The sequence below is a fragment of the Ixodes scapularis genome, unplaced genomic scaffold (genome assembly GCF_016920785.2).
Source record: "Ixodes scapularis isolate PalLabHiFi unplaced genomic scaffold, ASM1692078v2 PGA_scaffold0__279_contigs__length_252992795, whole genome shotgun sequence".
Taxonomy (NCBI): domain Eukaryota; kingdom Metazoa; phylum Arthropoda; class Arachnida; order Ixodida; family Ixodidae; genus Ixodes; species Ixodes scapularis.
In genome coordinates, this window is record NW_024609835.1 from 71,538,656 (window position 1) to 71,610,744 (window position 72,089).

The 72,089-nt window shown below is 45.9% G+C and overlaps 1 pseudogene; it reads left to right on the forward strand.

The window, feature by feature from the left end:
* Positions 1-13,419: 13,419 nt before the first annotated feature.
* On the forward strand, positions 13,420-35,145 carry LOC120840947 (annotated as a pseudogene).
* Positions 35,146-72,089: the final 36,944 nt, after the last annotated feature.

The following is a 72,089-nucleotide window of genomic DNA, read 5'->3' on the forward strand; positions in this document are numbered from 1 at the left end:
CAGGTTGTACGCCGTCGCAAGAGGCTTAAAATACGGACTTGTCTCTCTCGGTCGTACTCAGGTGCAAGTGTGTGAACGGCGCTTTAGACACATCTGCGGATAACCTGCTTTATCAGTTGCGCAATCTGTAGCGCAAAGCTATCTTGTACAGAGTGGCCACAAAATTTCTTGATAGAGGTCTCAAACACGTTAACACTGCCACTTTTCTTTTTCTTTTTTCAAGGGGCATTGCCAATGTTTTTGGAGGCCTCTCTCAAGCAATCTTGTGGCCATTCTGTACGGAATAGATTGCGCGACAGAGAGAAGCAGCCTACACGCAGATATGTCTAATTCAGGTCGCCAAAAGCCTGTTAAAAGTTTAAAGGCATAAACAAACCCGCTCGTGGGAAGTCCAAGGTGAGGCCAGCTGTGACACCATACTGTCGAGACAGGTTATAACGAAGTCGGTTATAAAAAAATAGTGGCTACAGCGAAGGAATCGCGACTTCCCTTTCCCTTTTGCACTTTGTTAACTGAATTCAGTTTAAAGGATATAGCGGATATAGCAAAGTGATTTCCGATTCCCATTGTTTTTATTATAACCGGTCTCGACAGTACTTACATTCAGTATCACACAATTAAGGAAAGTTGGTCAGCGCCACCGCATTCCTGTGGTGTCCTCAACACTCGAAAAGATGGTTCGGCTCTGCCACAGAATCAACAGCCCCAAGCAGCCATCTGTGCCTTGCAGCATAAAACACAAGAATAAATTTGCTGAGTATGTCATAGGCATCGTGTATCAGATACCACTATTGTGACGAGCAGTGTATATTGGCCAGATGGGCAGGTGTGTGAATGACCGTGCCCATGAGCGCGCGGCTGCCATGCGCCATTCACTGCAATAGATGCCACTGTTCCCCGGTGTTGTATGATGTTAAGATTCTTGCTAGATACAATGACAAGACAAGCAGCGAACTGCAGGAGGCATACGAAATTTGGGCAAAAGGAAAAGGGTGTAAGTGAGGCACCAATCGCCCAATTAAACAAAAATGCTTCGCACGACGTGTCAATGACTACTTTGGCCGATGGGGCCAAGTAAGGAGCTATGGTTCTAATAGTTGCGAATCTCTAACAGGCACATTTTTTGCTAGAAACTGTGGCTCATTCACACTTCTAAAAAGCACTATAGCTGCCGAGTGAACTTGCTGTTACCCCGCTGTGCCCGTGCAATGTACTCGGGAAATCCGTTTCCCAAGTACAACCCTGTTATATACCAGTGCTCGTCGGCGGATTAGAAAACCAGCTTTTAACAAATGCCGTGCCTTATTTCGAGTAGGTTACCTCTGCACATTGCTTGGCAAAGACCAAGAAATATGTGAGCACCAAACGGAAACTGTTCATAGCACCGGGGTCCGATTTTCGTCTCGGCGAGAGTAGAGGAGCTAAAAGACTCTTTGCAAACACGTTGCTTTCCAGTGCGAGAAAAAGAAGAGTTTGGGGAGTCAATGCCACCCAGATACAAAGACTTAGCACTTAATTTTCTGTCACCAAAAAGGGGACCACCCAGAGCACAGATTGAAAATGAGTGAAGCATCACCGTTCAGGTGCGACTCATGTTCTCACTTAATGGGCAGTCAAGGCTGACATGACACTCGTGTTCAATCCGTGCATCGCACCAACTCCTTTTAGGAGGCATAAGAAATCGGTGGTAAGGCCTCGAGTTCGTCTAGGTTGTGTTGGTTTCGTCCGCCATGAAGTGTCAATCCCCAACAAAAACAAAACAAAAGACGTTGATGTGTCATCTGTTAATCGAGGTTTAAAAAGCTGCACCTGCCTCCACTGGTGCCAAAAGGCAGCGTGCTGTCGCAAACCGGCTGTAGCTTACGACAGAAAGAGGGCAAGCGAGAGAAGGGAGGCAAGCGGCAAGGCCATTGCAATGCAAGGAGGCATGTGACAGAGCTTTGGACGAGACTTCCTCAAGTTTCTGAAAAAGTCCTGTTGACTTGCCGTGCTTTGTTTAGAAACGCCAACATTTTTTTTCCTATTGTAGGTAAGCTGATATTTTCTGGTGTGACATCTGGCAATGCAATTCCTGCCTTCGGTTCTGATTGAGAAATTTTCTCCAGCAGAAAAAAAAAATCTCAGACCAATTTGTTTGCCATCGGATATTTCACACACTTCTGATGCGCGGCATCAAAAGTCTATGGTTGTGGTCCGAGCGTCAAAATAACCTGCTCAAATTTTGGCACCCAGAGTCAAAATTTGGGCAGATTATTGTGTAGACCCGCAGGTGTGAATGAGCCATTAGGGTTAGGAACAAGACAAGATAAAAGATGCACATGTTTAACTGCGATGCGAAGAGAGGAAATCGTTACATACCGTGTTCTCCACAACACTCCCCTGAACCACAGGGCCCGTCGCTCCACGAGCCTCCAAAGCTGCCACGAGGGTTGGCACACCTGCCAGTAGGAAGCATTCATCACAATGACATTACAATTAGCTATTCAAATTATGAAAAAAATTAATGTTTAACAACCGTCAACACTGGCATCATAGCCCCTTAAAAGCTACACATAAGTTACACCTGGTTTAACATTAAGAAAAATTGAGAGAAAGTGCACACGATTAAAGCAGACACTGCGCCTAACTTGCTCCTAGACTTCAATTTTTTTTAAATGAATGGTGAAAAAGCAGGAAGCTCTGAAATCCACGCCTACAATCCCATGCTTGACATGTGTACGCTTACCATAAAAAGACCATTTTTGAAATAATCCGAGCACTTTTAACTCACGCTAGAAATATCATGGGAACATATTTTCGTCTTCAGGCTGCTCTCCCTTCAGACAGCTTCGTACCCCAATATACCTTTTGCTACATTCCCGAGCGCCTCGGCCCGCACTCAAGGAATCATGAAAATGGTGTTCCTTCAGCTCCTTAGTGATTGCTAATTTCAACCAATTCCATGGTTACACAGGCTTTTGAGCATAATTCGGAGTCATTCTGAACAAGCGAGTGATACACCCCGAGGACCTGTCATTTCACTTTTAAGCTTTATTGTCAATGTCAACATTATTGATACTGCGCATGCAGTCCACCTTTCAACCTGGCTAAGCTGCAGAAATCTCTTACAATGTTATCATTCTCATGATTGTTGTTTTAGCAGGAATTGCTTAAAAAGCAGAATTTACAACAACAAAAACCAGGATTTAGCTCGGAGTCAGCGGGGCTGTTTATAGCATTTTTAGCGTTTCGAACTTAATATCAGCGTCTTCGAAGCTGTACGAGAATGATAATAATGTAAGGGATTTCTGCAGCTCATCCAGGTTGAAGGGTACACAGCACGCACAGTATCAGAAACATTGAGGAGAAATTTTAAAAGCGACACAATAGGTCCTTATTGTATATCAGGCGCTTCTTCAGAGTGACTCCAAATTATGCTCAAAAGCTATGTAACCATGGATTGGGTCGAAATTACCGATCACTAAGGAGCTTAAGGAACACCGTTCCCATGATTTCTCTAGCACGGGCCAGGGCGCTTGGGGGATATTGCAAATGGTCTATACCCCTCAAGTCTCATTTCCTGACCTTAGTCAGCTCACTTATCTACTTCAGTGCCTGTCACTTTTGTCGGCGACATTGCACTTCTAGCGCACATTCAGTGTTTTCGTGCATATTTCACTGCTTTCGACACGGGCACTCACTGTCAAGATGCCGCTTCACAAACAGTTCCCTAATTGAGACAGATCACTGCGGCCACTCCATATCACACCATGAGCGGCCTCATTTCACCTATGTACGGCAGCAATTTTAAACAGTGATGCACATGCTAGTCCTGTATGCAGAGCAGCAAATTAAAACATGCAAGTTGACACTGTGAGTCCAAACACAAGAAGGGTCGGCTCTCGCATCGCAATTGAATGTTTCACCGTCACGGATATTCCCTACCCTGATGTCGGAAAAGTATTTCCTGTATCTGCATTTAGTTCAGGTGAAAACAACTTATGGAATGACAGAAGATAGTAGTAGCAGTAGTACTTATTTCGGGATATGAAGCAGCTTGGTAACCTTTTAACGCAAAAAATTAAGGGAATGCGTCCTTCAAAAAGTTTTTTGTTTTGTTTTGCACACATGTTTGCGAGAGTGGCCTCCGGCACCACTATCTTGCTTGCTGGGGTGCACGTAGGTGCGCTGTGGGTCGTGCCATAATCCGATTACGCCTTCTCAAGGCATCATACCGTAATCATATTATGGCACAGCCCACATGCTCCCCAGCAAAGAAAATAGCGGCGCGCAGAGGACATACCCTCAAACGTGTATATGTAATCAATTACTAAATTCTCTTTTGGTGCAAATGGACTCCTAAACAAAAATAAAATATGCCGCGAATTTGCAACATCGGGCAGTTAGGCCTGGACAAATAGGTTAGGCACGTCGAAGCAAAAAAAAAAAAGGTTTTTAAGAAAAACTTTTTGCAATAATGAGAAAAAAAATTCTTATTAGTTTGGTGCAACTTGAAAATATAAAAACTTTGAAAAGATAAGCCCACTCCTTTGATACAGTTCCTTGCGCGCTATGGCTGGCTGAGCTTTCTAAAGAAGGGGGGGGGGGTGTCGTGGCAAGCTACAGCCCTGGGTGCCGCTGACCCTTGTGACGCCACTGCGCCTCAACCTTATGGTAATCACAACAATTGGGAATATTCCACTCCATAGTTGGTGACAGGTCAAGAACAAAGTGAAAGTTCCTCCGACCTCTTTCCACTTTAGCAGAGCGAATGCTGGAGAGGAGGCAACCTCCCCTCCAGCATTCGCTCTGCTCAACTGGAAAGAGGTCGGAGTAACTTCCACTCTGTTCTTGACCTGTCACCATTTATAGCTAATCATAAGAGGACTGATGTAACCTGGAAGTTTCCAGATATTTGTAAATTCAGTCATACGTTCCAAAGCAGGGAGAAGGTCGTCCAGCATGAAAGCCATCTGTGCTTTTCCCTCGACGACCTTCGTCTCGGCCTCCTCCGCTCTGGCCTCGGCCTCCTCCGCCCTGGCCTCGGCCTCCTCCGCCCTGGTCGTGGCCTCCTCCGCTCTGGCCACGGCCACCTCGGCCCTGGCCTCCGCGTCCTCAGCCCTTGCAGTCCCTGGTCTGGAGTCGGCCCCTGAGGCCCTGGCTTCAGCCTCGAAGGCCCTGGCTTCGGCCTCGGAGGCCCTGGCTTCGGCCTCGCAGGCCCTGGCTTCCGCTTCGGAGGCCCTGGCTTCGGCTTCGGAAGCCCTGGCTTCGGCCTCGGAGGCCTCAACTTCGGCTTCAGAGGCCCTGGCTTCGGCTTTGGAGGCCCTGGCTTCGGCTTTGGAGGCCCTGGCTTCGGCTTCGGGGGCCCTTGCTTTGGCCTCGCTGGCCATGGCCTGGGCCTCGCTGGCCCTGGTGTTGGCCTCGCTGGCCCTCGTCTCGGCATCGCTAGCCCTGGTCTTGTCCTCGGCTCCAGGCTTGGCCTTTTCAGCAGGGCAGGCCAGGGCAGGTACTACAAGATGAGCTCCTGGCGCGTGCCCAGAAGATGCACCGAGCTATAAACAGCAAATATAAGCAGTAATGATAGATTATCAGAGTTGCACAACAAAGTATAACATTGGAATTCCTAAGCAACTGCTGCCCAGAAGTGACCTCTGACAAACTCACAAAGTTGCGTTCCAGCTGCCCACTGACTTTTTCTAATGCTTAGGGCAGTGGTTCTCAACTATCGGTGTTTCACGGACTCCTTCTGCATCGGCGGAGATGATGGGTGACCCCGTTCGTGGTGAATGGAAGGGAAAGTTTAGGTTGATGATGAAAGTAATTTAATAAACGAATATAATTGAGGGCTAGTGTAAAGTGGACTTCTTTTACTAACACATACACGAGAAAACTAACCCAAAACTGTGAACGGTTCTCCCCAATCTGAGGAAAGACAACTTGTATTTCAGGGCTTGACTGATGAGGCTGGGCTTCGCGGACCCCTAGAATGCCTTCGTGGACGCCAAAGGGTCGGCGGACCCCAAGTGGTCCGTGGACCCCTATTTGAGAACCGCTGGCTTAGAAAAACAACAACGTATGTCATATGCCTTCACAGTGCAGAGGTCACTGAGCCAGTAAATCTATAATCTCCAGTTACCTCAGTGGTCTGAACAGTTTGTAGTGGGCCTGAATGAACAAATGACCAGTACACTTGAAAAAAAAAAGTTAATGACATTAAGAAAAATAAGTCTAACCAAACACCAAAACGGCAAGATCATATGAATACTGATATGCCATCAATAAAACTAACACTTTTATAACAAAAAGGTTTTCATACATACCCCCCGACCTTTAATTTCCTGCCGCAGCCTTTTCAGGAACTTGTCCTCTACACAGTTCTTCCTCTTTGAGGACTGCTTCTTCTGCAACGAGTAATTTCAAGAAGAAAATCAGTAAGCTTTAGCAAAATTCAAAACATAAATGGAAAGTTCAGAACTTGCTCTTGAATTTCTCATTGTTTTCACTTTTAACTAATATTTTCTGCACTTAACTTTTTTTACACCGTCCCACTGATTTCGAAGAAAGCGAACTAAATAAAAGTTAATATTAAATTTTCTTAACTTGGTTAAGGCTCATAAACCATGCATCGCACGTGCACAAAATATATTTAGAGATAAGACATTGTTCAGCAGTTTTCAAAATATTATAAAGCCCTGCTATGCAGATGTAGTCTGATGGACCTTGTTATAAGCCATTTCCAAGAGCAACCAGAAATTTTCCACGAGGTTTGGATGCTAAAACAGCTCCTCAGTATACTATGTGTCTTTATGTAGCGGTTCCTCCTAAGAGTAGACGTAGAAGCTGGACTTTGGACTGATCATGTTACTCTGGCATTGCGGCACCAAGCAGCTCAGAACCTGCTTAAACAGACGAGGAAGCACAAAAAAAAAATAGTAAAAAAAGTGATGGATTCTGCAGAGAGCAAAGCAAGACGGAATATCCGGCCTCGTCATTTAATCCTGAACCCCATGTCAGAATCGACAGATCAGCACTCCCATCAGTTGCGCTCAAAGCCAGTTGTGCACAGCCAAAGGGGCATTGTAAAGCCTACAGATACCGTTCCCCAAAATTTGCTTACCTCACTGTCCTTTGAAGTGCCGTTTCGCTGATTCACATACTTGTCGAGCAGTTCCTTCAGCTCGGCCCGGCAGTCTGAACAGCCACAAAAAAAAATGTACCAAAATACGAGTTACAGCTAATTCCAACACCTGAAACACTTGACAGCCTATAGAGCTATAAAGCAGTACGTAAAGCAGCCAGCCCAAACCTAGCAAGCCCGCCCCGCTCACAGAAACTTTGGAATAAACATAAAAAGGAGAATAACGTACCTCCAAAACGGACGATTTGCGCTGGGTGCAGAGTCGTGGTTCCCGTAGCCCGACCGGCTTTGTCTGAATTGGGCCAATCGACTTTCACCCAATGCTTCAGGACTCCCTCCTTGTATTTCGGCCAAGCTTTTGAGTTGTGTGTTGCAGGGTCGTAACCTCTAATTAATTTCACCGTCTCAACCGCCATTGAGCCATCGTCAAAGCTAAATAGTGCTAGATTTTCCATCGAACTGTTCTGGGCGTTCTGAACCTTGTCGCGACCGGCCATCTTGCCTCTCGGTCTCTCGGTTTCGGATCTGGATCTGGATGTTACCTTCAAACCGAAACTGTCTAACGGCTTCTTGACTTTCTTGGTTTAGTTGAATGCAAGTAAACGGCTGACGGCCATCGGCCATCTTCGAAGAAACGCGGAACATGCAAACCATGAAGAATACCCGAAGCTGTGAAGCATGCCAAGTACAAATGTTAACAAAATTGCCGAAGTGTGGCTTTTCTGCCATTTCGTAGGAACTGAAAACAAGGCTGTGTTGGTTCCTGAGCACCATATATGTTAATCAATATACTCCTGTAATCAATGTTTTGCGACTGTTTTCCACTTAATGAAAAAGAACGCGATACTGTTTCGTGATTTCGATGGTCAGGTGGGCTAGCGCACCACATAGTTGGTTCAGTGCTGCCAAAGCTTCTTACGAGTCGCGGCAGACGCAGCTCGAGCTTGGACGGTTACCTGTCCGTTAAGTGCAAAGAAAGAAAGAAAAAAAAAAAAAAAAGGATGAGAAAATCATCTGTGACCAACATGCTCAGTTTATCTTTCAGAAATACTAAGGAGTTTCATATAAGCATATATCAATAAAGCCTGCGGTGCTGCCAAGGGGCGCGGCTTACAAACGAAACCCCTTGCTCTTTTTCAGCAATATATGATATGTGCACTATGGGAGTGATTAAAAAGAAATACTGATGGATAATTTATGCAACCTGACCTAAAAGTCGGCAAAAAAAAAAGGAAAAGGAGAAGAAATAATTGCATTTATTGGACCCAGTTTACTGATCGCTAGCGGTCTCTCTAGCATGCCATCAAAGGTCAATCGTCTACAAGCTAGAAATTCACCTTAGTAATAAAAATCCAGTCATATTTTCTACACATCATTCCGTTAGTCACGAGAGTCTGAGTGCTAAGCAGTTCGTGTTAATGATATTCCCATATCCTACCCGTCTATAGAGGAGACGTCTATGTCAAACCTCGCTGTAAGCATCACATTGTTTTAACACATATTCGCAGATTAGAGAATACCAGTCATTCACCACTCATCTTGATGACCGTGATAACGCTGCCGACAACTCATCAAGTGTTATATTATCCATTGAAACCGTTTTACTCGAGCACTTTGGGAGCGCACTAAGGGCGCGCACTAAGGGCGCTCGCATGGACCAATTTCAACGCATCTGTGAACAAACACATAAGCCTGAAGGAGAGATACAACAGGCGTCTTTCGTTCTTCTGTAGCCCGCCACTAACACAGTCAACTTCATGTATGCTGAACATACCTTTCAGAATTAAAAGTGAACACCACGCCGTGCTGAGATGCCTAAAACATCCTGTTTATGCGACCAGCTTTGTGCATCTTTTTCTCGCTACATATCTGAAACGCAGGGGCAAACGGGTACGAGACTCGTTTCAAACGCTGCAGCTGTCCGCTTACTGGTGCATAAAAATAATGGGGATCGTAGGTGCAAGCTGGAAGGTCAAGACCTTCCTTTGTCATTTCATGCGCCCGAAGTGTTTGCAGTGGCTTTCTGTTGGGAAATAAGTAGCACTAGCGGATTTCGTTGCCACGTCGAAGATGGCGAAACTGGAGAGAAAATAGGGATTGAGTAATCGCAACCACACGGACCACAGTGTGATCACAACAACGCGGTCGTCGAAAACGAAGGCTACACTCGGGTTTATGCCCCGCAAGGCATCCGCGCGCCTCCCTCCCTCCTTTGGCCACGAGCAACAGATCGCCTCCGCTTTGTGTGAATAGTGACCACGAATTTGGCCACAGACAACTTTTGCGAATCACGTCAGCATATTCGCTGCGCTGCGATCCCAACCGGCAGTGCAAGTGGATCTTCGAGGCAAGCGCGACTAATATGCACCCATTGTGAGCGAACGCGTTGTGCAACGGACAGACGTACGGGCCCTGCTTTTAAGCGAAGTGCTCTTATGTCTTCTAAGTACAAACGCTATCTCGAAGAAGATGTGCCGCTACCACCGCGAACGGCTAGAAGAAAAAGATCTCAAGCTTCTCAGGTAAGATATCACCTTGGACAAAATACAAGAAACATAGCTATACTGAGAACTTTCCTCGGCCGGCGGTTGCGGTTTAGACTGCATGCTGCTCGTGGTTTTCGCGTGCGTGGTTAACGGGGGAATAGAAAGGAGGGGGTGGGGGCGCAAGGTTGGGTTAGGCCCGGTCTCAACTTCGGTTGTGCCACGTGCTGCGCGCAACACGTGGTACGCAAACCTGAACCGAGCCGAGCCTGACACCCGCGCACCTCCCCTCCTCTCTCTCCCCGAGTGAAGCGTGCGGCGTCCGAAATCCACGAGAGGTAAGTTAGTGAAAGGCCTGGATCCCCCCAAAACCCCGCGAGACAAACCGGCCAATGCGGCAAAGCCCACCCCGCAGGGAATAACTCCCGACCAGCAACAACAATACCAGGGGGGGGGGGGGAGGGGGGGGGGGGCCTTGGCTTATGAAGCTTCGCGCCCCCCCCCCCCCGCTCCCCCCCTCTGCCGGCCATGAACAACATCCCAGCCACCTCAGCACCCCCCCCCCCCCCCCCGAAAAGATTCCTGACTACGCTGATCAATACCAAACTTTTTCGGTTCTTCGACCAAAATGAAAATCACTCAAAACCTATGTTTTATTCATGCTTAAATTTGTTTCGCACCAACAGCGTAACTTGTGTGCTGCAGAAAGCTGACAAGCGCCAGAACGCGTATGCTAACTTGTTGGCATAAAAAATTATTGCTAATCGTTCCTAGTAAAACAATTATATACTGCATCAACAAGTGAATAACTCGGTGCTCACTGCTTGCCAAAGACCAAATGCACTGTGCATGTCGGATGGCGAAGGAGGCACCTCCATCGAAGACTCGATCGAAGGTATTGCAATATTGCAGTTTTGTCAATTCCAAATATTTTATTTCCCTGAGCTCTACATCGAAAGGAATCCCCAGGAATTAAAATTAGGGGGGGGGGGTAGGCATATTAGAGTATAGGAGTAGTTGCGAATGAATCCCTTTCGTAGAAACATTGGTTCGAGAGTAAATGGTTCCAGTACCCTCTCTTGCTTCCTTCTGGCCAAGCAGAGAGGGAAGGTGGTTTCCTTGTGTCGACTTCAGGGCAGAAGTTTATGCATGATGGGAATGAAGGCGAGTTTGGGGGAGCCGTTAGGTCACAGCACCTCATCGGGAGAACAGGATGTAGCCGACGTTTTGGGTGTAGAATGGGTTGGAGAGGCCTTGCGCGCGCATTGTTTTCTCGCCACTTAGTCACAAACCCAGTCGCGTGTCTAGGTGGCGGCACATATTTGTCAGAAGGTCCATTAAGGTTGTGCCTTCAGAAAAAACAAGAGGGGTACATACACCCACCCTACAGGGTGTGTAGGGAAATCACTGCCTACAATACAAAGTTATTCCTGCCTTCAATGTACTACACCTGGTTGACACATAACCTGCCAGAAAATCTGGGCAATTGGAGCGGGTTTCAAACGGTGTTTTGACTGTATTCGAACGTATCAAGACATTAATGGGGGTGGAGCTTAATTGCTCTTCTGATGTTGGGGAATACCTTCCATTTTGATGCAGGGCTCACAGCGACTGCTGGGCGTCTCTCAGATGCCGCAGCCAACTCCAGTACCCCCGTTGAAAGGCATCGATGACCCATCCATCGAAGACGCTGCTGCTCCACAGGTGAGCCTTTGCACCGGTCCTTAAGCCTGGCTGACACGTTAGCGAGCTTCCCCGTCCCAAAATCAAAGCAATTGCAGGGGACGTTTCTGACAGTGTTTGTAGGGATGACTGCATTCAAATGCGATCGAAACATTAATGAGTGTGGCGTTGCTCGTCTAATTTTAGGGAATAACTTCCAATCCGATGCAGGGCTCACAGCGACTGCTGGGCGTCTCTCAGATGCCACAGCCAACTCCAGTACCCCCGTTGAAAGGCATCGATGACCCATCCATCGAAGACGCTGCTGCTCCACAGGTGAGCCTTTGCACCGGTCCTTAAGCCTGGCTGACACGTTAGCGAGCTTCCCTAGCCTCAAGTTTTAAGAAATTGCAGGAGGTTTCTGAAGGCGCTTGTTAGAACTGACTGCATCCAAGTGCCTTGGAATATTAGTGGGGCTGGATGTGCTCGTCTCATTGTAGGGAAGAACTTCCAATTCGATGCAGGGTTCTCAGCGACTGCTGGGCGTCTCTCGGATGCCACGACCAACTCCAGTGCCCCTGTTGGATGGCATCGCTGACACATCTATCGAAGAAGCTGCTGCTTCGCAGGTGATCCTTCGAGTCAGTTCTTAAAGAGGCCCCGCAACAACTTTCAGAGCGCAACTCTTAAGCGCATGTTTCTGGTTTGAGTGGCGTCGCCGTCGCTGTCATTGTCGGCATAATTAGCGCGGTGCATTGAAATGTCCCATAGTGCACCGCGTGGGGGAGGAGGAGGAGGAGGAGGTGGTGGAGGAGGAAAGGGAGGAGGGGTATACCCTCCCCTCCTTCTCCTCAAGAGCTGCGCTCTAATTTGGCGTTACAGGGTGTTGTAAACGTCTTTCATTTTTGACAGGTTTTTAATTTGCACCGAACCTGAGCGTACTGAACGTACTAACTTAGTAAAACTTTTCTCAAATTTTGCTTTATGATAAGTTATAGGCAGATTGGAATTACAAAAAAAGCAAAAAATAACCTCCCGCATGACGTCCCTGGTCCTCGCTTGGGTGGCCGTGAACTCGAGGAGGGGTAGTGAGCTCAGCAAGCGCTCACGAATGCTGCACTCTATGGCGTCGGCTCGAGAGGGCACCACTAAAGCACGCGCTGGATAGACTGGATGAAGCGGGCAGCCAGGGTGGCTCGCATTGCATTTGCTGTGCGACTAAACTCTAATTCTGCATAACACTTCATTGACCACAAACGACAGCAAACACGGGGTAAAGATGAGTTCAGAACAAGAGCTACCTCGCACTGCCAAATCGCCAAACGGCCAAACCGCGCAAGCCAAACCTGCTCGCCGAAGGCTCAGAACTGAGCAAAAACTACTTCATATATAATAGAAACAGTTTGCGCCGCTTATATTTTGCATTTCGACTAAAAGAAAGCTTTTAGAGGCTCTGACCAGTCGTAAGGCGGGAGCTGGCCAGGACCGACGTCACAATGTCGTCACATGGTGAGCGCGTTCGGTACTATGGGTCGGTCACCCACGTAGGTGGAGAAGGCTTCGGCGTCGTCCGGTTAAAATATGAGGCACTGATATTTAGTTACTCTCTCCGTGGACGCTGGGTTCCTCGAACAACCAGAGATGGGGAAGCCGCAAAAAAGGTAGACACTTAAGTAAGTAGACACTTAAGTAAGTGGGGGATGTCTTGCGATTCTCAATCTTGGGGGATTTCCATCAGCTTCCAGTTCCCCTCTCAATAGTTCTACGTCGAAAATATCAATGTTAGGATATAAAATCTATAGTTAGGTCTGCTAGCAATTTAATAATTTTATTTTTCTAGTGAACCGAAAACTTCCGAATCTTATCTTGAAATTGAGGTTGTAGGGGGGGGGGGGACCAAATGATTGTTCACTGAATGTCAGATAAAAATAACTTAATTTCCATTCTTGTAAATTTTACGGTGCAAAACCAATAAATGAAAAACATAGCGAAATCAAAGATATATATATATATATATATATATATATATATATATATATATATATATATATATATATATATATATATATTCTATTTCTTCTATAGGGATCGCAGCAAGACCCATCTGCAAATAGCGAAGAGGAGTCGGATGATGCAGCCGAGTTAGCTGCCCTTGTCATGCCGTATATACTGCGCCACAAAGATGGTGACAAGGCAACTGCTGACCTTCTGAGGATGATTAACATAATTGCCCCTGGAAGTGTGCCCCAGTCAAAGTACTTGTTACTGAAAGCTGTAGATGCTCATGCGGCAGAAGCAGAAAAACATCACTACTGCCCTATCTGCCAAGGGTACTTGGGTCTTCCTGGCGACATCTCAAAATGTGAGAATTGTGAGACTGAGCCGGATCCCGAGTCATGTCCGTTCTTTTTAGTGTTGCCGATAAAACAGCAGCTGCAGCGGATTCTTGTGCAGCCAGATCTTAAGTGGATGGCAGCAACACCAACAGGGCCCGATATATCAGACATTGTTGACGGTCAAGAACATGCAAGACTATGCAGCGACTTTTCAAGTGACGACTTGTCACTCATCTGGAATACAGATGGCATTAGAGCATTTGAAAAGTCGACGTACAATATTTGGCCCATACAGTGCCAAATACTCCAACTGGACCCAACCATACGCAAACAAAACATGCTAATGCCAGCTATTTGGTTTGGGTTTACCAAGCCAAATATGACAACACTGCTAACACCATTCGCAAGGGAGCTGCAGGAACTAGAAGCCGGGTTTCCTTGCATTAGGGATGGGAAAACAGTAAACATGCGTGTGTTTGCTGTGGTTTGCTCTGTGGATGCTGTCGCAAGATCGGCAGCAAAAAACTGCAAACAGTTTAATGGATTTTTTGGATGTGGATGGTGTTATCACCCAGGGGGTTCCCATTACCCGTACCTAGACCCTGCACCTGAGAAGCGCTCAGAGAATGCCCACATGATAGAAGCAACGGAGGGAACTCCTGAAACACCAGTTCATGGCGTGAAGGGTCCCTCCATCATCATGACCATTCCACGGTTTAACCCTGTTGATACTACCAACACTGCGTTTGTCTCGGTGTCATGCGGCAGCTGCTGAAGCTGTGGCTTGACACCAAGAACCATGATCAGCCATCCCTATTGGAAAACCCCAATATAAACAGCGTATTATGGATATTGGTAAACAATATCATTTTATTGTATTGCAATACAATATAGACAGTGTATTGGAAAGCATTACATTTATTGTATTGTATTACAATAAGGATTTGTTATGGGGTTCCAATATCCATAATACGCTGAAAATATTGGAATCCAATACCGTATAAACCCTTATTGGATCCCCATGTGTCGTATGGGGATCCAATAAGGGTTTATGATTCCAATATACTCAGCGTATTATGGATATTGGAATCCAATATATTATATCGGCTACCAATAAAACTATAAACGAGTTGGAATATCACGTTCAGCGCAACATTTCTCTGCAACGCAGTCTCTTCTTGTGTGTATTTCTGAGTGATAAATTAAAAAAAATGTTGCTGTTGTGAAATTGTGAATAAAGAAGCAAAACACTGGACTTATCCATACCAAATATATTTAACATATTCCTGAAATGGAGGATCTGGCATTTACTGCAAAAGAAAGTTAATTGTTTAGGACTCTCATTCAAAAACTTGATGTTTGAAAACAGAATGCGAAATCCTCACCTTAATGAAAACAGCACCTGCTAGCTGTAGCCATATAGAAACTGCAAAATAAATATTTGTGATTAGTTTGCAACAAGTAGCAATCCTTCACCAAGCGGGTAGATTCAAAATTACGTCTGCGTTTGATTGTGGACCAATAAGCTTCAATGCCACTGCCACAGGTAATTCTGAGCTCGGTCAATTAAATATACGTATCCGCTCGTCTCGCTTCACTATTCCTGCTTCGCACCTAACTAGAGTATCTGGAATGCTCACCTTTGAGGAAAAACGAACTGGTGCTTGCTTGCTTGTAGGCCGTGGAAACTGGAAGAGAGATTTGCGGTTAGTTGCGTCCAAGTAGCCGTTACTTTGAGTAGCCACGTAAAGTACACCAAGTCTGAAAGATTCAAAATTACATGCGCGGGACATAGATATCCTCTTGCGACGTAACTGGGCACGTGTCAATGTCGCCAGCTTGTATTACAGAAAAATAAGCTTCAATGCAGGAGCTCCCTATTGAAAAAGGCCAATATGAACTCGGCTTATTGGAAATATTGTATTCCAATGAAGTTGATGGAAACCAATAAAAACTTATTGTTATCCGATTAACCCAATACGCACGATGGGAATTCATATCGGAGCACAATATCCCGATATTGTATGCGGTTATTGGTATACAACAGGATATTGGAGCACAATATCCCGATATAACTTGCGGCTATTGGTATACAACACTATATCGAAGCACAATATCCCGACAGAACTTACGGTTATTGGAATAGAATACGACACCGCGTGCATATTGGTGACCGACATGGACATACTGTGCGGCCATACGATATATAAATATCGGTCGTCGATCACGGGCCCAAAGCAGAATACAATATCGCGTGGATAAATCTCAGAACGAATTCCAAGTTACCAACATGAATTACGTCGGCATATACCGCGGACTAAGAGGATACGTAACACAGTATTGATCGCCCGTGAAGCAACATGTGGATATCGGTACGCCCACAATACGACATCGCGTGAATGATATTGTAGAACAGCAGGAGTTACCATACGGCAATACGAGAGAGAACGATATTGGAGGGGGATACACACAGAACACAAACGTTCCGCGTTGCAAACACATTCACATTGATCGAAAGCGCAAGAGTACGTACGCACACAGTACACACAGCCTCGAGCGCTTGAAATGCTAGACAACCACCAAACCATTCAGAATAACTAGCTGGGACACCCGCGACCTACCTTTCAATGAGAAAGCCCAATAACGACGTGCTCGTTGGAGTGATCGTTTTCAAACAAATGTTTATTGCAGTTTTAATGCAACAAAAGTTAGGTTACCGATGTTGGAACCCAAATCGAACGCGATACGTGACAATGTCAGTTCGCACGATAAAATAATGAGGATTAATGGGTTTGACAGGTCACGTGCTTCTTACCCGCACATTTATCGATATTGACCCACCTTTCTGGGTAATCCTACTTCGTACACAAAATCCACAACCACACGCGAGCACATTTCACCCACCACTCTTCGTCGCCCGTTTCGCAAGATTCACACACTGTAAAAAACGACGGGAAAAATACGTGCATTTGCGCCATCAAACGATACGTTACAGACTCGTTTTACGAGAAAAGTTTCCATCGTCAACCCGCGCGCGCGAAAGCTCGAGCGCTCGAGCTTCGGAGGCAGTTCGAACTCCGAAGGGAGGCCGGGGAGGCCGGGAGGCGAGCCGGCGCGCCTGCGCGCATGCGCTGCCAGACAAGCGGCTGAGCGAGCCGCCAGAGCCGCCGAGATTGCGCCATTGCGCCGCCATTGCGCAACGACCGCGACCGCGCCAACCCGGCGGAACCGACGGATAACAGCTCGTCAAGTTCGTCGCACACTTTGCTTGTGGGTTCCAAATGAAACCAACGCACTTTCAATCGCTTCGAAAGGTACGTATAGACGACTTTATTACTTGCAGCATTGAGTGCTTTGGTATACACAGATCAAAGTGAACACTGAAGGACAGAAGGGAGACATGGTGTTTTGAAATCGCAGCTTATTTGAACGCATGCGTCCCCTGCTGAAAGCGTCTGGCTGTGCTCTGTTGCAGACGTCATTTCGACTGCGTGTACTCTGATGTAACGTCAGTCACTGTTTACACTCGGCTAGCTATCACTCGGCTTGTTATCTCATGTGCGAAATAGATGTAGAAACCAGCGCCTCGTCTCTTTCGGATATTCAACCTCCAGCCCCCTGGCTCCCAGCGTGCTTACCGGCGCAAACCGTTCGACGTGTTGGATTCGTGGGCTCGTTCGAAGAGGCGTTGTTTAACGCTCGCGAGTCGCCGAAGTGTTACCGGAGCTTCTCTTTACGAAAGTCGCGATCGACGCTGGGCTCTGAGCTCGTACTTTTTTCTTCCCTGGTAGACTAAGAGTGCCGACCATTCATCTGTGGTGCCGACTGGCGCCGTACGAAGTTGAGAAAAGCTAGCGAGTCTGTCAGATTTTCGTGACGCCGCCCAACTGCTCTGCTACCGGCTGCGCTCAACAAATAAAGTAAAAAAAAAAAACAAAGAAAAACAAAAACGCGTTTTTTTATTTTCAAAATTTTTTTTTGCCATGTTTCATTTTAGTCGTTGCAAAGTAAATCGCGGCCGTACGTCGGTTGACTCCCGATTACTGTCTCTACATCGTAGATTGTCTCACCACACTGGTGCCTCGTTGGTGTGATCTTATTCTGATATCGTTACATCTTGCTTTTTCATCTTGGCACACTTCTAGACGACCTTCTACACGTTGCACTCCTTGTCGACATGTCGCTGGTGTTAGAGACAAATCTGAAGTCGCTGTTTGCTCACTCCTTGGTGCACATATTTCATGTTCAACATCAGGTATCTGAAGGAGGCGCCATGAAACCCTGGAGTTTGTTTAGAGGCACCTCAACATACTGAATACAAGTGTCGTTTTGTGTGTTATAGTTTCCTACAAAACCAAATTGCACTTTGTTCGTAATATACGCTATAACTGTTCACAACAATTAAAGTTGCTATGAAACATTGGCCACGAGAGGTGACTCGGCCAACGCAGCCTGAAAATTCCTCGCATAATTTTCTTCATGGGTCATTTTGGACATTGACAAATTTTCTTGTGAATAATGAGTGTTATGCACATGTGTTCTACTTTTCGTACAGGTACCTCAGTTAGATAAACCCCAGTAAAGGCAGCAAGACTGTCTCATGGGGTCACACCAAGGATGACTGCATTCCTGCTCGAGTCCCGAGTCTTGTCACCAAACTTCACTGAACATAATGGTACATTCCGTTTCCTTAACTTTTTCTTCTGAAATGTGTTATTTTTTTATTGTTGCTTTTTTCTATTGAAAAAAGGGTAGTACAACGTTTAAACACCCAATTTTTTTTTTCTTTTTGTAAACTGTGTAGTACATCGTTTAAACACCCAAGCGTTCATAAATGGTCTCTGTACCAGACAATAGGGTGTCTTATACTCTGTTTCATACTCAGCGTGCAACGCTGTCAAAGGTACTAAAGTGGTGCGCATGAAAAAATAGAAAAAGTGTTACTCCGCGCGTTTCGTGGACGAGTGGTAGAAGGCGCTGCTCTGGCGATATTGACGTCTCGGTGGCAGTGGTTCAAACCCATTTTACGCGCAAAGATTTTTTTTTTTTCTTTTTTAGACATTCTTTTTCTGCAAGATTGTGCGCATTGACGAAGTGCATATTTCAGTTCCTCCTTCTTGATTTTTATTTATAAGTCGCCGAGAGGCCAGATTTCTACCATCTGGTCTGCCGCTTTGCAAGTGTTATTTGCCTCCAGCACAGAGTTATATTTTTCTTTCGTGCAGCGTGGAATGAGGAATCGCCCTGATAGCGGCCTTGTCCCAAAATTTATAATAAAACATTAACGACAATAGTTGTGGCCTGTACAGTTTATTTTGAAATAGCTGTCAAGGGTAGGAATCTCCCTCTCGGAGCACTTGCAATGCACCTTCAGGCGAATGGCGTTCTGTGTGAACTCGTCATGCTTGACGGTCCCCGTGCTCGAAACTTTCTTGCTGCGAGGTCTTTGCTTCGGGGATGCCACCTTGCCAGATAGGCACTGTGCCTTGCACTTCGCGACAGTACAGGGCACACTCCAGTGTTGTTACTGGCCGTCTCCAGGACTTCACGACCGAATTCTCCGGGGAATGTGTTCTTACACTCCCGTACACATTGGCGATCATCTGCTTGCACTCTTTCAAGATTTTCGCATAACGAATCTTCGAAAACATCCGAGCAGGAAAGGTACTTGAGCTTGCTGCGTAAGACGCCATCTTCTCAAAACCAGCGGCTGCCACACGGATGAACACGAAAACAATTTAAGGTGGTTTACATTATCTTCTCCTTTTTCTTGAAAAACATTTGTGCTCCGTTGAAATCATAACGCCAATATCAGTTACTAGCCCCGAGGATTCACATTTTCCGACTTTTTAAAATTTTTCTGCAGGGGACGCACTATCTTATGGGGCGAACGTAGGCACGGTCAGCAATGCAAACCGGTGCGCTAGCTTTGACTGTGTTGCACTCTATGTATGAAACAGAGTATAGGATCGCTTCAGACGGGGCAACCTTTCCAGCAATTTTGGGGCTGCTGGCGGGTTGTTCCCTAGTTTTCCGTACATCGACACGAATTGCTGAGATTGGGTCCGGCTCGAAGCGGACGAGCAACTCTGACTACTCGGAGATGTTTGAAGCGGCAGCAGCCAATCAGGAATGCAATATTTTCACGTGACACCCCTGTGGTCGTGATGATGAGAACTGAGGACTTAGTTCTGGTTTGAAATGGATCATTTTTGAAAATAAACTGTTTCAAAAAGACGAGTAAGTATTCTCAGCCAAATTTAAAGATATAAAAACATGTTTTTAGGATATAACTGTGTGTCTAAATACTGTAAGAAAAATAAAATTTCATGATGATGATGGCAAGTCGTAGCAATTCGTTTGCTGCATGTGAACGCGGGCGGCCCGTGTTGCTGGTGTTGCGACATGAAGTTGCTGGGCGAAATTGTTCCGTCTGAAGCGGGCTTTAGGGAACTGAATTCAAGGGCCGTGGAGCTCTGGGGGCAAGCCCACCTGGAAACATTTTTTTTTCTTTTTTGCCTTTTTTAGTATTTAAATAGATATATATATATACATATATACTTTTTTTAAGTTTTAACATTATAGATGCATAATTTACACACTAATTCATTTTCAGAAGCGCTTTTATTCACACTCTGTGGCTTTCTAGTGCTTGCAATAGCTGCTCGGTGAGCTAATGCCAGCTCTGCAAAGGGAGAGGGATCTTCCCACGCTTTGCAGGCAGTAAAGCTGTGGCTTGCACAGCTCTAGTGTGTCACACCTCGCTCACTGGCTCCATCGCGAAGCATAGGTGCTTCATGAGTCGCGCCACACCGTAAGCCCAAAAAACGGTTGGGTGACAAACCTGGGACCATTTGTCACTGCACTCAGCTATGGTATGGTGGCATGGTCGGGGCATGAAGCAGGGGTACAGCTTGGAAATGCTGATCTTCATGACATTTTAAACACATTTTGCATTACTTTTGTGTCGAGTTGTCAGCATTCTAAAGGTGAGAAAGCAAGCAGCAGCGACAGCAAGAAAAGAAAAATTTAAGACCGCTTTCACCAAGAATCAATTACGAGCACTAGAAAGGCATGGAGTGTAATTAAAACGCTTCTAAAGGTGAATTAGCGTATAAATTAAGTAGTTGTGCCTCAAAAATACAAAAAAAAACAATGTAAATATAGTTATAAGGATAAAAATATACACCAGGAGGACTTAAACCAAAACTACAGTCTGTAAGTTTGAAATTCGACACCTTAAACCACTTGGCCACCACCCAATTTTATTTCCAGGTCGTTCATTGAGGTATATGAATTTTGTTTGCAGCTGTCGGCTGCAAGAGAGATTGCCTTATTTTCATTTACTTTACTATTCCCACCAAATATGACAAGTGATAAAGAATAGAACCTCATTTGGTTGGCCAAGGCACTGTGCTTGCATGAAGGCAAACTAGCCTGTCTTGCTGTGTTCATATTTTGTTTCATCATCTGTTTAGGATTCTGTTGTCGCTCATCAAAAGAAGAAAAAAAAAAAAACTGACTAATTCTGACTTATTCTGGTGTGCAGGTACCCTTGGCAGTAAACTCTGCTAAATGGGGCAAAATATAGATACTTTTTTTTAGCAAATATGCATCGTTTTAGCAAAATGAGCTACACTATTTGACTAACATGAAACAGAACGAGCCTCTCCACTTGGGTCTTTTTTCATCTCTCGCAGACACTATTTCCTGCTTTTTGTGGTTTGTATCAGACTTTTGTATTCTGTCCGGCCAAAGCATCTGTTACACTAAGACTGGGTTCTTTAGGATATCTACAGGTATTCTTCGCAGCAAATGGCTTCCAATCAGGAACACGAGTTTGTCCTCGGCCACCGAGAGCAAGTATTTTCAAGGTGAGCTATTGCCCGCCTATGAGTTTTGTATTTCATTCCTCTTGAATGCCATAACTTATGTGTAGTGGACTTGCATTAGTATTTTGTTGTCTCTCTTCTGCAAAAACACCCAAGTTTGACTAAGACCAGGTTCTTTCTTATACATGCAGGTCTTGGTGGCAAGCACCAGCCAATCAAGGCCAGAAGTTTGCTCTTTGCCGCGCATGGCAAGTGTTTTCAAGGTGAGTGATTCACGCCTATCTGAGTTGTGCGTTTCATTCCTCACAGACACTCTATTTCCTGTCTGTATAGTGGCCTTGTTTCAGGCTTTTGTGTCTCTGTCCGGCCAAAGCATCTGTGTTAGACTAATCTTTAGGATATGTGCAGCAATTCTTGGCAGCAAGTGGCTGCCAATCAGGAACACGAGTTTGTTCTCGGCCACCAAAAGCAAGTATTTTCAAGGCGAGCTATAGCCCGCCTATATGAGTTTCAGCATTCATCAAGGAGCGCAAAATCAAAGCCCGGGGGTTGGCCATTGCAAAAATGTTGACTCGGAAGTGCATAGGGAGGAAGCTTTACAAAAGTATCCACCTGCCTCTACAAGTAAAACCGAAACTAAGAATGTGGGTTCCATTTGAAAAAAAACAAAACAACATTGTCAGCCCGAATTAACTCGGGGGCGGCACTGAGCAAACAAGCCACGGTACGAGTATGCTTGGTTCAGGCGTTTGTAGGGGTGGTAGATAATTCGGTGTTTTCTAAAAAAAATATTTTTTTTTCTAAAAGTGTGGTGGTCGAATATTCAGGGATGGGCATTGAGTCGGGATGTTAAGGTAAAAATTTCATCCACATGCCGGGATTCATGTGCCTTGTCCCCCTAGCGAGGGGGACAAGGCCTTCAAAATTTTGGGTTCGCAAAAGGGGTGCGTCAGTATTGACGTCTCATTTTACATCATTCGTCTCAATTTAAAACGCACTATAAATGACATGCCTGAGATTCGTTTGGGTGCACTTCCTCTCAGCAAGTATATGGTTCTGTCTCAAAAAGGTCTAATCTGATGTTGACCGCTCCTCAGGTCTCCACCGACGATTCATCAGGACGAGACCCGACCGGGACACTAGGGAGGAACGGCTTAAGCAAGGGAGGCTACATATACGACAGCTTCTTGCGGACAAGAAACGAAAATAGATAGATGGTGTGTGTTTCATTTGCTATGCCTTTTGGCGTGCACATTATGTTTGTTATGTTTCAAGATTCCTGCAGAGTTCGGTTTCAACTATTGTAAAATACCGAGCATGCGCCCAGGTCGCAGAAGCGCCTACCCTCTGATTCGGAACGATCCGCAAATAAGCAAAGGTCATACCAGACACCCATCCACCTGTTTTGAGCCATGCTCAAAATATTGAAAGAGCACATCAAGCGTCAGGTGCTGTGGCGCCTTTGCCACAATAGCGCCAGTCGCAGGGCTGACAGATCCGTGACTGGCGCAAGCCATGGCATGGCCTTTGGGAACCAGGGAATTGAGATTAAAGAAGTAGCGCAGAAATTGGAGGCGAGTGGTGAAGGTGAGCAGAGTTAACAGAAAACAAGGATGAAGGGAGTTCCGTCGCATGAGGCATCTGTGTCCCGTGCATGTAATTTTGAGTGTGCTGTAGGTGGCTACCCAAAAAAATTGTTACTTGGACGTAACTAATCGCAAACCTCTCTTGCAGTTTCCATGGCCCACAAGCCAGCCGGCGCCAGTTCGTTCTCGTTCAAAGGTGAGGATTCTAGATTTTCTAGATTGCTCTGAAGCAGCAATACTGAAGCCAGAGAAGCGGTACGGCATATTTAATTGACAGAACGACTGGGGACGCTTTCACTGAAGCTTGTTTTGCTGCAATACACGTGTGTATTGCAGCAAAACAAGCTTCAGTGAAAGCGTCCCTACTCGTTCTGAGCTCCGTCAATTAAAGGTGCCGTACCTGTTGTCTGTCTGGCTTCAGTGTTGCTGTAGGCGACAAAACGTGTGCCCAGTTTTGTCACAAGAGGCATATTATGTCACGGACATGTAATTTTGAATTTATCGGGCTTAGTGTGCTGTAGGTGGCTGGTCAAAGAAATTGATACTTGGACGCAGCTAATCGCAAATCTTTCTGGCAGTTTCCACAGCCTAAGAGCCAGCAGGTCCCAGTTAGCTTTTCTTCAAAGGTGAGAATTCCAGATTCCCGAAGGAGGAATACTGAAGCCATATGACCGGTACAGCATATTTAGTTGACGGAGCTCAGAACGACTGGGAGCTCCTGCAGTGAAGCTTATTTTTCTGTAATACAAGCGGGCGACATTGACACGTGCCCAGTTACGTCGCAAGAGGATATCTATGTCCCGCGCATGTAATTTTGAATCTTTCAGACTTAGTGTACTTTACGTGGCTACTCAAAGTAACTGCTACTTGGACGCAACTAACCGCAAATCTCTCTTCCAGTTTCCACGGCCTACAAGCAAGCAAGCACCAGTTCGTTTTTCCTCAACGGTGAGCATTCCAGATACTCTAGTTAGGTGCGAAGCAGGAATAGTGAAGCCAGAAGAGAGGATACGTATATTTAATTGACTGAGCTCAGAATGACCTGTGGCAGTGGCATTGAAGCTTATTTTTCCACAATCAAACGCAGACATAATTTTGAATCTACCCGCTTGGTGAAGGATTGCTACTTGTCGCGAACTAATCACACATTTTTATTTTGCAGTTTCTATATGGCTACAGCTAGCAGGTGCTGTTTTCATTAAGGTGAGGATTTCACATTCTGTTTTCAAACATCAAGTTTTTGAATGAGAGTCCTAAACAATTAACTTTCTTTTGCAGTAAATGCCAGATCCTCCAGTTCAGGAATATGTTAAATATATTTGGTATGGATAAGTCCAGTGTTTTGCTTCTTTATTCTCAATTTCACAACAGCAACATTTTTTTAATTTATCACTCAGAAATACACACAAGAAGAGACTGCGTTACAGAGAAATGTTGCGCTGAACGTGATATTCCAACTCGTATATAGTTTTATTGGTAGCCGATATAATATATTGGATTCCAATATCCATAATACGCTGAGTATATTGGAATCGTAAACCCTTATTGGATCCCCATACGACACATGGGGATCCAATAAGGGTTTATACGGTATTGGATTCCAATATTTTCAGCGTATTATGGATATTGGAATCCCATAACAAATCCTTATTGTAATACAATACAATAAATGTAATGTTTTCCAATACACTGTCTATATTGTATTGCAATACAATAAAAAGATATTGTTTACCAATATCCATAATACGCTGTTTATATTGGGGTTTTCCAATAGGGCTCCCAGTCGTTCTGAGCTCCGTCAATTAAAAATGCTGTACCGGTCGTATCTCTTCAGTATTCCTGCTTCGGGAATCTGGAATTCTCACCTCTGAAGAAAAGCAAACTGGGACCTGCTGGCTCTTAGGCTGTAGAAACTGCCAGAAAGATTTGCGATTAGCTGCGTCCAAGTATCAATTTCTTTGACCAGCCACCTACAGCACACTAAGCCGGATAAATTCAAAATTACATGTGCGTGACATAATATGCCTCTTGTGACGAAACTGGGCACATGTTTTGTCGCCTACAGCAACACTGAAGCGAGACAGACAAGCGGTACGGCACCTTTAATTGACGGAGCTCAGAACGAGTAGGGACGCTTTCACTAAAGCTTGTTTTGCTGCAATACACACGTGTATTGCAGCAAAACAAGTTTCAGTGAAAGCGTCCCCAGTCGTTCTGTCAATTAAATATGCCGTACCGCTTGTCTAGCTTCAGTATTGCTGCTTCAGAGCAATCTAGAAAATCTAGAATCCTCACCTTTGAACGAGAACGAACTGGCGCCGGCTGGCTTGTGGGCCATGGAAACTGCAAGAGGTTTGCGATTAGTTACGTCCAAGTAACAATTTTTTTGGGTAGCCACCTACAGCACACTCAAAATTACATGCACGGCACACAGATGCCTCATGCGACGGAACTCCCTTCGTCGTTGTTTCCTGTTAACTCTGCTCACCTTCACCACTCGCCTCCAATTTCTGCGCTACTTCTTTAATCTCGATTCCCTGGTTCCCAAAGGCCATGCCATGGCTTGCGCCAGTCACGGATCTGTCAGCTCTGCGACTGGCGCTATTGTGGCAAAGACGCCACAGCGCCTGGCGCTTGATGTGCTCTTTCAATATTTTGAGCACGGCTCAAAACAGGCGGATGGGTGTCTGGTATGCCCTTTGCTTATTTGCGGATCGTTCCGAATCAGAGGGTAGGCGCTTATGCGACAAGGGCGCATGCTCGGTATTTTACAATAGTTGAAACCAAACTCTGCAGCAATCTTGAAACATAACAAACATAATGTGCACGCCAAAAGGCATAGCAAATGAAACACCCACCATCTATCTATTTTCGTTTCTTGTCCGCAAGAAGCTGTCGTATATGTAGCCTCCCTTGCTTAAGCCGTTCCTCCCTAGTGTCCCGGTCGGGTCTCGTCCTGATGAATCGTCGGTGGAGACCTGAGGAGCAGTCAACATCAGATTAGACCTTTTTGAGACAGAACCATATACTTGCTGAGAGGAAGTACACCCAAACAAATCTCAGGCATGTCATTTATAGTGCGTTTTAAATTGAGACGAATGATGTAAAATGAGACGTCAATACTTACGCACACCTTTTGCGAACCCAAAATTTTGAAGGCCTTGTCCCGCTCGCTAGGGGGACAAGGCACATGAATCCCGGCATGTGGATGAAATTTTTACCTTAACATACCGACTCAATGCCCATCCCTGAATATTCGACCACCACACTTTTAGAAAAAAATATTTTTTTTAGAGAACACCGAGTCATCTACCACCTCTACAAATGCCTGAACCAGGCATACTCGTACCGTGGCTTGTTTGCTCAGTGCCGCCCCCGAGTTAATTCGGCCCGACAATGTTGTGTTTTTTTTTTTTCAAATGGAACCCACATTCTTAGTTTTGGTTTGTCTTGTAGAAGCAGGTGGATACTTTTATAAAGCTTCCTCCCTATGCGCTTCCGAGTCAACATTTTTGCAATGGCCAACCCCGGGCTTTGATTTTGCGCTCCTTGATGAATGCTGAAACTCATATAGGCGGGCAATAGCTCGCCTTGAAAATACTTGCTTTTGGTGGCCGAGAACAAACTCGTGTTCCTGATTGGCACCCACTTGCTGCCAAGAATTGCTGCACATATCCTAAAGATTAGTCTAACACAGATGCTTTGGCCGGACAGAGACACAAAAGCCTGAAACAAGGCCACTATACAGACAGGTAGAGTGTCTGTGAGGAACGAAACAAACAACTCAGATAGGCATCAATCACTCACCTTGAAAACACTTGCCATGCGCGGCAAAAAACAAACTTCTGGCCTTGATTGGCTGGTTCTTGCCACCAAGACCTGCATGTGTAAGAAAGAACCCGGTCTTAATTAAACTTGGGTGCTTTTGCAGAAGAGAGACAACAAAATACTAGTGCAAGACCACTACACATAGGTTATGGCATTCAAGAGGAATGAAATACAAAACTCATATAGGCGGGCAATAGCTCACCTTGAAAATACTTGCTCTCGGTGGCCGAGAACAAACTCGTGTTCCTGATTGGAAGCCATTTGCTGCGAAGAATACGTGTAGATATCCTAAACAACCCAGTCTTAGTGTAACACAGATGCTTTGGCCGGACAGAATACAAAAGTCTGATACAAATCACAAAAAGCAGGAAATAGTGTCTGCGAGAGATGAAAGAAGACCCAAGTGGAGAGGCTCGTTCTGTTTCACGTTAGTCAAATAGTGTACCTCATTTTGCTAAAACGATGCATATTTCCTAAAAACAGTATCTATATTTTGCCCCATTTAGCAGAGTGTACTGCCAAGGGTACCTGCACACCAGAATAAGTCAAAATTAGTCAGTTTTTTTTTTCTTCTTTTGATGAGCGACAACAGAATCCTAAACAGGTGATGAAACAAAATATGAACCCAGCAAGACAGACTAGTTTGCCTTGATTCAAGCACAGTGCCTCGGCCAACCAAATGAGGTTCTATTCTTTATCACTTGTCATATTTGGTGGGAATAGTAAAGTAAATGAAAATAAGGCAACCTCTCTTCTAGCCGACAGCTGCAAACAAAATTCATATACCTCGATGAACGACCTGGAAATAAAATTGGGTGGTGACCAAGTGGTTTAAGGTGTCAAATTTCAAACTTACAGAATGTAGTTTTGGTTTAAGTCCTCCTGGTGTATATTTTTATCCTTATAACTATATTTACATTGTTTTTTTTGTATTTTTGAGGCACAAGTACTTAATTTATACGCTAATTCACCTTTAGAAGCGTTATAATTACACTCCATGCCTTTCTAGTGCTCGTAATTGATTCTTGGTGAAAGCGGTCTTAAATTTTTCTTTTCTTGCTGTCGCTGCTGCTTGCTTTCTCACCTTCAGAATGCTGACAACTCGACACAAAAGTAATGAAAAATGTGTTTAAAATGTCATGAAGATCAGCATTTCCAAGCTGTACCCCTGCTTCATGCCCCGACCATGCCACCATACCATAGCTGAGTGCAGTGACAAATGGTCCCAGGTTTGTCACCCGACCGTTTTTTGGGCTTACGGTGTGGCGCGACTCATGAAGCACCTATGCTTCGCGATGGAGCCAGTGAGCGAGGTGTGACACACTAGAGCTGTGCAAGCCACAGCTTTACAGCCTGCAAAGCGTAGGAAGATCCCTCTCCCTTTGCAGAGCTGGCATTAGCTCACCGAGAAGCTATTGCAAGCACTAGAAAGCCACAAAGTGTGAATAAAAGCGCTTCTGAAAATGAATTAGTGTGTAAATTATGCATCTATATGTTAAAACTTAAAAAAAAGTATATATGTATATATATATATTTCTATTTAAATACTAAAAAAGGCAAAAAAGAAAAAAAAAATGTTTCCAGGTGGGCTTGCACTCAGAGCTCCACGGCCCTTGAATTCAGTTCCCTAAAGCCCACTTCAGACGGAACAATTTCGCCCAGCAACTTCATGTCGCAACACCAGCAACACGGGCCGCCCGTGTTCACATGCAGCAACCAAATTGCTACGACTTGCCATCATCATCATGCAATTTTATTTTTCCTACAGTCTTTAGACGCACAGTTATATCCTAAAAACATGTTTTTATATCTTTAAATTGCGCTGAGAATACTAACTCATCTTTTTGAAACAGTTTATTTTCAAAAATGATCCATTTCAAACCTGAACTAAGTCCTCAGTTCTCATCATCACGACCACAGGGGTGTCACGTGAAAATATTGCATTCGTGATTGGCTGCTGCCGCTTCAAACATCTCCGAGTAGTCAGAGTTGCGCGTCCGCTTCGAGCCGGACCCAATCTCAGCAATTCGTGTCGATCTAGGGAAAACTAGGGAACAACCCGCCAGCAGCCCCGAAATTGCTGGAAAAGTTGCCCCGTCTGAAGCGATCCTATACTCTGTTTCATACATAGAGTGCAACGCAGTCAAAGCTAGCGCACCGGTTTGCATTGCTGACCGTGCCTACGTTCGCCCCATAAGATAGTGCGTCCCCTGCAGAAAAAATTTTAAAAGTCGGAAAATGTGCCTCCTCGGGGCTAGTAACTGATAGTGGCGTTATGATTTCAATGGAGCACAAATGTTTTAAAAAGGAAAAGATAATGTAAACCACCTTAAATTGTTTTCGTGTTCATCCGTGTGGCAGCCGCTATGGGTTTTCGGGTTGTGTGGCACTGGCTGGTTTTGAGAAGATGGCGTCTTATGCAGCAAGCTCAAGTACCTCTCCTGCTCGGATGTTTTCGAAGATTCGTTGTGCGAAAATCTTGAAAGAGTGCAAGCAGATGATCGCCAATGTGTATGGGAGTATAAGAACACATTCCCCGGAGAATTCGGTCGTGAAGTCCTGGAGACGGCCAGTAACGACACTGGAGTGTGCCCTGTACTGTCGCGAAGTGCAAGGCGCAGTACCCATCTGGCAAGGTGGCGTCCCCGAAGCAAAGACCTCGCAACGTGAAAGTTTCGAGCACGGGGACCGTCAAGCATGACGAGTTCACACAGAACGCCATTCGCCTGAAGGTGCATCGCAAGTGCTCCGAGAGGGAGATTCCTACCCTTGACAGCTATTTCAAAATAAACTGTACAGGCCACAACAATTGTCGATTAACGTTTTATTATAAATTTTGGGACAAGGCCGCTATCAGGGCGATTCTTCATTCCACGCTGCACGAAAGAAAATATAACTCGGTGCTGGAGGCAAATAACACTTGCAAAGCGGCAGACCACATGGTAGAAATCTGGCCTCTCGGCGAATTATAAATAAAAATCAAGAAGGAGGAACTGAAATATGCACTTCGTCAATGCGCACAATCTTGCACAAAAAGTATGTCTAAAAAAGAGAGAAAGAAAAAACTGCGCGTAAAATGGGTTCAAACCACGGCCACCGAGACGTTAATATCGCCAGAGCAGCGCCTTCTACCACTCGTCCACGAAACGCGCGGAGTAACTTTTTCTATTTTTTCATGCGCACCACTTTAGTACCTTTCACAGCGTTGCACGCTAAGTATGAAACAGAGTATAAGACACCCTATTGTCTGGTACAGAGACCATTTATGAACGCTTGGGTTTTTAAACGATGTATTACACATTTTACAAAAAGAAAAAAAAAACATTGGGTGTTTAAACGTTGTACTACCCCTTTTTCAATAGAAAAAAGCAACAATAAAAAAAAAACACACACAGATTTCAGAAGAAAAAGTTAAGGAAACGGAATGTACCATTATGTTCAGTGAAGTTTGGTGACAAGACTCGGGACTCGAGCAGGAATGCAGTTATCCTTGGTGTGACCCCATGAGACTGTCTAGCTGCCTTTGCTGGGGTTTACCTAACTGAAGTACCTGTGCGAAAAGTAGAACACATGTGCATAACACTCATTATTCACAAGAAAATTTGTCAATGTCCAAAATGACCCATGAAGAAAATTATGCGAGGCATTTTCAGGCTGCGTTGGCCGAGTCACCTCTCGTGGCCAATGTTTCATAGCAACTTTAATTATAGTGAACAGTTATAGGGTATATTACGAACAAAGCGCAATTTGGTTTTGTAGGAAACTATAACACACAAAACGACACTTGAATACAGTATGTTGAGGTACCTCTAAACAAACTCCAGGGTTTCATGGCGCCTCCTTCAGATACCTGATGTTGAACATGAAATATGTGCACAAGGAGTGAGCAAACAGCGACTTCAGATTTGTCTCTAACACCAGCGACATGTCGACAAGGAGTGCAATGTGTAGAAGGTCGTCTAGAAGTGTGCCAAGATGAAAAAGCAAGATGTAACGATATCAGAATAAGATCACACCAACGAGGCACCATTGTGGTGAGACAATCTACGATGTAGAGACAGTAATCGGGAGTCAACCGACGTACGGCCACGATTTACTTTGCGGCGACTGAAATAAAACATGGCAAAAAAAAATTGTTTAAAATTAAAAAAACGCTTTTATTTTTACCTTATTTTTTGAGCGCAGCCGGTAGCAGAGCAGTTGGGCGGCGTCACGAAAATCTGACAGACTCGCTAGCTTTTCTCAACTTCGTACGGCGCCAGTCGGCACCACGGATGAATGGTCGGCACTCTACCAGGGAAGAAAAAAGTACGAGCTCAGAGCCCAGCGTCGATCGCGACTTTCGTAAAGAGAAGCTCCGGTAACACTTCGGCGACTCGCGAGCGTTAAACAACGCCCCTTCGAACGAGCCCACGAATCCAACACGTCGAACGGTTTGCGCCGGTAAGCACGCTGGGAGCCAGGGGGCTGGAGGTTGAATATCCGAAAGAGACGAGGCGCTGGTTTCTACGTCTATTTCGCACATGAGATAACAAGCCGAGTGATAGCTAGCCGAGTGTAAACACTGACTGAAGTTACATCAGAGTACACGCAGTCGAAATGACGTCTGCAACAGAGCACAGCCAGACGCTTTCAGCAGGGGACGCATGCGTTCAAATAAGCTGCGATTTCAAAACATCACGTATCCCTTCTGTCCTTCAGTGTTCACTTTGATCTGTGTATACCAAAGCACTCAATGCTGCAAGTAATAAAGTCGTCTATACGTACCTTTCGAAGCGATTGAAAGTGCGTTGGTTTCACTTGGAATCCACAAGCAAAGTGCGCGACGAACTTGACGACCCGTTATCCGTCGGTCCCGCCATCGCCGCTGTCTCGCCGGGTTGGCGCGGTCCCGGTCGCTGCGCGGCTGCGCCATGGCGTAATCTCGGCGGCTTGGCTAGGCTTGGCTGGATCGGCGGATTCGGCCACTCGCGGCTCGCTCGGCTCGCCTCCCTTCGGAATTCGAACTGCCTCCGAAGTGTCCGAAGCTCGAGCGCCCGAGCTTTCGCGCGCGCGGGTTGACGATGAAAACTTTTCTCATAAAACGAGTCTGTAACGTATCGTTTGATGGCGCCAATGCACGTATTTTTCCCGTCGTTTTTTACAGTGTGTGAATCTTGCGAAACAGGCGACGAAGAGTGGTGGGTGAAATGTGCTCGTGTGTGGTTGTGGATTTGGTGTACGACGTCGGATTACCCAGAAAGGTGGGTCAATATCGATAAATGTGCGGGTAAGAAGCACGTGACCTGTCAAGCCCATTAATCTTCATTATTTTATCGTGCGAACTGACATTGTCACGTATCGCGTTCGATTTGGGTTTCAACATCGGTAACCTAACTTTTGTTGCATTAAAACTGCAATAAACATTTGTTTGAAAACGATCACTCCAATGAGCACGTCGTTATTGGGCTTTCTCATTGAAAGGTAGGTCGCGGGTGTCCCAGCTAGTTATTCTGAATGGTTTGGTGGTTGTCTAGCATTTCAAGCGCTCGAGGCTCTGTGTACTGTGTGCCGTACGTACACTTGCGCTTTCGATCAATGTGAATGTGTTTGCAACGCGGAACGTTTGTGTTCTGTGTGTATCCACCTCCAATATCGTTCTCTCTCGTATTGCCGTATGGTAACTCCTGCTGTTCTACGATATCATTCACGCGATGTCGTATATGTGGGCGTACCGATATCCACATGTTGCTTCACGGGCGATCAATACTGTGTTACTTATCCTCTTAGTCCGCGGTATATGCCGACGTAATTCATGTTGGTAACTTGGAATTCGTTCTGAGATTTATCCACGCGATATTGTATTCTCCTTTGGGCCCGTGATCGACGACCGATATTTATATATCGTGTGGCCGCACTGTATGTCCATGTCGGTCACCAATATGCACGCGGTGTCGTATTCTATTCCAATAACCGTAAGTTCTGTCGGGATATTGTGCTTCGATATCGTGTTGTATACCAATAACCGCAAGTTATATCCGGATATCGTGCTCCAATATCCTGTTGTATACCAATAACCGCATAGTATATCGGGATATTGTGCTCCAATATGAATTCCCATCGTGCGTATTGGGTTAATCGGATAACAATAAGTTTTTATTGGTTTCCATCAACTTCATTGGAATACAATATTTCCAATAAGCCGAGTTAATATTGGCCTTTTTCAATAGGGATGGTATGCTGGGACTAAACTAGTGACCATGAATGCCATTCTCCTGGGCATGCTGCCACCCACAGAGGTCACCCGCACATCCAGGAGGTTCGAGGACAGAGCCTTCTGGAAGGCTTCAGAGTTCAGGATGTTACTTCTTTTTTATGGCTATGTTGTTCTCAAGCCTGTTTTGCTAGCACCGTACTTCCAGCACTTTACGTTGCTGGCATATGCCACATACCTGCTACTAAAACAGAGCGTATCAACCTCCGACATCTGTGAAGCTCGGGTTCTGCTGAGCAAGCTTGTGTTACAAATGGGAAGACTGTACGGTGCAGAACACATGTCATACAATGTGCACCAGCTTCTGCATCTGGCAGATGCAGTTGCTGCGTGGGGACCTCTGTGGGCAAACTCTTGCTTCCCATTTGAGGGAAGGAACGCAGTTCTGCTTAGTTACTTCTCGGGCACACAGTGTGTGGGCCAGCAGATGGCAAGGACTTTTCTTCAGTGGCAGCAGCTGGCCCCACTGATAACCAGGATGAGCCTCCCACAGGCAGTAGTGTTTTTTGAAGAAATGATGGGCCGAAAGACCATGGGGCGCACAGGCACCCAAATTCCAGGCGACGTAGTCGTGTACACACGCCACAACACAAGTGCCCAGAATGTAAGATTTGAGGTGGCAGTAGAGAGGGCTTTAGATGCACCGCCATCAAGCCTGATTTATTACCACCGCTTTCAGTGCAATGGCATTGTCTGGAACTCTGAGTCCTACCCAATGCCAAAAAGAGCCAACTGTGTTGCTCAACTCAGTGATGGATCTTTTGGCATTGTGCAGGCACTCGCAGTGTTTAAAGGGGCCCTGCAATGACTTTTTGACTGGTTTTAATTTGCACCGAACCTGAGCGCACTGAACGTAGTAACTTAATGAAACTTTTCTTTTCTCAAATTTCGCTTTATTTTAAAAGTTATAGGCGAATTAGAATTACAAAAACAAGCAAAAAATAACCTCCTCCATGACGTCTTAGGTCCTGGCTTGAGTGGCCGTGAACTAGAGGAGGGGTAGTGAGCTCATCGAGCGTTCACGGTTGCCGCACTCCGGGTCAACGGCTCGAGAGGGCGCCACTAAAGCATGTGTTGGATAGGCTCTATGAAGCGGGCGGCCGGGGCGGCTCTCATTGCATTTGCTGCACGATTAAAGACTATTTCGGCATAATACTTCATTGGCCACAAACGACAGAAAACACGGGGTAAAGATCAGTTCAGAACGGGAGCCACTTCGCGCTGCCATGCCGCCAAATGGCCAAATCTCCAGCAGGGCCCGCGCCGAAGGCCTTCGGAACGCTCGGAACCGGTCGGATCGTCGAGCCGGTATACGACCGCAGCGCCGCCGCGTAAATCCGGGACTTTTCTGCGCTGGCCCTTCGTCGTAGCCTCGTCCCACTAGTTCTTTCTAGTGTGCGCCGTTTTTTCCGCCGCTTGGTGGCGGGTATGTCGACGGGTCTTTTCTTGTTTCCGTACTTTATAAACTGTATTTGTTTCTTTTTTGATCTAAAATACTGAGCAAAAACTTCTTTTATAAATAATTGGAACGCTTCGCGCCACTTATATATTGTATTTCGACTACGAAAAAACTTTTAGCGGCTCTGACCAGTAGTAAGCCTAGGACCAAAGACGTCACATTTTGCGCGCTTTCGGTACCGCGGGTCGCCCTCGTCGGTGGAGGTGGTTTCCGCGTCATCCGGTTAAAATATGACGCACTGATATTTAGTTACTCTCCTCATGCCCGCTGGCTTGCCCGAACCCCAAGAGACGTGGAAACCGCAAAAAAGGTAGACGCTTAAATATGATTGCAGGGCCCCTTTAAGCTTGCAAGTAGTACGTCTGACATCCAACACATTGTGCTTATTGAGAAACTGCAGCTGACTCCTACGGTAGTTTTTAAAGACGTACAGCTAGGACTGCCATTTTTGTCCGTGCGTGAAGGTGCAAGATCGGGTGTTGTCACAGCTTGCAGTTCCAAGCAGCTAATGACCAAATGTGTCATTATGGACCGCACCGAAGACACTTTCCTTCTTGTGCCCCTACCGAACAAGGTAGAGCGCGATTGAGCTCAGGCTCAGTCATACTCAGTCCTTATTTGCTCCATTTTATTTCTTTTTCTCTTGGCTTGTTGCCATGGCATGGATTTGGATGGCCTATCGAACCTGCCTTGGCTGTCATATATTGTTTTGCATCCTCTTGTTCAATGAGAACAAGTCACCATCGCCGAGTGTATGTGGATCTGATATTCGGATGTCTAGTGCATAAATGCCTGTTAATGCGAACACTTCTCCCACCACCACTTTTGTATGTGATCACGGGCTGTGGCAGTGCTCCAACATCGTACTCTGCCATTTATGATTCTGTTGGCTTCGGCGCTTAGTACAGGCGAAAGATCCGTTTGTGTCCCGTGTGCGGCAATCCCTTTAACCTCAAATCTGTCTGCCTCGCTCGTTCTAGCGGAAGTGATGCTCTCTCACCGGTGGCCCACTTGTGTTGCTCGTGCCCGTTTTACCAGTTTTTGTCAACCTCCTGCCGAGTCCTGATTTGTGGATGACCACCAGCATTCTTTTATTTGGGTTGTGGTGCCAAAAGAATAAAAATATAAAAGCGCTTAGAGACAAGGACTAACATGAAGTGAGAGAACACAAGACGCACTCGCAACTGTTGTCTATCGGAAAGTACATGCAAATAGAGGCCCCAACAGCCCGTCAGACTTTAATGTGTTGGTGCAACGCTTGGTCTAATATATTCTAACTCTTTCTTTGATAGAGCGACTGATGCTTCACTTATGCAATCTGCACCGTTATACTGAATTTCATATGCCTCATGCACCTCTCTCTTAGTTTTATCCTACGCGCCAAAATCGAGCATAAGTGAAGCGTCACTCACCCTATCAAAGAAAACGTTTTGATATATAAGAGTGTTGCACCGACACGTTGGTGACCGACAGGTTGTTGGGGCCTATATGATGCATGTACTTTCCAATAAACAACAGTTGCGAGTGCGTCTTGATTTGTCTCTCTTCATCTTGGTCCTTATCTCTTATCGACGCTTTTATATTTTTAAACTATGAACCAACTGGCCCAAAAAACCACTTTGGAGCCAAAGAATCGTATATCCATACCTCATTGATGAGCTGGGCACTAGCAACACCATAAAGGAATAGCTTGAAAAACGGCTTATATCTTGACACCAAGGGCTTCATAAAGGGGGCAGTCTTGTCATTGTGCATTGCACCAGAGAACTGTTCCCAAAAACTCTGCCATTCTGCAATGAAGCTTGACTTCATGGGGCGGTCTTCCTCTGTTCTAAACTGCTGAATGCATCGGCATCGGTGGCGTACTTCTAGAATATGTGCATTTTTATGGGCAAAAGAGTTCTAAGTTTTGAGCATCTCAGTGTCCGTAAGAGACCCAATAGCATTGAATACTGGAAGCTATTTTTTGTTAACTTTTAGTGGTGAATTGGTATATTGTATTTAGGTATTTTGTAGTTTTTGTCTAATTGAAGAAAAAAAAAAGAAGTCGCGCTTTGTATTCTGTATTTTCTTTTTTTCTGTTTATATTTAACTGAGCATCTGTATACAGATGATATAGTTGCTGTCCAATGCATGAAGTAACATGTTTTTCTCTTATCCTACTTTGTTTTGGAAGAGCACATTGTAAATATTATGAATGTCAGTGTACCAGAATCGAGACCCTGCTGTTGTTTCTGAGCATCGATATAAACAAGTCTTGATTTGTATATTCTTGGCTGTTCTTATTACTATTAAAACATCACACCGTCGCAACCTCCGACTTTTTAAAATAAATTTTCCAGGGAACAGCACCACACAGATTATTACAAATTATTTTGTTATTCCAAGCTTTGATTTATACCAGGCATGGCTGCATTTAAAACAAATTTTGAGTGCAATGGCAAAAAAATGTTCTACTGTTCGATCAAGCGTTTTAGCACCTTGTCCTGTTCCGATTAACCAGAAGTATTGTTAAAAAAAATTTGCCCGTTAGGAACCTGTTTTGACAAATTTACATGCAGACAAGGGAAGCCGATCCGTCTAGGGGAGCCGACGTGTATAAATTTTTTTCCTACATAAGTAAGTGATGAAATAATTTTCAGCGAGTTAACTGCATTTTCCCCGGCCGACACGGGACAACTTGAATTTACATTTAGGGCAGGCAACAGAGAGTCGACACAGCTACAATACCTTCTAGAGTACTGACAATTAATCACTTTCGGCTGCAATAACAGTTGTAGAGGAGGGTAGTGAAGGGAAAGAGTCGAGTGTGCCATTTTCTCTTAGTCTTCGACACAAATTTCTGGAAATGATGTGGCAACTGCGACTGCTTTGGTGCCAGCCTTCATTGCCTCACAGATTATATCAACCAATGGTGTTCCTATGTCTGGCATACCCTCATTCCCCAATCATAGTTCGCTGCTTGTATCACCTAGGCGTGACTGGGGAATAAGGGTAGGCATAGGATGGACATGGATGCCAATAAAGACAAGATCTGTAAACTGACCGGTGACAACAGTAGCAGGTTGCAGAACTGAGATAGGATTACAGGTGCACAAGAAAGCAACAACAAAAAAAGTGCATTTAGGAGTCTGTGAGTATGTTTGCCCATCAAGAGACCGAAATTCCGGCTTCCAGAAATCACAAGAGTTAGTTGCTGCGAATATGTGCCTTGTGCTCCATTTGCGCACCGGGCCAACGAAAATAAACTGGAGGAGTCTGCTCGATCCAAGCAGGCAAGTCTCAATTTAATCATGACGCCAAGAGACACATCACTGCCTGCACCGTACACAAGTCAAGCGCGGACTCAAATCGCAGCGATGTGCTTTTTTTCTTTTTCTGCGCTAAAGTTTAATAGGGATCCCGTACACCAATAAACAAACTGCACAGCGTCATATACACATAGACATGAGGAGGATTACTCTCCACCGTACATTGCTCGTCGATGCATATGTTGCATGGTTGGCACGATATTTGGCATTTAGAATCACGCGACGTAATCGCAAAGGTGGTCGGTCACGCTCACAACTGATAGAAATGGCAAGAACTCCATGAAAAACTTCACGAAAGCACAGCCTCCAAATCATTCAAATTTTAACACTGCAACGAATCCGCTCGGAGCTCGCTCACACATCACGTGTGCACTGGTACAGGGAGACCACACTCAGACGCAGGCACGATAAAGCTTCTTTTTCTTGCGACGACGAAGCTCAGGAGCACCAATTTCGCGACCCGGTGCATCAATACACAAACCGCACTGCGTAATCCGTCAATGAACTGAAGATCCATGGGCAGGACACACGGCTCGTCGATGTTTGCGGGGCCAATAACATATCTAGCACGGATGATTACACGATGGAATCACGGACGTAGTCAGTCGTGCTAGCCACTGATACAAATGCCGAGAACTCGATGAAAAGCTGGCGAATGGGGCACAAGACAACAGAGCTCCCAGATCAAGCACCGCCTAGACCGCCATTTCGTGAAAACTCGCGCCCAATCTTGTTTTCCTTTCATGTCGAGCCAGCGCTGGTCGAGTGCATTTGGAGACGATCGGCGAACACTTGGAACGTCCTTCTAGCGTACTTTTCTAAACCACTTTTCGTGTACTAAAAGGGATCTAGGAAAGACTTCTAATAGGACGCTTCAGGTGTACTTAAATCTACTTTATACTTGGTTAGTAGGCTAAAAGTATTCTACTATGGCACCTAATTCAAGCATACTCTGAAAGGATACTTGTAGTAAGCGGGTACTTCAAAACAGCATCCTTGTAGGATGCTTTTATTAACCTCGTCTCAAATTAGTATCTTAAAAGTGCAAAAAGTATACTCGAAGGATACTGGTTTTCGCTAAGGGACGCCAGCTGTTCAGCCTTCTCCAGCCGATTCACCGTGGAGTGAGCATCCATTCACCGTGTATGATGACATCCCTGGCTTTCATGGAAAATCACGGCATTCCTCGCTGGTCAGCCGCGCCTTGACGGAAGACGTCCTGGCATCCCGCCACGCTTCATTTAAGATCTGCTCTGTTAAAGGGGCGGTGCAACGGTATTCAATTAGAATATTTTCACTTTACACGTGCTTACTGGCACTAGTGGGACACAAAAATACTCGCACGCAACGCCACTGACCAAGAAACTCCTTTGTTGTGCTGTAATTTCGAGGACGAAACAGAGTGTTTTCATTCAATCTCTCCTTCGCAAAACCTGATGATGTAGCTGGGCGGTAGCAGTACCGCCCAGTGACGGTATTTGAATGCGGCTCATAGATTGGATCCGAGCATTGCGTGGACACTCGATTTGGGCTCGTGATAATCGATAGCTCGAGAAACATTCGGGTAGTGTCCGGTGTCCAGTCGCTGCAACGACGACAATAGCCGAGCCATAACAATGTCTGGAACTCAGCGCGTGTCCTGTGCTTTGCCAACCCCAGCGCATGGCTATGATCAACATTGGCGGCATATAATCGGCTCCAGTTCACGTGGCCGCTTGTTCTGGCTGCGAGTTGAGGGGGTGAACTCTGCTCGTTTTTCTTTATTTTTTTGTGCGACCTCGATTGCGTTTGGTGAAAAACCAACGGGTATTTCACAGGTCATTAATGTCGGAGATCCGTTCTAAGCGGTATTTGCGCAAAATACAAAAATCCTTGCATCGCCCCTTTAAGGCCTGTTCACACATACAGCGGAGCGCTAAGTTAGCGCTACGTGAGAGCTCCAAGGAGCGCTCATGTGGAGCTTCCAGCGCGTGACTTCGTTCTAATATAGCGCGTGGTTAGCGCTTTAGTAGCGCCTTGTTAGCACTCCAGTAGCGCCTTGTTACCGCTTCAGTAGCGCCTTGTTAGCGCGTCAGTAGCGCCGTGTTAGCGCGTCAATAGGGAGTTTTCGTAGATCGTTTTCGCCGTCCCGCAAGGCCCTCCGCAACCCGCTACGATAGCGGGAACTCCACAGTCAAGGCTATCGGCGCGCAGGCGCAGTAGCAACTTCTTCGCTGCGTAACGCTTAGCGGAGGGGGCAACGCGGTCTACGAAAACTCCCTATTAGGGAGTTTTAGAATAGCGCACGCTAAAGCTTTGCGTACGCAAAGAATAGCGTCGTCGCCACTGCGCATGCTCCGAACGCAAACCAGGTTTTGCGCTTTGCGTGCGCAATTTTAGCGCGCGCTATTTCTCGGAAATAGCGTGCGTACGCAAAGAGTCTTTGCGCTTCTCCAAGGAGGATTCGTGATGGGAAGTTGGCTAAAGCCAAGACGAGCACAGTTGAAAAAAATGGCGGCTTCCAGGATTACGTCGGCGGCTGCTTTGGCGGCGTCGTGAGTGCGACGTCGGCGGCATCCTCGCGACTGCTATTTTCAATACGGGACGACATTGTGCTCGGTTTGGCAGCGATCACCGGCAACTTGATGCTTGCGACGCGCGAACATTTCACGGCGAAGGAACGATGTGCGAAGGTCAGTACACGAGACCTCTCTTGCCGAGGCGACGCAAGCGGACACGACCGGTCAACCGCTCGCGTCGTGTTCTCATCTTTAAACAAATTAAAATGCTACTCTGGACCAAAAAACTCGTTTTCTTTTAAAGTTACATCATTTCATGTGTGAAATAAAAATTTGAATATCTTGGTGGCGCCGCAAGCGCGAGATGCTTAGGCTTTTGCGTCGCGGCGGAAAAACGCTATTCTAAAACTCCCCTGCGTTGCGTGCGCTAATACAAGCGCTAAATTTAGCGCTAGCGTGCGCTAAAATTGCGTACGTTATTCTAAAACTCCCTATTAGCGCTTTTTGTACCGCGGTGCTGCGAATTAGCAGGTGCACAGCGGTTTCGGTTCTGTGGTTGGGTGTGCATCAGAAGCACCATGGCGGACATGTGGGATGCTGAAATAGAAATGCGACAAATGCTCTTACATACGCGATTAGTGCATATCTGTGTGGACGGCTTAACTCCCAAAAAAAGCCTACTGGGTGCGCGAAACATTTCGCCACCGAGATACCGACGGGTCCCCGGCGAACCTTGTTCCTAGGCTGAGGGACCGAAAGACAGAGCTCTTTCGAAGGCGATCATGTTTACCTGCGCGTCCTTGAAACCAGCGTCACACATATCGAATTGAAAGCTATGAGGTCGTACCCAATCAATTAGTCGCTCAGAGTCCATGACTCTGGGTCGCCTGCCCGACCCTGTGCTTAGAAAGCAGCTCTTTTACTTCCTCTTCTTTCAATGCCAAAGGAAAAACAACAACCAAGGAATAGCCGTGCACGCGCTATTCCGCAGCAGCAAGCACGGCACAAGGGGCGTGAAAGCGCTAACAGAGCGCTTCTGTGGCGCTAACAGAGCGCTAACAAAGCGCTTCTGAAGCGCTAACAGAGTGCTACATCACGCGCCAGGAAGCGCCATATCAGCGCTCCTTGGCGCGCTCACGTAGCGCTAACGTAGCGCTCCGCTGTATGTGTGAACCGGTCATTAATCCCATTAACGATTCCGCGTCTGCGGCATACCATATCCCATCAAAACACCATTCTCGGTCAGGACGGCTTGATCACGCTGTTTCATCGACTACGGCCGAGCTTCGTGGAATTCACGCAGCTCTTCTTTATATCTTGAAAAGGCCACCAGAAAACTGGCTGCTCGCCACGGACTCCCAGTGTGCAGTGCAAAGCATTCGAAGTGGCAGAGGCGTTAATGCCAACATGAATCGTGAGATATTTAACTTGGGACGTCTACTTGTTTTCCGAGGCTGTAACATTCGAGTGCAATGGATACCTTCATATGTCGGCATTCTCTTCAATGAAAAGGCGGACCAACTGGCTTCCAACGCTCTGCTCCCACCTACTGCTACTTTACAGCTTCCGACCCAGACTGACTAAAAAATATCAATCCAAACCTGGATACAGCATAGACATCCGGTTTCAAGAATTGCAGCGCATGACCCGCCTCCCCTGGCAGGTACGCGGGGCTTAACACGCAAGTTTGCTTCCCTTCTTCACCGCCTTATATCAGATTCCGCGTATAAAAACGTTAACTTGTACCGGATTGGAAAAGCGGCCAGCCCTAATTGCCAACACTGTGACCAACAAGAGACAATTGAACACATATTTTTCAAGTGCGAACACTACGCATCCGAACGAATTGAATTCTTGAACTGCCTGAGAGAGCTGGACATTCCTTTCACGCTCGAAGCTAAATTTTTTTCCGAAGGGACCAACTTCCAGGTGCATACGGCTGAGAAGATTTGTGTTTTGTTTTATTGGGCGCGTGCAAACTACTCTCAAGACTGTGACTGTGACGTGTAAGAAACTTTAGAACGGTAGCCTATAGCAAAGTGGAAAGTTGAGCCAGTTGGTTCATGGGGCTTTAAATAATTAAAAGCGCCGAAAAAGACAAGGACAAAGAAGTGAAACGACACAAGGCGCCTTGTGTCGTTCCACTTCTATGTCCTTGTCTTTTTCGGCGCTTTTAATTACTTAAAGGTAGCCTATACTTCGTTTCGCCTTATCTGCGGGCGGGGCCGGGGCTGAGAGCGCGAGAGCAGCACTTTTAGCGCTTCTCCCCAGCTCGCGCGCTCGAGCGAAGCCCGAACGCGCGGAGCTTTCGTGCTCGCGCTTCCAGCTTTGCCTTCGCTCGCACGTGGGGTGAAGCTAAGTATAGTTAGGTCGATATTACTACTCGCATTATTTATTTTGTGCTTGCTGGTGCGCGCTATGTAGTTCTGTCGTGTTTAGCAATGTTTGAACATATGTCAAAGTTCGTCTTAACGGCCCTAATCATTTTATTTTATTTTTGTTTTATTTTCGCCCGCGAAACGTGTTTAGTCATTATTTTGCTAACGCTGCCCTCGCCATCCCCGGACCCCTTCATCACCATATTTTCCCTTCCCTTTCCCCGCATTCACCCTCATCAACCTACAACAACCCAGGCCAGTGAAACGTGCCCACCGTGAGTGAGGCACATGTCACGTCTGGCAAACAACACAACCAACCAACCAACCATGAGTTCCTGAATTGCGAAGATAATAAATAATGATACTTGAACGAATTATTTTGATTGATGAATTCCCCTCTTAACCAGCTTGCAACTGGCGCAAATTCATGCTGCTCCATTCTGGTCACGCTTCATTTTACCTAAACTCGGAGCATTAATATCACGTTCTATATTCTTTAGAACCGCTTGAGGTATCAATTGGTGGCAAATTATTCATAATTTATTGAATACTCTACATATTATAACCAACACCTTTAACTGTCTTAGGTCTTATTCTAAAGTATTGCTTTCCCATTCTTATTGGCCTCAATATAGTTTTATATTTTTTTGTAATTTTTACTGATTTCTAATAAATATTTCCACCGAGTATAGACTACGCGAGAACCAGTGGCCACCACTAAAAATAAAAATTTGTAAGTACCTATACTTCGTTTCAGTTTAGGTCCGAGCGCGGCCGATTTAATGAGCCAAAGGGCCAATCAAACAGCGAAAGAGGTACAACGCCATGGAGTGTACTCAGCAGTTTCTATAGGACCAGTCGGTATTCGCCGTGCTCCTCCACCGGCTATAGTCCCATCAAGCGCAGATAGCACACCATAACGTTGCGCTTTTTGCGCTATTTGGTTGGCACGTCGGCTCATATTATCGGCCGCGCTCGGACCTAAGGTGGAACAAAGTATAGGAAGTATTCACTGGCGGTCATAGCTGTGTGCACGACTGCTGAGCGCGTGCTGCTGACGAGCTTCCACAGTTCTTTTGTGACGTGCTATTTGGCACCCTCAAGATTGCCGGTCTTAGCAGCCTATTGATGTGGACTCGTTCAGAGCATCCGCTCTAAACATCGCCCTCAAATATGGCACCCAGTGAATACTGCTTATAGGGGTTAGGTTCCTTCTCAGGGAAGTTGGTGCACGTGGCGAGAAATGATCGCGGGAAGTTAAAATGTTACTTCCTACCCTTTCGTTATCTCGCCCCGGTAGTCCGAGATGCTTATTTTATATTTAGTTTAAACCTGGGGCAAGAAATCATCTGTCTTAAATAAAAATTGACAGATACTTTCCCCTTAACCTTTGGTAAATCCTAAAAAAAAATATTATTATTGCTTACCAGCCTCTTCAAAAGGGAGTCGCTCTGCTCCCAAACAAGCCGCGGAAAGAGGCAGAGGGCACTAACGGCTATGAACCCTGAAAGCAAAATTGGATATATGGCACTCGAATTAGTCATGCTCAGCCCTTCGAAGGTCGTGGTATCCAGAATCGGGCTCAAGCGTCGAGGACTTGAAATCCGGCGTTGTATTTTTTTAGAATGTTTTTTTTGGTCAGTGACAAGGTGGGCAGGGTGTTTTTTTGGAATGCCTCCAACGCGCTTTCGCCGCATTTTGCCGTGCTTCGGCTGCGCGTGCACGCGCGAGGCGCACGAGATGCCCGAGCAATATTGGAGCTATACATCGTTTCGGCTTCGGCCCAGACGCAGCCGATACTACAAGCGCGAGCATGTGGCCCAGAACAGTGCTTGCACTGCACGAGCGCGCGTTCTTGACAGGGATGCTCAAAGCCCGGAGCTCCCGCTTGTAGCTTTGGCTGCGTCTGGACCGAAGCTGAAACGAAGTATAGGAAGCTCGGCTAAAGCTCGTCCTTGTCATTCTCAATCTGCTGTTACTATTAGCGGCGAGATGTTTCGGTGGCGCCCTCGTTCGGTTACCTTTCGTGACGTCATTACCTTGTGAACAACAAGTTCGATGGTGTTTGTAATGGGCATGGTGGAAGCCTGAAATCATAGCGCTTTCGAAGCAACACTGCCAACACCGTCAAAATTGAAGTTGTTACATTCCTCTTATTTCCGTCGATGAGAAATCTTGCTGACGTCATTGTCAGCATTCGGTCAATCGTGGCAGGCCGACCACAGCGACGCGTTCGATCGCTCACGTCGCCAATACGCCTTTTCCAGAAGGACGCAGCCATCTTGAATGCCGTCACTTCTGGGTAGCTAAACGCGTCGAGCACATCTTTGTGTTCGAATGTTACGGAACGCGCTAATTGGACTCTCGCGACGCTGACGTCAAGCCGAGCGAGGTGTCAATCATCCAAGCTCTCTTGGTGCTCAAATTCTAGCGAGAATGTAAAACACAAAGTCGTAGCGAGCTCCATAGAAGCGCGTGCGACAAGGCACCACGGTGTTGCTCGCACGGCTGCACTGATGATGTCTCGCCCGAGTATCCCTACACTGTAAACGAAAAGTAGCCCGGAGGGAAGTTTTAAAGAATAAGATACCGATAAAACTACCACTTTACTCTGGTCGCTAAGAGACGAGGTATAAAAGCGACAACACCTGATTTTACTCCCATTTTAAACTGGAGTTCTTTTATAACAACCCTCCGCAAGACGAAATGGGAGTTGAAAATACTCCCATCCGTCCACCCGTCTGCGGGAGATCGGCCGCCATTGACGCAGCCGGCGTTTCCCCCGACCCGCTCAGTCCCGGCTCTGGCACCAACGGGTTTCCCGTCGTGGAAGAGGTCGTTATAATGGGTCCAAGACGTTTTGGGGCTGGTTTTTGTTCAAAATCCCGACGCTGGCGAACAACAAATATTACACCAGTGAAAAACCAATCACAAAATACGAACTTTTCGCTCAATCTGGCGAATACCCAAAAGTTGAGGGTACTATGGGGAAGCAGAAGACAATCCAGCTCTTTTCGGGCAGACTCAAGTGTAGTGCAAACATTGTGTGTTGTTTAAAGGCCCTTTCACACGATGCATATTTCTGGCGCATCTTGACTCGCGAAACGAGTTTCGTGAAATGAATGCGCCGTCTGAACAGGACCGAGAAATGCGTGTCTGCATCTCCCTGGGTGTTCACGAAAAATACAGCCAACGGCCTCTCGAGAAAGCTTTCACGCGATCACAAAAGGATAAGCGAGCCGTTGGCGGGGCGCAGTGGTGGATTAAAGGGGGGGGGGGGGGGGGGGCGGTCTGTCCAGATATTCTGACCCCCTCTTGATTTGTGCATGTGTAAAAATTTAGAACGGGAAAACAAAGGGAAAGGGGGGGGGGGGGAGGGGGGTTCCAAAAGACATCTGATACGCTAACGTCCCCTCTCTGGAAATACCTGCGTCGGTACCTGGCGGGGCCAGATTTCTGCCCGATTCCAAGCCACAGCAGAAAAAAGTAAATAAACACGGCGGGATCCACGGATGGATACGTAGGTTGCGTTTTCTTGGTCAATACGAGTTCGGGTGCGCACAGGTCGGTGGCGCGTGGCAGCTTCGGTGGCGCGTGGTAGCTTTCTCAATTTTTGTGCACTTGTAGCGACGAGCGCGAACATTGCACATCGTCGCCAAGAATGCTCTATTCGCGTCGTCAACGAGCCCGGACAGCGCTGCCCGACGGCGGTGACTAGCCAGAAGCCCACGCGCGAGCGCCCCATTTGGGAATTCGGGACAGCTGGGGCCAGTGTGGTGCTTGAGGCGCTCACTTCTGCGATCTGAACCCGCCGTTCTTGCCGCGTGTCGTCTGCTGTACACGTTTTTCCGTGCTGCTGTGCATTTTTAACGTTCGAGCGCTCGACTGGGCGATTGTGCGCGTGGACGTGGACTGCTCCGAGGATGTGCTACCGCCGTTAAGCCTATCTGTCTAACGAGCTCGGGCCCATAGGCCTAACAGCCGGTGGTGGCGGTGTGCCAGCAAAAGCGGGAAGCTCCATGACGCGCCAAAGGTAGAGTTAATTACAATTAAGGATGACCTAATGTGTGTGCTATATTTTATCATGTGCTAGTCGTACGTTATGGCAGCCGTTCTCGGTCGAAACAAGCGCCATCAAATGTATACGGGAACGGAATTCGGGGCAGCTGGGGCCCGTGTGGTGCTCGAGGCGCTCATTTCCGCGAACTGAACCTGCCGTTCTTGCCGCGTGACGTCTGCTGTCCACGTTTTCCCGTGCTGGTGTGCATCTTTAACGTTCGTGCGCTCACTGGGCGATTGTGGACGTGGACTGCTCCGAGGATGTGCTACCGCCGTTATGCCTATCTGTCTAGCGAGCTCGGGCCCATAGGCCTAACAGCCGGTGGTGGTGGTGTGCCGGCAAAAGCGGGAAGCTCCATGACGCGCCAAAGGTAAAGTTAATTACAATTAAGGATGACCTCATGTGTGTGCTATATTTTATCATGTGCTAGTCGTATGTTATGGCAGCTTTTCTCGGTCGAAACAAGCGCCATCAAATGTACGGGAACGGTGGACCCAATGAAACATTTTAACCAAGCCGGCCGGAAATTTTCATCTGGAGTGTCTCGGCTAGGTAAACAATAGTAGCGGTACGCGATGGAAGTGGGACTGTATTTTTGCATTGTTTGTAAAGGTTCTGTGAAATGCGCTACAATTTCAAACGCGTACGTTGCGTAATTAGGATTCGTCCGCTTTCTTCGGTGTCAGTTTCTTGACTCGGCGTGGTGAAAGTTTACTATAATAACAACAGACTGGCCATCTGTCAGAAAGAGGTCGCTGTGGAATATCGATTTCATCGAAGCATTCCGGCGGAATCACCAGAGTCGCTTGACACCAATCCGGCAAATCTGCCAAGCAGCTAGTTTTGACAAACCCGATAGTGTGATTTTTGTTTTGTCACATTTGTATGAGATTTTGGAGAAAATAAATGCTTGTCTGCATTCGTTATCCCCCAACATTTGTTTGTTTTCGATCTGCTCACCACTGCCCCGAATCGTTGTTTTAAAGCGGGTCCAAACCACGAGAACGATATGGTACCGACTGGGAAGCCGACATACGGTACGTGTAAATACGACGCGGTTGCCGCGAAGACACGCATGCTCAAGGTGGCAGCTCGTCGGGGTGCGCTGGTTGGTCGCGCTGGTAAACCAGACAGTGGCGTAGCCAGGTCGTGTTCAAGGGTCGAAACACCTTCGAAATTGCATGGTTTTCCTCTTTCCCCCTTTCCCTTTTCCATTGTCAGCTTTTATTTTCTTTTTTTTTTCTTCTTGTTTTGTGCGTCTCTTTCTGTTCGACAACCCACTACGGCGAGGGGCCGGAACATTCCAAAGCAAAACGAAGATGACAAAACTGTCCGTGGACTGCGTGAGCTTGAGAAATAGAAGTCCGGCTCCGGCTTTACAAAGAGCTTTCGCCAAACTCGACAGTGTTATTAGCAACCTAAGCCTTTCTTCAAGCTCGCAGGTGCGGATGACTCCGCTCCTGACCTCACATAAGCCGCGAAATCCTGACCTCGAAGGACGCTGGCCTCGCCTCGGAGAATGCAGGCGGCTTGTCTAATGGTGAATTCCACTCGTAGATCCTGAGCGCTTTCCAAAATCCGCGAGGGAGGCAAAATTCCGCTCCGTGGGACCCGCTCCGAATCGACGAGGGGAAGATAATCTTGCATTTTTGGAGCGACCTCCCCCAGACCCCTCCCCACCGCTTCCCCCTCCATCGTTCAAAATGGCCGCTGCTCGAACTTGACAAGCCCACCAACGCCTCAGCCGACTGATCTTTCCTACGACCAGTGACGACTGTCACTGCTTAGCTGCAGAAATAACACGCGACACAGGCCGTGCGAAATTATACGTACCACGGCGCCTATGTCACAAATCACGAATACGTCCCCGTTCGGCACCGTCACATACCTTTTGGCCGCCCGGGCACGGACAGCGATTGCCAGCGGTGGAGTTCAGATTTTGTGTACGCCTTTAATAAACACAGAGGTAACAAACCATCCCTTGCGCGGTCGTTGCCTAATCACTTCTTGTTTTATTTCACGGGAAAATGCCGGCGGAATGCAGTGTAAAAAGGTAAACAATTATTGGCTGCAGAATGAACAGGCCTAACCTTGCGTCTGCCTCCGACTTTTCTGTCGTTCTGCCTCTCACGATCACAGATGTCGGCGCTTACGATTTAGCACGCTCCACAGTCCCGGCGTTGTATCCCTGATCTACGCGAGGTAGAGGCGTTCGAGCCGTCACAATCCCGCGTAAACAACCGACGCACCCGCACAGATCCAGCTCCACGGCCCGACCGGCCCGCCGACCCCTCCAACCTCGCCGCGCATGCGCACCGTCGGTTTAGACGGGAATCACGTGGGCCGCTCTGTCAACTTCCGGAGAGATCTGTTAAATCCCGCAGAGCAAGTTCGGCGGGGTTAGGGGCGCTCCGTGGAGCGGGCGCTGCCAGAGATCTACGAGCGAAAGATGACCAACTCGAGCCAGATCTGCGAGCGGAATATGAGCGCTCCAAATGGAGCGCTTTTGGAGCGCTCGAGATCTGCGGCGGAATTCACCATAAAGTTCCCCTACTCTTTGAGCCTCAAGGACTCCACGCCAGTATCAGAGGAGCGAAACAAAATTTCAAAATAGCAATACTTTGACTTTGCAAACCTTACAACCCTACGAACAGGACGACAAAATGACAAACAGCTTAGCTTTCTTTTTTTTTTTTTTTTCGTCCCGTCTTTTATTTGTTTTGGGGGCATACCAAGATGTAAAAAAGAACCGGGAGAAAAAAGCGGCAGCATATGCACCGTAGAAGCACTTTGGGATGCTCATAATTCTTTTGGTTTCAAAGCGTACCTAGGTTACTTCTTTAATCGCTGCAGTGGGTAATGTCTATAATATTGCGTTCAACACGTGAGTCGTGAAAGTTCCTTTACGTATACAGACTCTCAAAAATTAATTCAATAGCCAAAGCTGTTGCTTGACGCTTTTTTCAAGAATGATTATTGGCCTACAACTTCAAGCGTGCCATCAACGTCTCCAACAGAGTCGGCACATTCACGTCAGGCAGCATCGTCCGCCCTAGGCGAGAGCAATGTCATGGCCAATGACGTCGGTTTCAATGTCGCAATCCTCGGCTTGGGCAAATCACCAGACTGCGGAGCATTCGTTTCATTTAACAAACTGTCTGAGGAAGTTCTGGTTTGGACACAGATGTGAAAGAACCGCACCGCTTGGCGCCTGTCACCGGTAGAGACAACTTGCCTTGGTCCCCAGGTCTTGTATTCTAATGTCAACCGCCTGCTGCAAATCCTGGCCACCATGCCCGTTAGCGCCGCTGAGGCAGAACGTTCGATCTCGAGACTCCGAAGACGGAAGGCATACCTGAGAGCTTCAACGTCCCCGGAGCGCTTGATACTCTGTTCTTAGCTCAGACCAGAAGCTCCGCCTTAAGCGCGAGCTCGCTGGCTTCCGCTGTGCTTTGTTTGCGCGCGCCTGCGCATTCAGACTTGTGCCAGCAAGGGCAGAAAGCTCGCGCTGAAGGCGGAGCTTCTAGTCTCAGCTAAGGGTGAACGGAACATAAAGGTTGCGCTTTTAAACATTCACGGGAACATCCAAGACAGCTCCGAAAGGGTCCTCTCGCTTCTTTCGATCGACCGACCACGGCTTCCACTAAATGTTTAGACCCCACAAAACGATAGAAACTGGTACTTTTCTCTGCCACTTTCTCGTAAAACGACAACGAAGAACGGAAAAAAACCCGAAACATGACCACAACACGATCATTTCTGAAAAATGTGCGCAGGAACAATGAGCGTGGCGCTTCATTTGCTCGTGGCCCCCGGTCGGTGGGCATTGGAGTTTTTATGTGTAATCGTATTCTAAAATTCGCTATTCTTTGGCGCTCTTACGTAGTTTTCAGTCATTGGATGTTCCGCAGAGAAGTGAACGCACCGGAATATTTTGTGAGCCTGTCTGGGCTTTTTTGTTCAAAGCGCATTATTATATTTTATGATTGCGTGTTTTCGTTGTTCCACAGTAAAGTTCCCCTCTTTAAAGATCGGAGGGACCAGATAAAAAAAGGTTGAATTCTTGTCTTCTGAGAAAGAGAAAAGTAGCAACTAAAATTGTGATTGCAGAATTTCTTTTCGTCTTTCTTGATTTTTTTTTTTTTTTTTTTTACTTTTGAATGGTCTGGGCAAAGGAAAGCATCCCCTGAAAACATTTCCTGGCTACGGCACTGGCAGACCGCTTTCTAACTGTTCGCGTACCGGATCGCCGTGCAATGCTCGAAAAGGACAACGAGCTGGCGTGTTATCTCCGATGGGTGGAAAACGCACCAATCTCGCCGTGCCCTTTTATTTCGATATGGCGTAAAATGTGCGTGAAATATCAACAGGTAAAGTGACAAAATTTAAGCACATAAACAAATTCAATCATACTGTGAATTAAAGTCGCCCATCTTTATGTTTAATCCCGTGTAGGTATGCCGCGAAGTTTTTTCGAACCGAAGTTCCGATGACCGAATCAAGTGGTTCAAAAGATTTCGAATTTTCGAACTTTCCATATCGAGAAATTTGACGAAAGTCGAATTTTCGAACTTATTAAACTAAGAAGTTCGACGCTTTCCGAAATTTCAAACTTATTACCCCGCAAAATTCGATGCTTGTTGAACTTTCGAACTTGATAGACTAAAAAATCGATGAGTTTCGAACTTTCGACCTCTTGCAATAAAAAGTTCGAAGCTTTTCGCACTTTCAAACTTCCTACGCTAAGAAATTCGAAAATTTTCGAACTTTCGAACTTATTAAGCTAAAGAATCGAAAATTGTCGAACTTTCGATTCCTGAAAAGTCAAAGGTTCGACGAACTTCGAGCTTTTAGGGTAAAAGTTCGAAGTGCGTCGAACTTCGAAAGACCGGCGGGCGGTTTCATTTGGATTCAAGCAGTGAGGTACCTTCGTAATTTTTTTTTCTCGCAATTTTACATGCGGTGCCGCATTCCTTGCGAAAGACAATGTCGTTTATTTCAATCATCAGGCATGCTTGGTTTTAACGAAATAGATTCCCGAAGGAGCGAGGGAGGACGACGGGTTTTTGACAATTGTCGTTCGTGCCGTATTTGAAGCGCGCTATAGCCGAAGCTATTTATGGTACAGATGTTAAACTTTTTAAGAATGATCCATGCATAGCCTAGGTGAGTGTCGTCTTAAGATATGATTATTGTTGTTCAAGACGAGTTTCGAAGAAATATCCAAACATGTACCTGCGGGCAATTATGCCCTAAACTTGGTAATTTTTTTCGCCTACATTCTTTGAGGTATCGCATTTAAAGGAGTACGAAAACGAAATTTTAGCGCCGATCTTTCTGCATCAATATGGGCTAGGGACAGGCACTACCTCGGAAATATCAATATCGCGCTGTAAAACACAGGAGAATTAATTTTAAACCTAATTAAACGATTTCAAATTCACATCTGGTGGATGGTAAGAAAGTTCTCGTGACATCACTTGTGGCATAGGAACAGCGCCGTTCTGCGGCACTACGGCGTGCCGGCAGAATTAGCCTAGGCCTGAACGCGTTTGCAAAGCCTTGGTGGAGAAAGCCAAAGCGTAGTTGGCCACAGTGAGCTCGTTCTCGTTGCGGCTCTTTGCACGACACGACCCGAGCATGCTTCTGGCACTGCGAGTATTAGTTGCTGCGAGTTGCGAGCTGCGAGCCGACGTTCAAAAGGATATGTTTGAACTACGAGAGTGTCAGCAAGAGCCACGCAAATACCTGTTCACACTCGGAGCGGCCACGCGCGTTTGATCGAAGTGCTGGATTCGCTCTGTTAGACCGCGTTTCGGTAAGCGCTTCTGGAGCGATATTTTACGATTGCAACTCGATACTAACATGGCACTCGGCAAAGAAAGGTTGGACCGACATCGCGTAGTTCCCACGACAGTGATGTAGCCTCGTGTCAGATAAAAAATAGCATACTAATAACAAAGTGTAAATACCATGTTGCGAAGGTAATCCATATGGCGTTTATTTGAGCTCTATATCACACAAAACAAGGAGATAGAATCAATGAGAGTTCCTTTTCGACGGCAGCATTCGTCACCGCTGTCTCGGAAAACAAGGAGATCGAGATGCCAAGGGGAACAGATGGACCTCTGAAATTTAGTTCAGGGATCAAACTATTCATCCGGGAAGGGTCCACAAGGGTCACGCGGGCATATTCCATTCAGCAGGCCAGCCGGTCATGGGCAGACGGTCTTGGCCAAGGAGCGCCGGAGCAACGGTGCGCCGAGTCGGTGTTGCTGCTAGGCCTACTATATTATGCCGAGCTCGCTTGGTCGGTAGAATTGTGGCCGTTGTAGGTCTTCTCGGGTGTTTGTGGATCCTGCATTCTTGATCATCGTGGTCTGTTTCAGGTACTCCTTCCTTTTTTCTTGCTGGTTGAAGTCTTGACGCACGAGAAGAGCACGTAGAAAAATAAATGTCCGTTGGTCGTCGCTACCAAGTAATTGAGCGACGCTGTCGGCCATGTTGATTTGATCGTAAAAAGTTCGTAAGACAACTGCGGAGCTGTCGTAGGATTCTGTCATAACCTGCGCAAAAGTTACGACAATTTCGTTTCGAGAATACGGGTTTTCTTTCAAATTTGTCGTACGCACTTTTTTCGTCGTAAGTTCGCTTTGAGAATCCGGCCTCAGAGCTGGTTTCGTCGGTGGTGCCGTGGTTGCCCACCTGCCGTGGTGCAGCGTGCGTGCAGCCCTTGCGCATCTCAAACGGCCACGTTGTCACAGGTCGTAAATCGTTGACGCGCCACCAAGTGGCAACGCTCGTAACCACAACATCCACGCCGTAGCCTTTCCCGTCTGGCACAAGTGACGTCACGAATGCGCCCAATATCCCAAGACGCATCGCGCTCTCCGATGGCTGATTTTTGAGCGGTCGCCCAATCGGGCCCGCCAGGGTGAAAAATATAGCCCATCCGTTAAAAATAAAAACACGGGATTATGATTTACGGATATCATTGATCATATTAAACCTATTTCTGACCATAATAGGTGTATTTCAAGTTTCGCTTCAATATCCATTTAAATTAACACCAGAGACAGTGCATATCATTACCATCTGCAGAATACAAAATAAAGCATTTCTTTTTTTTCCCCGTTGAGGAATAAATTAACTCATGGGGATAGATTTCTAAAATTGTTCAAGTTCAGCACGTCATAAAAAAAAAAAAACATTTTTTTTTAAAAAATAATTTACGTTTTTGGGACGTGTTTCTTTTGGCCTATACACATTTTGGTGGGAAAAACTTGTTTCACAGTTCTGAGCCTCTGAATATGCAAGAATGCAACACTTCCGGCTGGTTCTTGATAGTTTTTTTTCTCTCCAGCTTTTTATTTTTGCATTTATTGTTATGTTTATTTATTGATTATTTTTTACCAATGGCACAGTTATTTAGGTCGAAAAGACATAGCTTTGAATTTCCCAGCCACCGGGCATGTGACGAGTAGTGCCTTCTGACAACGACTTTCTAACAATGACCATCTACGCGATCTTTTATGCAGTGAAGAGCGACAGTAGCTATACATATGCATAAATAATTTCGGATTAAAATAAGCTAGACCATGCCCTCTTTCCCTGTATTGTTTTCTTTAACAGTCCGTAATATCTCGGAGGGGGGGTAGAGACTGGAGCCCCCCTCCCCCCCCCTCCCCCCGTTTTCCTATTCCGACGACACTGGTATTGTAGAACGCTCCTCGACCTCAAGTTGCGTCAGCTTCTGTACTTTTTGCTCGGCGTTTCTTCCGCCCCAGAAAATAAACCTCGAAAGCAATTACAAACAAAAAGATTGTCCAGATGTAGGCGAGCTGCACTCTAAGAAAAAATGACTACCCTGGGTGGTCAAATGGCGCTTTGGAGGCTTTGACTACACCAAAAGGCGAGTTACGAACCCAAACCGCTGGGGAACGACCGCCTTTCTGCAGGTGACGACGGGGGTGTGGTCACTTTCGAATCCGATATTCACGTGCAGGCAGCCGTAAATGATATTAGTAACTTGGATAACTACTGAGAGACTATAAATGATATGCTTCCTTAGCTTTCGTGATCTTTTAAGATCCGCCAAGATCACATATGTTGTGCAATTCGCGTAAATTGGTGGAATAAACATTTTGTCAGCGCGCGCAGCAACACTGGTCTCGACAGCCGTGGGCCGTGGTGGGGTGTAGCGTGTAGCTGTGGCACCATAACAACAACAAACGGCGTGGGTGTTTGCCGAACTGAGGTGAGGATATCTTTCAGCCCTATTTTATTGCAAAGAATATTTAAAAAAAATGATTAGTTGTATATCTGATCGTGTTGAACCATTGAACACTGGGACCGAGGATCGGCAGGGTAAACATTGAAACATTGAAACATTTCTTTATTTCCATCAACGATGGGGGAAAACCAAAGGAAAAAAGCTGCTATTTGCAGCTTGACCGGCCCTTTGGTACCCCTACAAGGCAAGCAACACTAACACAGAAAAAAAAAAACAATAGAAGGTATGTTTTAAGTATTATACAATGCAAGAGATATCATTTCTGCCCACTGACATAACATCAATTCCTAATGATGCGATATGATTTAGTAGCTCGGGAAGTGCATGTTTAATTCTTTGACGTCCAAAGTTAGTTCGTGATTGTGGTATATGCCATGGATGTATCTGACGTGTTTGACGAATGGAATCGTGCAAATGAAGGTCCGCAATAGCGAGAAAAGTATCATATTTACCTTTCATGGCAGACTGGAATGTTAATATTAATCGTTGTGGATACATTTTTGAAACGTCAAGTATGGAGTACTTCTCAAACAGTGGCAAGGATGGAGAGGTTGAAGAGACATTAGCTATGGCTCGTAGAGCTTTTTTTTGCAATATTCGAAGCAACTTTAAGTTCGTTGTGCCGGTAGACCCCCACACTAGGTGCGCGTAGCATAAGATGGGATAGAATAGTGATTTAAAAAGTTGAATTTTGACACTTGCGGGTAAAATGTTTCTATATTTATTTAACACACCCACTATTCTAGAAAGTTTAGTGCGAACGTGTCTAATATGGTCGTTCCAAGACATGTTATAAGAAAAAAATACACCAAGAGTTTTTACATTTTCAACATATTGAATAATATCAGTGCCATATTTCAGAAGAGAGGATGAGGTTGCTTGAGTTCTGGAATGTAGTTGGAATATTATAGCCTTGCTCTTGCTAGCATTTATATGAAGGGAATTGTTTATGCACCAGGTTTTTAATTTTGCTCAGAGGTATGTGACTGTGTCGCCCGTACTGTTTTCATCAATCTCGGACTGGTTGAATGTCTCAGCTGCACCCGTTGTGGTTGTGATCTCCTGGCTGTACGTACGTAGTGCGCGAACTTTCCAATTCAGTAGCAGGTTGAGATTCAGTGGCAGCGTAGTAATTGGCTTTTACTATACTCTGTTTCACCTTATGATGTACCGCAGGAAAGGCTACAAGCGCGAGCCCTTTGCTCTGGGGCACATCTCGGCGGCACACGCTCTCGTGAATTAAGAGCAGCTGCCAACACTATGAGCTCGCGCTTCTAGCCTTCGCTGCGGTACAACTTAAGGTGAAACGAAGTATAGATTGTTGTGTCGTCGCGAGCGCTATTTGTGCTTTTACGAGCGCCAGCGCGAGCCCGAACTTGCGCCTCTTTCACCGTTTGCGTTCTTCTGGTTTGATGTTCTGCTCTATGATTTAATAAACCTAAATCTAAAGGTCAATAGCCTCTGCCTTGTCACCCATCAGGACACCCCATAGCGCTGCCGCTCTACCGGCCCTTCCTGTATGTCTCCTGCTGCCAAGTAGCAGCCGGATCGTCGATTCTCCATCATCGTCGCCTCTCCACCAGAGGATCACTACATTTTGGTGCGTCAGCTACCACTATATTTCGGCGCGTCAGCTACCGCTATATTTTGGTGCGTTGGCCGAGCCTGTCAGCCGGTCCCGTTTTTTTCGACTGTTTAACTCTTTTCAGGGCACAAGAAGAGCCCCCGCGGTTTTCCACAACGTTCTTGCGCTCGTGCTCGTTAATTTTTTTTTTTTTTTTTAAGGGCAGTATATAATCTTCCGAGGTTCTTTGCAGTGTTCCAACACTTGTGCTCTTTCAGTTCTTTTAGGACAGTAAATAAGCACCTGATGTTCTTCACAGTGTTCCAATGCCCGTAATTGTTCAGTTTACCAGTCTGCCTTGCAAAACGTGGCCTTTCAAACCTTCTGATCTTTTCCCCTTGGCCGGTCGCTCTGCTGTACCCGGTTTTGGACTTTACGAAATTTTATTGCATTGAGACATGCTGCCCTATACTGCGTTCACCCCTAAGCTGAGACAGAGTCATATATGTAGAAAGTTTGACCATACATTGGGAAGTATAGGAGACAAATGAGGAAGTGCAATTGGCCGAAAGCAGGCTGGGCGTGTGCCAGCTGCCAGGGCGTCTTCACAAATTCGAATGTGGCCAATCAGAAGCCGGAAATAATACCCTGGCGGTGGTTGCGCGAAACAAAATTCATAAGTGCGTTAGAGTAACTCTCGGTAACTGAAAATGTGGTGCATGTGATGTTTCAATCACGGTCATCCGAAATTATGGTGAAAGAGTGCGACTGGCGGAACGATCGTCTGAGCGGTCACACTCTCCCCAAGCAAAACAAAGTTGAGCGGCACATTTGTTTCTTACATCTTTCTGCATGATCATGATTGTAACCAGACTTGTACACGTTACTGAAAAATAGTAAGGAATTACAATTAGAATTACTCAAGGTTAAATTGTAATTTTTTACAATTACAATTACCCTCCCTTAAAAGTAAGTGACCGTTACCCCAAAAGTAATCCGTTACTTTCGTGGCGTTACTTTCAACAATATTTTCCTAAATTAAGAAACAAAGGGAAGAAGGTTATTCAAGTTCTTATTGTTGCCACCTGTTCCATTCATTGACCTTGAGTATTTTGAGTAGCAGCTCACTGTCGAAAGTCTCGTCAAACATATTGCGTTATTTCTTACTGAAGATGTCGACTGCTACGCTGATCACCCTTAATGGATTTTAGAGTAGACGGAGCGTTGTCTCTTGTCGTGACATTATGAAAATGGTCGTAGTCACTATAACCGAGAAGGACATTATAATTCTTGTCTGTGCACTTACCGCCTCGAGTTTCTCGAAGAGGCACACAATCACGTGGTGTCCTCCCCTCCCCGTCTGGGATCGCAAAGAAAAAACAATTGAACTAAAAAAAAACGGATATAACTTGCCCTCCCTTACTTCTTTTTTTCTTTTTTTTGTATAAATGCTTTTTTGAATTGTTTTACATTGTTGTTAGGGCCTAAAAAATAGATCCAGGGGCTTGGTGTTGCAAAGAAAAATGGCTCTGCAGAACTGAAGAGTGCCAGCCTCCCTTTGCGCTGGTCAATTCGCGTGACAGTGTCACTGCGCTCGACTTTACCAAAATAAAAACAACCCTTTCTTTAAAGGGGGGGTTGGTCCTGAAAACAAATTGTAACGGATTAGAGGGAATCCGTTACAAGGAATCCGTTACGTAAAACATGTAAGGGAATTACTTTAAAATTTCTCTAGAAAATTTGTAATTATTCCGTTACTAAATTACCGGTAAATGTAAGGGATTACAAGTAATCTTGTTACTTGTAACGGATTACGTACAAGTCTGATTGTAACATCCTGTGCACCCTATTTTAAACCATGAAGGGTCACTACACTTCACACTTACACGCTCATTAAAACCATACACCAACATATACCTATGGTTAAAACAGTTTCTCGCTACTACCGCTAGGGATTATTTTAGGCTTCCGGTTGGCCAAGAGAGAATGTCAAGCCCACTTTCTGCTTCTGGTGCACGCCCAGGCTCTGCCTGCGCCTAGCGCTGACCAAACACTCTCTAAACACGGCTCTGAGCTGAGACTGCAGTGGGAACTACTTGTCCGCCGAACTAATCAGCCGCCTCCCTTTCATCACCTCACCCAGTCCTCAATCTGTGGATATGAGCGGGAGCGTGATCACGTGGCGAAAGAGGGATGTATGACTGGTCCATTGAGGACGTAGCTTTCACCGCAGTTTCAGCTTAGGGGTGAATGGACTATAGTCAGCGCGCAGGATGGCCACCCAGCTCCGGCCTCCCAAGAAGTTGGTGTTTACAAGATGGCCGCTGTCTTCATTGGCCTCTTCGCTCGAAACCGTATGCTGAAGAACCAGCTTGCACCAGCATGCGACACGAAGCTTTATCGACGGCTGCCCGTACGCGGACGAGCTAGCATCTCCTCCGTTCTAGACGGGTGCTTTCGGTGAATCGCAGTGCTGTGAAATTAATTGTTTCTCTTTCGATTTTTATTCTAAGAAAACCTATCTATCATAAATGCCTGTGACCACAACAGCCGCCTTTAAGTCAACATTTTCCTCTGATTACGTCTATCTCAAATATGACAAACTTTCCTCGGATATTAAGTTTTTCCAATATCAATTCTCATTGACCACTTGTGTGTATTAGAAGATAAGTGTTGTGTTCTGGTTTTTTATTATTGTAGTCTCCCTATAGCTACTGTTAAAAAAATATTAAGAATGGGAGAGCAGTAGTTTTTCGTTCTGCTTTAATGGGGTACGGAAGCAACATTTTAGCGCCTACTTCTTTGTGTAGACATGGTCTGCTTCATGACAGCAGCTCACAAACAGCAGTCTTTCGTCTATAAACGCAAGAAAGGCAATTTTAAAACAAATAGAAAAATGTCCTAATACCACCTGGTAGTTGAGGTCTGAGCTTTGTTGGAATGTCTCATGTCACGGGCCCATCAGGAGCTACGCCACGGTGTGGCGTGTCCGATGGAGGCGTGCGGGAGCTAGCAACGCTTGGCGCACGTCTCAGGTCTAGTACACCGTACCTCGGGCATTCCGACTTGTCAGAATTGTAACGCGCTGACGATAAAGCTGGCACCACCTAGTGACGGCGATCGTAATTACTATACCCTTGGCCTCATATGGGCCCATGACGTTGCGAGCGTGACGTCACGGGTAAATATCCTGAGATTTGCATGCCGACTCGATGGCTGTTTTTGAAGCGCTCGCCAGAATCTGTCGGTTGGGACAAAAAATTAAGCCGTCTGCTAAAAATACAAGCGTGCCATTATCATTTAGGGATATCGTGGATCATATTTCACTTATTTCGAAGTGTTCCGGAAATATTCCAATTTTTGATTCTGTACCCCCTTAATATCTTTCTTGGGGTTTTGTTTAAAAAAAATATAAGGAAAGAAGAATCCAATAATTGGCTTTTACTAGTTTGTTACATCGTCACAGACGCTATTTGCACTATTTTGAGTGCAAGTTCGAGTCCGAGCTTGCACCTCTTTGTCATTCGTGTTCTTCAGTTCTGATGTTCTGCTCTATAATTAAAGAAATCTAAACCTAAAAGTCAATCACCTCTGCTTTCTCGCTGGCAGGGTTTGCGCTGACTGTGAACCCCGCCACTACTCGTCTCCCATCAGGGTACCCCATCACCTGGCCGCTCTACCAGCACTTTTTGGATGTCTCCTGCTGCCAAGGAGCAGCCTGATGATTGAACCACCGAACCTCCAACATTGTTGCCTCTCCGTCAAAAAACTAGTACAGGTAGGCTGGCCCACTTGTGAGGAAGCAGTGTCCAGAGCTGATCTGCCTGGTGTTGGTGCTGTCCTCTTGAGGTGCCTACTGTTGTCATTCGTATACCATCAAGTGAGCAGACAATTTCAGGAATCCACCATAGGCCTAAACTGCGCGCCCACACACTCAGTCTCACACGAAAAGGATGGTTGCCTCCCATTTGCGGGGACGAGTCCAAATGTATATAGACAAAAATCAATCGGGGATCTGATTTGGTAGCCAAATAACAGTTAAGAAGAATACTTCCTCTCTTTTGCTGAGGTTCTGCAGCAGTGGAACTTCAACAACAGCGGGGAAGTGCTTGCAAGCCTGGTTCCAAGACTGTGATGTTGAACCTCATAAATTCCCCCTTGTCTCCACATATCGCATGCTCGGATAACCCGATGAACTGTGGGTGATACAAAGGGGTGGTGGGGTGATGTACATGACTTTTGTAAAAACTGTTTGAAAACGGTACTATTAATCTCGGTTCGTTGTCGTCAAACACAAGTGTCCTTGGCTGTCCAAATCGATCAAAGATGTCGCACTGGGCTTCCACTGTGGTCTCGGTCGATGCTTCTATCTGCTTTGTGTCGATCAGTATCACGTAACTCTCCAGCTGTACGGCATAATATAAGCCAGGTTCAGCGTTGCTTGGTATCCAATCAGCTGACCTGAACCTGCACCAAAGGCATTCAATAGGACTGGGCACATGTTTCGCACCTTCTTACATGGTATTAAATGTATTTGTCAGGACCGGGGTACCAGAAGATGGTTTGTGCCAAGCTCTTCATGACTGACCTGCCTGGGGCCCTATGTCGCGCTTTGTGGACTCCCACGGCGACTAGGAACAAGGAAGTGACGTCAATAACGCAGCAAGCACAGATTAAGTGTTGATTGGTGAAAGTCGCTGATGACGAATTTCTGCAAAAGAAAACAAAGCTCACTTTTTCTTTGTTTTCTTCTGCGGAAATTCGTCATCAGCAACTCTCACCAATCAACACTAAATCTGTGCTTGCTGCGTTGTTGACGTCACTTCCTTCTCCCTAGTCGCCGTGGGAGTCCAAAAATCGCAACATAGGGCCCCAGGATAGGCGTCATGGACCATAGCCTCCTGTATACTGATAATGCCTGCTCAATTGCCAGTTGCCAGCTATCACTACAAGGGTGTGTCGCCTTCCTATACAAGGCAGAAAACGTGAATGAAAATAAGCCTCTCGTGCGTTCTTGTATTCTTGGTGCTGTTTTTGGCATTTGTCGTGGTACCTGTGGGCAAGAACTTTCCGGGGCTGTCATTTCACGAGACCCCAAGCAACACTCGGGATCATAGAAAGTGACTAAAGCTTATTTTGAGGGAAGACTGCGTCCCAAATTCGACCTCCTATATACTTAATATTGTGTGGTAGGCACCTTTTTGTGACGTATAGGAAGGAAGGCTTGTCTGGTCCTTCTTCGAGGATTCTGCTGAGGTTCCACTCAAAGCCCAGCTTGGCTCAGGCCTCTCTGGTGTCAAAGCTGGATGAGCCCATGTAAACTTCCAGGTCCTGTTTTGGCGCTGCTTGACTGGCTGTTACTGTTTACCTAATCACATCTTTCTCGCACTGCTCGAGGTATATAGTAACGGGCGCCTGACAACAGGCACAGTGCGTCATTACGAAACGTGAGCCCTGGCACAGCTAACACCTTCCACAGTGCTTATGTGACTTCGTAGCGGTTGTTACCCCAGAGGACCCTGGCTGTTTAAATTCCTCTTCACCTTCTGAACTTTAAAACAAAACCAATTATGCAGCCAAACCAAAGCATGCACTACCTTTCAGCATTTTAGCACCGTTTCTCGGCATCATTGTCGTTGTTGCAATGCTTTGTTTGTTTGTAGTTAAGATGGTGATATCACAACACCTTTCTTGTCACTCATGGTGCTTGCAGTAGCTTCGCAAAACACGAAAACGTTCTAACTGCGTACACCTGACACTCCAGTGAAATGACCAAAATATGCGGTTCCAATTTCTGCTTGCGTCGGCCAGCTCCCCACAATGCGACGTCGGGACGTGCCATGTCATAGTGTCATAGGACGCCAGCTACGATTGATGTGGGAACCATCATACAATGCCTGTCTTTGTCGTGTACGTGTTTCACATCTACTTTGCCAACTGATGCAATGAAAAGAGTTTTTGTTGAAGGCTACTGAGTTTGCAGGTTACAACCGCCTGAGCATTCAGCTAATTGGTGATTTCACTTGGCTACTCTTTTCAGTGGAATGTGTAATCTTGATTCTGTTTGTCCATAATCTATTTATTGGCTGGCTTGTTCGAAGGTAACTCAGTCGGTCTATTTAAGAAACGCTCAAGAAAAAGCTTTGCTAAGGCAGCACTAGCCTTGACAATTTTTTTTTTGTTGAGACCAAGATAAGGCCGCCTGATTTTATTTTGAGCAAGCCAGCACACTGCAGAGGAGGAATGACCCAGATTTTGCATGAAGTTATAGGTTTCACATGACCACATTCTATTTGTAGCTGAAAAAGAGGTGTCACTTAGTTAGAAAGACAAGGGAAAGAAAAGCATTCTTAGGTATTTCGGTTAAGAAAGCTGTGCATACTTTAGCTCAGCTTTCAGTATTTTGGGTACATTTTGCTTTGTAGCTGTGGGTTTATCTATGATAACTATTAGTTCACTTGGAGCATGTAAAATACATTGGTTTTGACAGACAACCGCACTTGGGCATCTATCATATGTCTGAGCTGAGCCTTCATTTTTTTTCAGTTGAAGTGTATCTCTCGCTTGGTTTGATCAGTATCTACTTCATGTACTGAATGCATTTTTACAGGGTTGCGTTGCCACAGGAGACTTGTGCGCGTGTGGGTGTTTGGTGAGTGGTGTCACCAATCACCATGAGCCCCGAGCCCAGCATGGGTTCAGACCCCCTGCAACCCTATAGGAAAACCCCAATATGAACAGCGTATTATGGATATTGGTAAACAATATCTTTTTATTGTATTGCAATACAATATAGACAGTGTATTGGAAAACATTACATTTATTGTATTGTATTACAATAAGGATTTGTTACGGAATTCCAATATCCATAATACGCTGAAAATATTGGAATCCAATACCGTATAAACCCTTATTGGATCCCCATGTGTCGTATTGGGATCCAATAAGGGTTTACGATTCCAATATACTCAGCGTATCATGGATATTGGAATCCAATATATTATATCGGCTACCAATAAAACTATATACAAGTTGGAATATCACGTTCAGCGCAACATTTCTCTGCAGCGCAGTCTCTTCTTGTGTGTATTTCTGAGTGATAAATTTTAAAAAAATATTGCTGTTGTCAAATTGTGAATAAAGAAGCAAAACACTGGACTTATCCATACCAAATATATTTAACATTTAACATATTCCTGAACTGGAGGATCTGGCATTTACTGCAAAAGAAAGTTAATTGTTTAGGACTCTCATTCAAAAACTTGATGTTTGAAAACAGAATGTGAAATCCTCACCTCAATGAAAACAGGACCTGCTAGCTGTAGCCATATAGAAACTGCAAAATAAAAATTTGTCATTAGTTTGCGACAAGTAGCAATCCTTCACCAAGCCGGATATATTCAAAATTATGTCTGCGTTTGATTGTGGAAAAATAAGCTTCAATGCCACTGCCACAGGTCATTCTGAGCTCGGTCAATTAAATATACGTATCCGCTTGTCTGTCTTCACTATTCCTGCTTCGCACCTAACTAGAGTATCTGGAATGCTCACCTTTGAGGAAAAACGAACTGGTGCTTGCTTGCTTGTAGGCCGTGGAAACTTGAAGAGAGATTTGCGGTTAGTTGCGTCCAAGTAGCAGTTACTTTGAGTAGCCACGTGAAGTACACTAAGTCTGAAAGATTCAAAATTACATGCGCGGGACATAGATATCCTCTTGCGACGTAACTGGGCACGTATCAATGTCGCCCGCTTGTATTACAGAAAAATAAGCTTCAGTGCAGGAGCTCCCAGTCGTTCTGAGCTCCGTCAATTAAAAATGCTGTATCGGTCGTATGGCTTCAGTATTCCTGCTTCGGGAATCTGGAATTCTCACCTTTGAAGAAAAGCAAACTGGGACCTGCTGGCTCTTAGGCCGTGAAAACTGCCATGAAGATTTGCGATTAGCTGCGTCCAAGTATCAATTTCTTTGACCAGCCACCTACAGCACACTAAGCCGGATAAATTCAAAATTACATGTGCGTGACATAATATGCCTCTTGTGACAAAACTGGGCACACGTTTTTTCGCCTACAGCAACACTGAAGCCAGACAGACAAGCGGTACAGCAGCTTTAATTGACGGAGCTCAGAACGAGTAGGGACGCTTTCACTGAAGCTTGTTTTGCTGCAATACACACGTGTATTGCAGCAAAACAAGCTTCAGTGAAAGCGTCCCCAGTCGTTCTGTCAATTAAATATGCCGTACCGCTTGTCTGGCTTCAGTATTGCTGCTTCAGAGCAATCTAGAAAACCTAGAATCCTCACCTTTGAACGAGAACGAACTAACGCCGGCTGGCTTGTGGGCCGTGGAAACTGCAAGAGAGATTTGCGATTAGTTACGTCCAAGTAACAATTTTTTTGGGTAGCCACCTACAGCATACTCAAAATTACATGCACGGGACACAGATGCCCCATGCAACGGAACTCCCTTCGTCCTTGCTTTCTGTTAACTCTGCTCACCTTCACCACTCGCCTCCAATTTCTGCGCTACTTCTTTAATCTCAATTCCCTGGTTTCCAAAGGCCATGCCATGGCTTGCGCCAGTCAGGAATCTGTCAGCTCTGCGACTGGCGCTATTGTGGCAAAGACGCCACAGCACCTGGCACTTGATGTGCTCTTTCAATATTTTGAGCATGGCTCAAAACAGGTGGATGGGTGTCTGGTATGCCCTTTGCTTATTTGCGGATCGTTCCGAATCAGAGGGTAGGCGCTTCTGCGACCTGGGCGCATGCTCGGTATTTTACAATAGTTGAAACCGAACTCTGCAGGAATCTTGAAACATAACAAACATAATGTGCACGCCAAAAGGCATAGCAAATGAAACACCTACCATCTATCTATTTTCGTTTCTTGTCCGCAAGAAGCTGTCGTATATGTAGCCTCCCTTGCTTAAGCCGTTCCTCCCTAGTGTCCCGGTTGGGTCTCGTCCTGATGAATCGTCGGTGGAGACCTGAGGAGCGGTGAACATCAGATTAGACCTTTTTGAGACAGAACCATATACTTGCTGAGAGAAAGTACGCCCAAACGAATCTCAGGCATGTCATTTATAGTGCGTTTTAAATTGAAACGCATGATGTAAAATGAGACGTCAATACTGACGCACCCCTTTTCCGAACCCAAAATTTTGAAGGCCTTGTCCCCCTCGCTAGGGGGACAAGGCACATGAATCCCGGCATGTGGGTGAAATTTTTACCTTAACATCCCGACTCAATGCCCATCCCTGAGTATTCTACCACACCACTTTTAGAAAAAAAATATTTTTTTTAGAAAACACCGAGTCATCTACCACCTGTACAAACGCCTGAACCTAGCATACTGGTACCGTGGCTTGTTTGCTCCGTGCCGCCCCCGAGTTAATTCGGGCTCACAATGTTTTTTTTTTTTTTTTTCAAATGGAACCCACATTCTTAGTTTTGGTTTGATAAAGCTTCCTCCCTATGCGCTTCCAAGTCAACATTTTTGCAATGACCAACCCCTGGGCTTTGATTTTGCGCTCCTTGATGAATGCTGAAACTCATATAGGCGGGCAATAGCTCGCCTTGAAAATACTTGCTTTTGGTGGCAGAGAACAAACTCGTGTTCCTGATTGGCAGCCACTTGCTGCTAAGAATCGCTGCACATATCCTAAAGAATAGTCTAACACAGATGCTTTGGCCGGACAGAGACATAAAAGCCTGAAACAAGACCACTATACAGACAGGAAATAGAGTGTCTGTGAGGAATGAAACAAAGACCTCAGATACGCATCAATCACTCACCTTGAACACACTTGCCATGCGCGGCAAAAAACAAACTTCTGGCCTTGATTGGCTGGTTCTTGCCACCAAGACCTGCATGCATAAGAGAGAACCCGGTCTTAATTAAACTTGGGTGCTTTTGCAGAACAGAGACAACAAAATACTAATGCAAGACCATTACACATAGGAAATGGCATCCAAAAGGAATGAAACACAAAACTCACATAGGCGGGTCGCCTTGAAAATACTTGCTCTTGGTGGCCGAGAACAAACACGAGTTCCTGATTGGCAGCCATTTTCTGCGAAAAATACCTGCACATATCCTAAAGAACCGAGTCTTAGTCTAACACAGATGCTTTGGCCGGACAGAGACACAAAAGCCTGACACAAGACCACTATAAAGACAGGACATAGAGTGTCTGTGAGGAATGAAACGCACAACTCAGATAGGCGTCAATCACTCACCTTGAAAACACTTGCCATGCGCGGCAAAGAGCAAACTTCTGGCCTTGATTGGCTGGTACTTGCCACCAAGACCTGCATGTATAAGAAAGAACCAGGTCTTAGTCAAACTTAGGTGTTTTTGCAGAAGACAACAAAATACTAATGCAAGAGCACTACACATAGGTAATGGCATTCAAGAGGAATGAAACACAAAACTCATATAGGCAGGCAATAGCTCACCTTGAAAATACTTGCTCTTGGTGGCCGAGAACAAACTCGTGTTCCTGATTGGAAGCCGTTTGCTGCGAAGAATACCTGTAGATATCCTAAAGAACCCAGTCTTAGTGTAACACAGATGCTTTGGCCGGAAAGAATACAAAAGTCTGATACAAACCACAAAAAGCAGGAAATAGTGTCTGCGAGAGATGAAAAAAGACCCAAGTGGAGAGGCTCGTTCTGTTTCACGTTAGTCAAATAGTGTAGCTCATTTTGCTAAAACGATGCATATTTGCTAAAAAAAAGTATCTATATTTTGCCCCATTTAGCAGAGTTTACTGCCAAGGGTACCTGCACAGCAGAATAAGTCAGAATTAGTTTTTTTTTCTTCTTTTGATGAGCGACCACAGAATCCTAAACAGGTGATGAAACAAAATATGAACCCAGCAAGACAGGCTAGTTTGCCTTGATGCAAGCACAGTGCCGCGGCCAACCAAATGAGGTTCTAATCTTCATCACTTGTCATATTTGGTGGGAATAGTAAAGTAAATGAAAATAAGGCAATCTCTCTTGCGGCCGACAGCTGCAAACAAAATTCATATACCTCGATGAACGACCTGGAAATAAAATTGGGTGGTGGCCAAGTGGTTTAAGGCGTCGAATTTCAAACTTACAGACTGTAGTTTTGGTTTAAGTCCGCGTCGTGTATATTTTTATCTTTATAACTATATTTACATTGTTTTTTTTTGTATTTTTGAGGCACAAGTACTTAACTTATACGCTAATTCACCTTTAGAAGCGTTTTAATTACACTCCATGCCTTTCTAGTGCTCGTAATTGATTCTTGGTGAAAGCGGTCTTAAATTTTTCTTTTCTTGCTGTCGCTGCTGCTTGCTTTCTCACCTTTAGAATGCTGACAACTCGACACAAAAGTAATAAAAAATGTGTTTAAAATGTCATGAAGATCAGCTTTTCCAAGCTGTACCCCTGCTTCATGCCCCGACCATGCCACCATACCACAGCTGAGTGCAGTGACAAATGGTCCCAGGTTCGTCACCTGACCGTATATGGGCTTACTGTGTGGTGCGACTCATGCAGCACCTATGCTTCGGGATGGAGCCAGTGCGCGACGTGTGACACACTAGAGCTGTGCAAGCCACAGCTTTACAGCCTGCAAAGTGTGGGAAGATCCCTCTCCCTTTGCAGAGCTGGCATTAGCTCACCGAGAAGCTATTGCAAGCACTAGAAAGCCACAGAGTGTGAATAAAAGCGCTTCTGAAAATGAATTAGTGTGTAAATTATGCATCTATATGTTAAAACTTAAAAAAGTATATATGCATATATATATATATATATATATATATATATATATATATATATATATTTAAATACTAAAAAAGGCAAAAAAACAAAAAAAAATGTTTCCAGGTGGGCTTGCACCCAGAGCTCCACGGCCCTTGAATTCAGTTCCCTAAAGCCCGCTTCAGACGGAACAATTTCGCCCAGCAACTTCATGTCGCAACACCAGCAACACGGGCCGCCCGCGTTCACATGCAGCAACCGAATTGCTACGACTTGCCATCATCATCATGAAATTTTATTTTTCTTACAGTATTTCGACGCACAGTTATATCTTAAAACATATTTTTATATCTTTAAATTGCGCTGAGAATACTAACTCATCTTTTTGAAACAGTTTATTTCCAAAAAAGATCCATTTCAAACCAGAACTAAGTCCTCAGTTCTCATCATCACGACCACAGGGGTGTCACATGAAAATATTGCATTCCTGATTGGCTGCTGCCGCTTCAAACATCTCCGAGAAGTCAGAGTTGCTCGTCCACTTCGAGCCGGACCCGATCTCAGCAATTTGTGTCGACCTAGGGAAAGCTAGGGAACAACCCGCCAGCAGCCCCAAAATTGCTGGAAAGGTTGCCCCGTCTGAAGCGATCCTATACTCTGTTTCATACATAGAGTGCAACGCAGTCAAATTAGCGCACCGGTTTGCATTGCTGACCGTGCCTACGTTCGCCCCATAAGATAGTGCGTCCCCTGCAAAAAAAATTTTAAAAAGTCGGAAAATGTGCTTCCTCGGGGCTAGTAATTGATAGTGGCGTTATGATTTCAAGGGAGCACAAATGTTTTTCAAGAAAAAGGAAAATATAATGTAAACCACCTTACATTGGTTTCGTGTTTGTCCGTGTGGCAGCCGCTGTGGGTTTTCGGGCTGTGTGGCATTGGCTGGTTTTGAGAAGATGGCGTCTTACGCAGCAAGCTCAAGTACCTATCCTGCTCGGATGTTTTCGGAGATTCGTTGTGCGAAAATCTTGAAAGAGTGCAAGCAGATGATCGCCAATGTGTACGGGAGTATAAGAACAAATTCCCCGGAGAATTCGGTCGTTAAGTCCTGGAGACGGCCAGTAACGAGACTGGAGTGTGCCCTGTACTGTCGCGAAGTGCAAGGCGCAGTGCCTATCTGGCAAGGTGGCGTCCCCGAAGCAAAGACCTCGCAACGTGAAAGTTTCGAGCACGGGGACCGTCAAGCATGACGAGTTCACACAGAACGCCATTCGCCTGAAGGTGCATCGCAAGTGCTCCGAGAGGGAGATTCCTACCCTTGACAGCTATTTCAAAATAAACTGTACAGGCCACAACTATTGTCGATTAACGTCTTATTATAAATTTTGGGACAAGGCCGCTATCAGGGCGATTCCTCATTCCACGCTGCACGAAAGAAATATATAACTCGGTGCTGGAGCCAATAACACTTGCAAAGCGGCAGACCAGATGGTAGAAATCTGGCCTCTCGGCGACTTATAAATAAATATCAAGAAGGAGGAACTGAAATATGCACTTCGTCAATGCGCACAATCTTGCACAAAAAGTATGTCTAAAAAAGAAAAAAAAAAAAAAAAAAAACTTTGCGCGTCAAATGGTTTCGAACCACGGCCACCTAGACGTCAGTACCGCCAGAGCAGCGCCTTCTACCACTCGTCCACGAAACACGCGGAGTAACACTTTTTCTATTTTTTCATGCGCACCACTTTAGTACTTTTGAAAGCGTAGCACGCTAAGTGTGAAAAAGAGTATAAGACACCCTATTGTCTGGTACAGAGACCATTTATGAATGCGTGGGTGTTTAAACGATGTACTACTCATTTTACAAAAAGAAAAAAAAACATTGGGTGCTTAAACGTTGTACTACCCTTTTTTCAATAGAAAAAAGCAACAACAACAACAATAAAAAAACACATTTCAGAAGAAAAAGTTAAGGAAACGGAATGTCCCATTATGTTCAGTGAAGTTTGGTGACAAGACTCGGGACTCGAGCAGGAATGCAGTTATCCTTGGTGTGACCCCATGAGACTGTCTTGCTGCCTTTGCTGGGGTTTATCTGACTTTGGTGGCAGCGGCGGAGCGCATCACCCACGGCCTTTCTGAGCATTCTTCTGTATTTCACAGGATTGAACCGCCGGTCTTGAGCTGTTCGGCCCGACCGTCGACAGGACTTCGGAGAGTGTGCCGCTGTCCCGAGGATTGACCTCCCCGTCTTGTGCTGTTCGGCCCGACTGTCCTCAGTACCTCGGAGATCCGTTCAGGATTTTAAATTTCGAGCCAATTTAAGTCCGCCAATCAGCGTGTACCGCCACTATCGCTCAAGATCAACAACATCGCTGGAGCGAGGGGCGTTTTCACTCACTTTGGTGGCAGCGGCGGAGCGCATCACCCACGGCCTTTCTGAGCATTCTTCTGTATTTCACAGGATTGAACCGCCGGTCTTGAGCTGTTCGGCCCGACCGTCGACAGGACTTCGGAGAGTGTGCCGCTGTCCCGAGGATTGATCTGCCCGTCTTGTGCTGTTCGGCCCGACTGTCCTCAGTACCTCGGAGATCCGTTCAGGATTTTAAATTTCGAGCCAATTTAAGTCCGCCAATCAGCGTGTACCGCCACTATCGCTCAAGATCAACAACATCGCTGGAGCGAGGGGCGTTTTCACTCACTTTGGTGGCAGCGCCGGAGCGCATCACCCACGGCCTTTCTGAGCATTCTTCTGTATTTCACAGGATTGAACCGCCGGTCTTGAGCTGTTCGGCCCGACCGTCGACAGGACTTCGGGGAGTGTGCCGCTGTCCCGAGGATTGACCTGCCCGTCTTGTGCTGTTCGGCCCGACTTTCCTCAGTACCTCGGAGATCCGTTCAGGATTTTAAATTTCGAGCCAATTTAAGTCCGCCAAGCAGCGTGTACCGCCACTATCGCTCAAGATCAACAACATCGCTGGAGCGAGGGGCGTTTTCACTCACTTTGGTGGCAGCGGCGGAGCGCATCACCCACGGCCTTTCTGAGCATTCTTCTGTATTTCACAGGTTGGTTACTTTCCTGTTTTAGATCCCCCTTGTAGTTAGCTCTGCTGCTGCTACCAAAGTTGTAACTGTTACGTTGCTGCTTGAGATGACCCGTTGCTATGCCTGTCGAATTGTGTTGCGGGACGACTCTCAGGTCCTTAACTGTGCTGAGTGTGAGTTTCCTTTTCATGTCGGAACTTGCTCTGGGGTAACTGATGCTGTCTTTAAAACAAAACGCGAGTCCTTCAAAAAGAACTGGAAGTGCGAGTCATGTCGGTGGGAGGTTGGTAAAAGCGCTACTGCTGGCCAAGGTCAGAGAGCTGAGGGTGACATGCTCAGCAGGCTGGTGGAGATTGACAGCTGAGTTTGCTTATTGAGCTGCCGGCCAAAGTCGATGGCCTTGAACAGTCTGTTCAATTGCTCTCAGATCAATTCGACTCCATACAGCGTCGCCTCGAAAATCACGACCAAGAAATTAAAGATGTCAAGCATAGAGTCGAAAAAATGGAAAAATCCAGCGGACCTCAGTCAGGCCCTTGCCCAGCTGCAGCTGGACGTTGATGCACTCGAGTGGCGTAGTAGGCGGCTTAACATTGAGATTCATGGGATCCCTGACACCGACGGCGAAGACCTTTTGAGTAAGGTGAACG